The 72,089-nt window shown below is 48.6% G+C and overlaps 1 long non-coding RNA gene across 1 annotated transcript; it reads right to left on the reverse strand.

Moving 5' to 3' along the window:
- Positions 1-24,193: 24,193 nt before the first annotated feature.
- On the reverse strand, positions 24,194-35,361 carry LOC149434751 (uncharacterized). Its single transcript, XR_016308629.1, has 2 exons — positions 34,603-35,361; positions 24,194-24,780 (listed from the first exon to the last, which is right to left on the reverse strand). It is a non-coding gene; the product is annotated as an uncharacterized LOC149434751 (long non-coding RNA).
- Positions 35,362-72,089: the final 36,728 nt, after the last annotated feature.

Here is a 72,089-nt window from a genome sequence, read left to right on the forward strand (position 1 = left end):
CACCCTCTTCTCCTGATGATGCGGAAGCAATAGCCTGATGACGACGAGGCTGCCAAGTGCGATCAGCCTCATCATCATCAATTAGGGTCTCCGCCTCACTACTAGCCCCCTCGGCTGCGTCTGGGTCAGGAGACAGACCTGTCTCTAGACCGGCTACCAAGCCACTCTCCTCGCCAGTACTTCTTCGCCTGGCTGCTGAAGAGGCGGATGTCTCCCCCCGTTCCTGACCGCCCTCTGTTAGCTCTTCCTCACTGTACAGTGGGGCTGACTTATCTGTAAAAGCTTTATCACATTCATAACAATGATATGGCTTCTCTCCATTGTGAACCTTCTGGTGTGTGATATATTTTCTCTCCATTGTAAAATCTCCAAATAAGAAGTAGTTTGAAATGACTTCTCTTATGTATATTTGGGTTGGACTTTATTGTAAAGCCATTGTCACTTCCAGAACACTGAAATTACTTTTCTCCTGCTGGATCAATGTGGAAGAGGATCCAAACCATGACTTTTAGAACACAGATATGACTTGTATCCCGTGTGAATCCTCCAGTGAACTGCAATAAAGACTTTCAGTCAATTAAGACATCCATATGTCTTGTTTTCCATGTGACTTAGCTGTATACATGAAAACCAACATGACCGAAAACTTGGTTCATCAATCCACCTGTACAAAAAAAATAATAATAATTTTATATAAAGGGCTACATAAAGTCGCTTTCTATTTTTAATGTTCATTACTAAATATATCTTATAAATAGAAAGAATATGTACAGCATTATCTACAGTATTTTTTTTAATCAAATAGATTTTATTTAGAAAGTTTCTAAGTACAGATCATACAGAACAATAACTTGCTTTGTCTATGGTGTCACTTTTACCTTTTATAAACAAATGAACAGAGAAAAGAACAAACAGCCTAGAACAATTCAGCTGTACACGGCAAGTAACCCCCCCAGTACATACAGTTGTGTTCAAAATAATAGCAGTGTGTTGAAAAAAGTGAATAAAGCTGAAAATCCTTCTAATAGCTTTTACTTCCATCCACACAAATGCATTGGGAACACGACACATTCTATTCCAAATCACAACATGAAGAAAATACATCAAATTTGTGTTGTTCCTCTAAAAAAAATGGAAGAAAAGTGAATATTAGACGGTTCAAAAAAAAAATGGCCGTGTTTGTATTTCTTTACAAACTCAAACATTCACTATATAAACTGAGAAATGTTTGAAGATTTTGCTTTCCTTTGAATGACTTCATGAATATTTGGTTGTAGTCGCACTGTTTCTGAGAACTGCTGTACATCTGTGTTGCATGGAGTCCCCCAACTTCTGGCCCCTGTGATCAGGTATTCCAGCCCAGGATGATTGGACCACATTCCACAGTTCTTCTCTATTTCTTGGTTTGGCCTCAGAAACTGCATTTTTGATGTCACCCCACAAGTTTTCTATTGGATGAAGATCCGGGGATTGGGCTGGCCACTCCATAACGTCCATCTTGTTGGTCTGGATCCAAGATGTTGCACGTTTACTGGTGTGTTTGGGGTCGTTGTCTTGTTGGAACACCCATTTCAAGGGCATTTCCTCTTCAGCATAAGGCAGCATGACCTCTTCAAGTATTCTGATGTATTCAAACTGATCCATGATCCCTGGTATGCGATAAATAGGCCCCACACCGTAGTATGAGCAACATCCCCATATCATGATGCTTGCACCACCATGCTTCACGGTCTTCACAGTGTACTGTGGCTTGAATTCAGTGTTTGGGGGTCGTCTGACAAACTGTCTCCGCCCACTAGACCCAAAAAGAACAATCTTACTTTCATCAGTCCACAAAATGTTGCCCCATTTCTCTTTAGGCCGGTCAATGTGCTCTTTGGCAGATTGTAACCTCTTCAGCACGTCTTTTTCCCAACATTGGGACTTTGCGGGGACTTCTTGCAGATAGCTTGGCTGCACATCGGCGTCTTCTAATTGTAACAGTCCTCACAGGGAACGTCACACCTTCTTTCATCTTCCTGGAGCTGATTGTTGGCTGAGTCCTCACAGGGAAAGTCACACCTTCTTTCATCTTCCTGGAGCTGATTGTTGGCTGAGTCCGCGCCATTTTGGCTATTCTTCTATCCATTCCAATGGTAGTTTTTCGCTTTCTTCCACGTCTTTCAAGTTTTGGTTGCCATTTTAAACGCATTTGCAATCATTTTAGCTGAGCAGCCGATCATTTTCTGCACTTCTTTATATGTTTTCCCTTCTCCAATCAACTTTTTAATTAAGGTACGCCGTTCTTCTGAACAATGTCTGGAACGACCCATTTTCCTCAGAATTTCAGAGAGAAATGCACTGTAACCAGCATGTCCAACATTTGCTGCCTTCCTTCCTTAAATAAGGGCAATAATTGCCACCTGTTTTTCAAAGAATGAATGACCTCACTAATAGAACTCCGCACTGCTATTATTTTGAACATGCCCCTTTCAATGAGTGATTCAATGACACAGAATCAGCAGCATGCATGTCATGACTGTCGGGTCTGTTGGATTTCTTTGACTCTACTACACCTACTAGGAAATTATTTGCCATGTAGAAATATAATTTCTACCAAAAACAGTGATTGATCCGGTTAGTGATGTCTGACTGCTATTATTTTGAACACAACTGTACATAGATAGCTGACACCGATCAATGAGGCCCGTGTCTACAGGATCATTCCCCAAGTATCAGTCTTCAATGTAGTCACCATTCAGTAGGATACAACTGGCCGTTCCCCTTCTTTGGGGCTAAAAGAGCTAAGATTTTAAAAGCCTATGAAGAACTAACTAAGAGAGAGCAAGGAGTATCCAGCCAGTTCTGCTACAGAGACATACATTTCTTGGGGGAATAACAATGTTGATACGTTTGTTTTTTCACATGTTGATGTGGAGATCACCTGCTCAATCCACTGTTGTCTGCTGGGAGTTTGAGATGATAGCCAAGATCGGGATATTTTTTATGGTCAAGCAGCCTCACTATTGCTATATGACTTGTAATAGGAGGAGGTGTAAATAATTCCTCCTCTATTGAGACCAAGAGGCACACCCGAGGAATATTGAACACCAACATTACAATACTGGTCATATCGTTCCACTTTTTTAATAATTTTGGACATCTCCAAAACGTGTATCAAATCCTCGACATCACCACATTTGGGGTCATAAGGGGAAATCCCTCCTGTCCTAGCTGAACAATGGAGCTGGAGTCCTGAATGATCTATGCAAAAGAAATGACTGAGTTTCTGTGAAGAGGACAGAGAGATGAGAGGTATGGAGGTCACAATCACCTCCCACCACTCTCTATTATTTTCTCTGTTTCCCATTTCTTTCTATAAGTCTTCAGTAAGAGTCAAAAGACTGGAATAAATATATGAGAGATCATGCCTTTCCCACTGGTGCCATCTGAAGCCCATTAACAAGTGTGAGAGTGATGTGAAATCTGTATCTGATGGAAGTAGAAACCGATGGATGGGATCTAATGTGTCTACTAAGTCCCACCTGGTAAGATGTTGAAGTTGCAAAGGTGGGTGGCACTGCTGGGCACTTGTGGGTGGAACTGGTGGGTGGCGCTGATGGGCACCGATCCTCAAGGCACTGATGATCGCTCCTCTGACAACTGCCGGCAGTACTTTCCTCATGCTCTGACAGCGTGAGGAAAGTGCAGTCTAGAACCGGCAATTGCATTTCCCGATGACCAGCGTGTCATAGGACACAACAATCACGGAGATCACCAGGTGCGGGCCCCCAAGGGCATGCAGGAGAGCGCATTCTGGGAGGACGTCATATGATAACCTCCCAGAACTCGCCGGCCGCACTGCAGTCATCATTTGGCTACCTGCGGTCGGCAACTAATTAAAGCAGCACTTCCCCTTTTGGGTGGAGCTCTGCTTTAACTTCAGCAAGAGATAACAGTGCTATAGTATCAAGGGGGGAGTGAATGTAGAGACTGAAACATGTTATATACTCTATAATATCATTCCTGGTACTCTCACAGTGGGAGTATAGATTTAGTACTTCAACCTGTATGCAGATATCAGTGGCAGAAGAGTGGGTGACCTGTCCGCCTCACTGAAAATTCAAACTGATAGTGTAGGTTCCCCAGTTGGGAAAACCCTATAAGGGATAAAGAGCTAATGAGAGGAAAGGTGAAAAGGAAGAGAGCAATGGAGAGATAAGAGCAAGAGTAGTGAAGAAAGGGGTACAGATAAGGGGGGAGGAGAGGAGGTCCCCAGGGGGGAGGGTGTGTTCCTGTATAGAGTAGCAACTGAGTAGTGGGTTACCTAATGGACTCAGGACTACAAAGAGAGTAAGGTTTCATCAGAGTTTGAGGGTAGGAAATGGTCAACCCATGGTTGCCATAGTTGTTCATTTTTATGCACTCTGTCTAATAGGACGGCTTCTACTTTGACATGTATCGTGGCTCGAGTGACACTATTCTTAGTTTCAGTGGTATTGAGGTGGGGGGATTTCCAGGCCTTCGCTATGGTTTGCTAAGCCGTGATGGTGACCTACAGGAGTAGTTTGAATTGCCAGTGTGTCACTTCTTGGGCCTTATGCAAGTAAAGGAATGGACGCTGGTCAACCGACCCCAGTCCAGTGTTGAGGAATGGCCTCAGCTGCCATTCTAGCCACGCCCTCTGATGCATTTCACCGCACCCACTAGGGCTTTGTCACACTGCATCCATCCCTTTACTTGTATTGGCTGACACTGGAATTGCTCTGACTCATGCTCCCCTCTTCTCACTTGCCGGTGGGGTGATCCCTTTCCTTCCATCCATAGCTTGGAGACACACCATAAGGTATACTTCTTGGGGCTTGTTATTAAATGAGGCAGTGGCCGGATGGATATATATACTGTAACTTCTTCATAAAGAACTGTAGGCATATGGAATATTTTGCACCAATACATTTGAACAACTGGGCAGGTCCACCAAATGTGGATACCTGCTTCAGAGCAGCCACATAAACAAGTCAGGGATTAGGGATGAATTTAGCGATCTGGGCAGGGACCAGGTACCAGTGCATGAGAGTGCTGTGGTTAGTCTCCATAGCAACTATATTTTGGGAGGAGGATTTTGCAGCAGACCATATGTCTGCCCAATCGCTTTCAAATGAAGATTTAAATCCCATTCCCACTTGGATGTATATGGTATGGAAGTGTAAGGTGGTGGAGCTGGTAACTGTGCATATAAGGTGGAAATCAAAAGTCTGGCATGGGGGGTCACATTTACATATGTGTCCAAACCTAGTCATGTCTAGGACAGAGGTGTTCATGTGTAAGTGAAAGGAATAAAAGTGTTTGATCTGAAGATATCTAAAAATTTCAGATGTAGAGATTTTGTTGGAGTCACATAGGGTTTGGAAGGGTATAAAGGAGTCTGGTGTTGAACTAGACTAGCTCTAGGACAAGCATGAAAAGAAGATGGAGGCATCCATGCCGGATAAAAGCCTGGATGGAGGAGGTATGCCATGAGTGGGTTATGGGGTGACTGAAAGGTGTATCAGAACTTTAGACTGTCCCAGATAGATAGGTAGTGTTGAGTAATTGGGTGTTGGAGTGAGCGACGGTCTCTTGGGTGTAGCCATAGTAAATTTGCAACTCATGAGGGGTTACAATCTACTGATTCTATAGTGACCCATAGGAGGGGTTCACTTTTACTGCATGATATTTAGGGAGTTGAGCAAGATGTGCAGCTTGGAAATATTTAGCAAAGTTAGGAAGCCCCAGACCACTCTAAGTTTCGGTAAGATACGGATGGACTGGGGTAGATGCAGTTTAACAGAGCCCCATACATAAGTGGTGGCATGACACTGTAATATGCAGAGGAAACAGGAAGGTATATTGTGACGGAGGGTAGGCAGGACAGAACACGCAAGGCAGATGGCAAACACACAAAGCTTTATTATTACAAATGGCAGTCACTCAATGGGGGATTGCAAGGGGGTGGCAGTGCCCAGTATGGGAAATAGCAAGAAGAGGACCAAAAATAATTGTAGTCCAGCCCCAGGGGCAAAGTTAAAATCTCTACAGCAGTTTGTAATCCAAACAGGGAGGTGGAGAGGGAGTACAAGAACAGTTCAGGGAAAACAGGGGGGCATTCACTCACAGATCAGACAGGGGTGCCCGGGTCCACAAGGGAGCAAGGCAGTATGACATCAAGTACTTGCCCTGAAACTGGAGTATGCGTGGCATAGTCCATGGTAATAATCCCCCCCGAGTCCTAGATGCCTGCAGAAGGCAGCTGGTGTAGTTCTCCCCCTATCCTTGGGGCTTGCAGAGTGGCAGCTTGTGGAGGTCTCCCCCTTCTCTGGGGCTTGCGGTGGGCAGCTGGCATAATTCTCCCCCTTAGCTTTGGGGTGTGCAGTGCGGCAGCTCCCCTTATCCTTGGGGGGTCTATGCAGAGTGGCCACAAGAGTCCCGTCTCATCTGGGATCCCTCGGTGGCTTGGCAGTGAAATGGATGACCGGGAAGAGCCTGTCATCGGTCTCTTAAACCAATGCAGGACGCTTCTTGGTCGTCCTGGCAATGGCGGGCGGGCCGTGGGCAGTGAGCCTCGTTGCTCGGCAAAGAGGCACGCCCCCCTGGACAAGGAGCGCAGCCTTTGTCCGGTGGCATCCGCAAGAGCGGGAACTCCCTGTGCATGCAGTGCAGATGTCGGGACCGTGCGGCGTCATTCTGACACCGCGGTCCAGAACCTCTCCGCAGGAGGTTCGTACCTCTCCGCAGACAGGTGTGAACCTCACTATCTTTTCCCCTAATGCCTCCCAGAATGGGGAGAAGATAGTGGCGGAGGTGAGAGGAGCCACACCTCTTGTCCTGCGTGGTTCGGCTTCAAAAAGCTGCGGCAGGACAAGAGGCAGCAAGGGGGGAAGGTCATCCTGACAGGGGGGAAACAACTACTGAAATGGGAGCTGAGCTTTATTAATTAAATTACAATGTGCTAAGTGAATTGGGGGAAACTGGCTAATGAAATTGGGACTGGAATGCACTTTATTTGAGGGGCTGAAATGTACTATATTTGGGAGGGAGATATAACAGATTTGAGCACCCTGGCAGCACCTATATTGTGACATTATACAGTTGCAAGAAAAAGTATGTGAACCCCTTGGGAATACGTGGAGTTTTGCATGAATTGGGCATAAAATGTGCTCTGAACGTCACCTAAATCACAACAATAGAAGAACACAGTCTGCTGAACATAATACTACACAAACATTAGATGTTGCCATGGTTTGATTGCACATAACATGTAAACATTCACAGTGCAGGGAGGAAAAAGTATGTGAACCTTTGGACTTAATAACTGGTTGACCCTCCTTTGGCAGCAATACCCTCAACCAAACGTTTCCTGTAGTTGCAGATCAGACCTGCACAATGATCTGGAGTCATTTTGGACCTTTTCCTACTCTCTGGGAATGTCCTCTTGTTATGAGCTGTACATTCCAGAACCTCCTCAAGACCTGGACCAAAAAGATTATCACCAATAAAGGGTAAGGCACAAAGGTGCAGTTTGAATGCGGAGTTCCCTGCCCAGGTTTTTAACCAAAATGCCCTTTTAGCTGAATTCACAAGGGCAGAGGTTCAAGCCGCTAGCTTAACTGACTTGGCCAAGGCATCCACAAGGAAACCAACTGCTTTAAACAGCAAAGGAAATTATTTCAGGATTTGCTGCCTGGAGGTTCCTGCCGAGAGAAGTGACTGTGTAAGCCAGCATTCCAGATAACTGGTGACACAGGTAGCCGAGAAAGCTGGCCTAAAGCTGATGGAAGTAGAATTCCAGGCCCTGCGGAGTAAGACTTCATCCCGCTTATCCATAGGGTCTTTCAGAGCCCCCATATCTTCAAATGTTAAGTCTGTCCTTTTAGAGACTTTAGATAAGGGGGTGTGTAATTTCTGAACCTTGTTCCATTGCTGGGACTTGTTATCCTCAAATGGAAACCTCCTATTAAGATTACTTGAGAAAAAGGGTTTCCTCTCAGGGCTTTCCCATTCCTGCCTAATGGTATCAACCAGGGAACTATGGACTGGAAAGACACTAGTCTTTCTAGCATACAAACCTTGATACATGTGGTCATGCTTAGATAGGCAAACGTCCTCTTCCTTGATCTCTAAGGTTTCGTAGATAGCTTTAAGGGGGTTGTCCACATCTTCCAGGGGCAATTTGTTCCTGGAACCTCTGGAGGAGCAAACATCACCGTCCTCCTCTTATGAGCCTGAATCTACCCGGGACCTAGGATCCTCCTCCGGGTCCTCCTCCCCTTTTAATGCATCTGCTACCTCCAAACCCACCGATTGGGTCCAAGGATCCAGTGGTGGCTGCATTTTTCCAATAGGGATCTAAAGGATTGAAATGTAGACAACACGTCATCCTTAATGGAGGTGAGCACTTTATGGCAGGCTGTAAATGACTTATCCTTAATAAGGCTAGCCACACAATTGCAGCATAAGGGTTTTTCCCAAGCTGAACCCAATTTAGCTGCACAAACTGCACACTTCTTCTTGGGGGTCTGACTCTGCACCTTGTCCTGGACTTTAACCTACAATAAGCAAGAAAAAAAACAGTACAGAAAATAATCAGCCCAGGGCCCCTCATACAAAACCACTGTGCTGGGGGAGCAAGAAAAGGAAGTGTGCCCACCAGGGTCAGCAAGAGGGATCAGAGTCCCCAAGCTTACCTTAGAGGAGCCAGTGCCTGAATGACCAGGATATGCCTGAGTACTGTCAGTGCCTTCCATCCATCCCTCTTGTGGTGGCGCCACAGGCTCTGCTGGGTCTGTACACCAGACTGGCTGCCTAACCAGATGCTAGTGCTGCTATGGAGACTGGAACCATGAGTCTCAGGCGCCCGTTGACGACATCACTGCAGCAGGAACTTCTGGTACCTGGACAGCACCCAGAAGTTGCAGCTACTCGCACGCCAGATTGGCAGTCACTCTGCCCCACTGTGCATCAGATGCTGGAGCCCCCCCCGCACGGGAAGGAGAATGACAGGCATCAAATGTCCTGGATCCCCCAGGAAACACCCGATGGTCATCATCCACTGAGGCATGGAAAAATATCAGGAGCGCAGCCCCACTTCCCCTGAAGGGATCACATCGAGCAGGAGGAAGTAAGACAGACCAGGAGCCACCAGCAAGCTCTAGGGCCCAGGACTTCCAGACAATCAGGTCCTTGAGGACTGCACCCATCCTTGCAGAGGAAACACTAAAAACTCAGGAGGGAGGCCTTGTGGTCCGCCTTTTATAGTACTGTGCTTACGTGTTTCCTGTCCGAGAGGGAGGAGCTCTGTCTCAGGAAGGCTGTCCTGGAGGACGTTTGGAGAAATGAACATTAGAATGTCTGAGAGACAAAAGCCAGAAATAGATCAGTGGCTGCATGCACGCCTCATTGTTAGGCTGCAGGTAGAGAGGCAGAGATGAGGCAGGATTTATCATGAAATACAAATTAAAGTGTATTATTTTCAAAACAGCCTTTTTTCAAAAAAGGTCTGAAAAGTATGTAAGTCATCGAGTTATTCCCCAATTTAAGAAGAAGAGCATAACTGCAGGTAGTAAATGTAAGAGAGGAGTTGCAGATGATACGATGGTGAGTAGTATGTACAGGAAAGGAGTACGGAGGTATGACAGTGATCGGTATCTACAGGAGAGGAGTGTGGGGGGGTATGACAGTGATCGGTATGTACAGGAGAGGAGTACGGAGGTATGACAGTGATGGGTATGTACAGGAGAGGAGTGTGGAGGTAAGACAGTGATGGGTATGTACAGGAGAGGAGTACGGAGGTATGACAGTGATGGGTATGTACAGGAGAGGAGTGTGGGGGGTATGACAGTGATGGGTACGTACAGGAGAGGAGTACGGAGGTATGACAGTGATGGGTACGTACAGGAGAGGAGTACGGAGGTATGACAGTGATGGGTATGTACAGGAGAGGAGTACGGAGGTATGACAGTGATGGGTATGTACAGGAGAGGAGTACGGAGGTATGACAGTGATGGGTATGTACAGGAGAGGAGTACGGAGGTATGACAGTGATGGGTACGTACAGGAGAGGAGTACGGAGGTATGACAGTGATGGGTACGTACAGGAGAGGAGTACGGAGGTATGACAGTGATGGGTACGTACAGGAGAGGAGTACGGAGGTATGACAGTGATGGGTACGTACAGGAGAGGAGTACGGAGGTATGACAGTGATCGGTATGTACAGGAGAGGAGTACGGAGGTATGACAGTGATCGGTATGTACAGGAGAGGAGTACGGAGGTATGACAGTGATGGGTATGTACAGGAGAGGAGTACAGAGGTATGACAGTGATGGGTATGTACAAGAGAGGAGTACGGAGGTATGACAGTGATGGGTATGTACAGGAGAGGAGTACAGAGGTATGACCGTGATCGGTATGTACAGGAGAGGAGTACGGAGGTATGACGTTCCCAGGGAGGAGTATCTCAGGAAGGATCTATACTCCACCATAACTCTGGTTCTCGGAGTGTCAGGTCCCAGCGGGTTCTCCTGGTGTCTCTCCTGTTATTCTGTCTCGGACACATCAGAGGAACATGGTGGGAGATCGGCCTGAATGTCCTTCCTAGGAGGGAATACCGGAGCCATTCTGAGGCCCATTTAATGGCCGGCAATGAGGAGGAAACCAACACTGAGAAGTACATGCTGAGATATATACAGCACGGGGCAGCACAGTGGCTGAGTGGTTAGCACTTCCTCCTGGCAGTACTCGGGTTGTTGGTTCAAATCCCAACCATGGCACCACCTGCCTGGAGTTTGCATGTTCTCCCTGTGCCTTTGTGGGTTTTCTCCAAGTACTATAGTTTCCTCCCACACTACAAAGACATGCTGGGAGGTGAATTGTCTCCTACGTTGTCCCTAGTATGTGTATGTATGAATGTGAGTTAGGGCCCCTAGATTTATACGCTCCTCAGGGGCGGGGACTGATGGGAATGTACAATATAGATGTAAACTGACGGCGCTATATAAGTACCTGGAATAAATACTGTATAATATTAATAATAATAAATAATAATAATAATACACCCAGATCATCGATGACGAGGAGGAAGGTTCGGTCACAGATGATTGGTCCGTCTATAGCAGGGACAGGAGTCGGGACCAGGAATAGGAGATCCACCTGACTTACCCGTGTGCTCTGACATGGAGAAGATCCCATGCTGGCCCTATGGTGGCCGTGTGTTCAGCATGGAGACAGATTATGTTGGACCTTCTTGAAGCTGATCTAAAATGGCTGAGAGGAAGAAAGTGTTCTCAGGACAGGAAGTGACACAGACAGGAAGTGACACCAGACAGGAAGTGACTGCAGACAGATTTATACAGAGGGTGCAGTATGGAGAGCAGACACTAGATGGTGCTGGTACAAAAAAAGCTGAATAGAATAAAACAACAGGGAAAAAACCTGAAAAGCAAAAGATGATGGCTGCTCGTAATCTTCTAATTTAACAGCTTGACGTCATTGTCCCACTCTACAGGTTACATCACATCACGTGACCTCCTCAGGAGTTGGCCATCGGACGTACAGCTGCCTATATATACCATTATAATCCTTAATAGACTAATCGGGCGCCATTATGTTGTAGCTTGTCTGTCCTTTATTTGGTGGCCATTTTCCCTTGGTCTAATTTCATTTATATCTCATTTATCACATTACAGTGCAGTGGATTAGATCTCCCTCCTACATTTTCTTGTAGACCACCTGTACCTCCTTTGGTGGCAATTTTTTCCTGGTCTATTATCAATGAAACACAGTTATCACATTACAGTGCAGTGGGTTAGATCTCCCTCCTCCATTTTGTTGTAGCCCGCCTGTCCCTCCTCCAGCGGCCATTTTCCCTTAGTCTGATATGGAAGCTGAGGATCTGCCCCCCTTGATGTATCTGCGCATGTGCCAGTTTCAGGCATAAGCAGACGATCAGCGATCTCGCTCTGAGAAAGTGTTAACCCCTTTCATGCTGGATTGCAATTACAGGAGTCACATCCCTCGGATCACTGCTGCTGACGATCCCGATATTACAGGAGTCACATCCCTCGGATCACTGCTGCTGACGATCCCGATGTTACAGGAGTCGCATCCCTTGGATCACTGCTGCTGACGATCCCGATGTTACAGGGTTCGCATCCCTCGGATCACTGCTGCTGACGATCCCGATGTTACAGGAGTCACATCCCTCGGATCACTGCTGCTGACGATCCCGATATTACAGGAGTCACATCCCTCGGATCACTGCTGCTGACGATCCTGATGTTACAGGAGTCACATCCCTCGGATCACTGCTGCTGACGATCCTGATGTTACAGGAGTCACATCCCTCGGATCACTGCTGCTGACGATCCCGATGTTACAGGAGTCACATCCCTCGGATTACTGCTGCTGACGATCCCGATATTACAGGAGTCACATCCCTCGGATCACTGCTGCTGACGATCCCGATATTACAGGAGTCACATCCCTCGGATCACTGCTGCTGACGATCCCGATATTACAGGAGTCACATCCCTCGGATCACTGCTGCTGACGATCCTGATATTACAGGAGTCACATCCCTCGGATCACTGCTGCTGACGATCCTGATATTACTGGAGTCACATCCCTCGGATCACTGCTGCTGACGATCCTGATGTTACAGGAGTCGCATTCCTCGGATCACTGCTGCTGACGATCCCGATATTACAGGAGTCACATCCCTCGGATCACTGCTGCTGACGATCCCGATATTACAGGAGTCACATCCCTCGGATCACTGCTGCTGACGATCCTGATATTACAGGAGTCACATCCCTCGGATCACTGCTGCTGACGATCCTGATATTACAGGAGTCACATCCCTCGGATCACTGCTGCTGACGATCCCGATATTACAGGAGTCACATCCCTCGGATCACTGCTGCTGACGATCCTGATATTACAGGAGTCACATCCCTCGGATCACTGCTGCTGACGATCCCGATGTTACAGGAGTCACATCCCTCGGATCACTGCTGCTGACGATCCCGATATTACAGGAGTCACATCCCTCGGATCACTGCTGCTGACGATCCCAATATTACAGGAATCACATCCCTCGGATCACTGCTGCTGACGATCCCGATATTACAGGAGTCACATCCCTCGGATCACTGCTGCTGACGATCCCGATATTACAGGAGTCACATCCCTCGGATCACTGCTGCTGACGATCCTGATGTCGCCAAGCTGCTTGGGGGGTGACATGGCAAGTACAGTCACATGTGGGGGGATCAGTGATATTGGGGGGCCATAACATGTTTTGGTGGTGCAGTTACACGTGGGTGCCAGTCACATGGGGGTGGGGATTTGCAGCAAGGGAGACTGAGCTTATTGCTAGGGGGGGATGTTTGCGTCAATGGGGGGCAGATCTTCACGGGGTACTGATCCTTGGGTGAGGGGGGGGTAATGACAAGGGGTGCAGATCTTCATGGGGGACTGATCTTGCTGGGGGGGAATGACAAGGGGGAAGATCTTCACGGGGGACTGATCTTGCTGGAGGGAGTGACAAGGGGGGCACATCTTCACGGGGGACTGATCTGGCTGGGGGGAATGACAAGGGGGGCACATCTTCACGGGGGACTGATCTTGCTGGGGGGAAATGACAAGGGGGCACATCTACACGGGGACTGATCTTTCTGGGGGGGGAATGACAAGGGGGGCACATGTACACAATATATAACCCTTTGCACGCTACGCCATTCATATGGGCACACGGATGTCAGTGCAGTTGCAGTTCTGTCACTTGATGGTGTTACTTTGGTAGGGGTGCTGTTTATGGCAGAAGGGGCGGAAGTCTGTCAATAATTGTTTGTGGTAGTTTTGTTGTGGATGTCTGTGGTTGGTAGGTCATGTTACAGCAATTTAGGGGTCACAATTGGCACCCCGATATTTCAGTGGCTACAATTTCACATTCTGCAGTATCATGAATTAAAGTGATACATTATTTCATGGCCTCTATGATTATCAGAGGATACATTGAATGGATACCTAATTCCATTAACCCCTCGCTTACCGGGCACTTCTACCCCCTTCCTGCCTACCGGGCACTTCTACCCCCTTCCTGCCTACCGGGCACTTCTACCCCCTTCCTGCCTACAGGACGCTTCTACCCCCTTCCTGCCTACCGGGCGCTTCTACCCCCTTCCTGCCTACCAGGCGCTTCTACCCCCTTCCTGCCTACAGGGCGCTTCTACCCCCTTCCTAACTACCGGGCACTTCTACCCCCTTCCTAACTACCGGGCACTTCTACCCCCTTCCTGCCTACAGGGCACTTCTACCCCCTTCCTGCCTACAGGGCACTTCTACCCCCTTCCTGCCCACCGGGCACTTCTACCCCCTTCCTGCCTGCAGGGCACTTCTACCCCCTTCCCGCCTACAGGGCACTTCTACCCCCTTCCCGCCTACAGGGCACTTCTACCCCCTTCCCGCCTACAGGGCACTTTTACCCCCTTCCTGCCTACTGGGCACTTCTACCCCTTCCCGCCTACTGGGCGCTTCTACCCCCTTCCTGCCTACAGGGCACTTCTACCCCCTTCCTGCCTACAGGACACTTATACCCCCTTCCTGCCTACAGGACACTTCTACTCCCTTCCTGCCTACAGGACACTTCTACCCCCTTCCTGCCTACAGGACACTTCTACCCCCTTCCTGCCTACAGGGCACTTCTACTCCCTTCCTGCCTTCAGGGCACTTCTACCCCTTCCTGCCCACAGGACACTTCTACCCCCTTCCTTCCTACAGGACACTTCTACCCCCTTCCTGCCCACCGGGCACTTCTACTCCCTTCCTGCCTACAGGACACTTCTATCCCTTTCCTGCCCACCGGACACTTCTACCCCCCTCCTGCCCCCGACAATTTTCAGCTTCTACCCCCTTCCTGCCTACCGGGCACTTCTACCCCCTTCCTGCCTACAAGGCACTTCTACCCCCTTCCTGTCTACCAGACACTTCTACCCCCTCCCTGCCTACAGGACACTTCTACCCCCTTCCTGCCTACCGGGCACTTCTACCCCCTCCGTGCCTACAGGACACTTCTACCCCCTCCCTGCCCACTGGGCACTTCTACCCCCTCCCTGCCCACCGGGCACTTCTACCCCCTTCCTGCCTACAGGGCACTTCTACCCCCTCCCTGCCTACAGGGCACTTCTACCCCCTTCCTGCCTATAGGGCACTTCTACTCCCTTCCTGCCTACAGGGATACTTCTACCCCCTTCCTGCCTACAGGACACTTCTACCCCCTTCCTGCCTACAGGACACTTCTACCCCCTTCCTGCCTACAGGGCACTTCTACCCCTTCCTGCCTACAGGACACTTCTACCCCCTTCCTGCCTACAGGACACTTCTACCCCCTTCCTGCCTACAGGACACTTCTACCCCCTTCCTGCCTACAGGGCACTTGTACCCCTTCCTGCCTACAGGACACTTCTACCCCCTTCCCGTCTACAGGGCACTTCTACCCCCTTCCTGCCTACTGGGCACTTCTACCCCCTTCCCGCCTACTGGGCGCTTCTACCCCCTTCCTGCCTACAGGGCACTTCTACCCCCTTCCTGCCTACAGGACACTTCTACCCCCTTCCTGCCTACAGGACACTTCTACCCCCTTCCTGCCTACAGGACACTTCTACTCCCTTCCTGCCTACAGGACACTTCTACCCCCTTCCTGCCTACAGGACACTTCTACCCCCTTCCTGCCTACAGGGCACTTCTACTCCCTTCCTGCCTTCAGGGCACTTCTACCCCTTCCTGCCCACAGGACACTTCTACCCCCTTCCTTCCTACAGGACACTTCTACCCCCTTCCTGCCCACCGGGCACTTCTACTCCCTTCCTGCCTACAGGACACTTCTATCCCTTTCCTGCCCACCGGACACTTCTACCCCCCTCCTGCCCCCGACAATTTTCAGCTTCTACCCCCTTCCTGCCTACCGGGCACTTCTACCCCCTTCCTGCCTACAAGGCACTTCTACCCCCTTCCTGTCTACCAGACACTTCTACCCCCTCCCTGCCTACAGGACACTTCTACCCCCTTCCTGCCTACCGGGCACTTCTACCCCCTCCGTGCCTACAGGACACTTCTACCCCCTCCCTGCCCACTGGGCACTTCTACCCCCTCCCTGCCCACCGGGCACTTCTACCCCCTTCCTGCCTACAGGGCACTTCTACCCCCTTCCTGCCTACAGGGCACTTCTACCCCCTTCCTGCCTATAGGGCACTTCTACTCCCTTCCTGCCTACAGGGATACTTCTACCCCCTTCCTGCCTACAGGACACTTCTACCCCTTCCTGCCTACAGGACACTTCTACCCCCTTCCTGCCTACAGGACACTTCTACCCCCTTCCTGCCTACAGGACACTTCTATCCCCTTCCTGCCTACAGGGCACTTCTACTCCCTTCCTGCCTACAGGACACTTCTACCCCCTTCCTGCCTACAGGACACTTCTACTCCCTTCCTGCCTACAGGACACTTCTACCCCCTTCCTGCCTACAGGACACTTCTACCCCCTTCCTGCCTACAAGGCACTTCTACTCCCTTCCTGCCTTCAGGGCACTTCTACCCCCTTCCTGCCTACAGGGCACTTCTACCCCCTTCCTGCCCACAGGACACTTCTACCCCCTTCCTTCCTACAGGACACTTCTACCCCCTTCCTGCCCACCGGGCACTTCTACTCCCTTCCTGCCTACAGGACACTTCTACCCCCTTCCTGCCTACAGGGCACTTGTACCCCTTCCTGCCTACAGGACACTTCTACCCCCTTCCCGTCTACAGGGCACTTCTACCCCCTTCCTGCCTACTGGGCACTTCTACCCCCTTCCCGCCTACTGGGCGCTTCTACCCCCTTCCTGCCTACAGGGCACTTCTACCCCCTTCCTGCCTACAGGACACTTCTACCCCCTTCCTGCCTACAGGACACTTCTACCCCCTTCCTGCCTACAGGACACTTCTACTCCCTTCCTGCCTACAGGACACTTCTACCCCCTTCCTGCCTACAGGACACTTCTACCCCCTTCCTGCCTACAGGGCACTTCTACTCCCTTCCTGCCTTCAGGGCACTTCTACCCCTTCCTGCCCACAGGACACTTCTACCCCCTTCCTTCCTACAGGACACTTCTACCCCCTTCCTGCCCACCGGGCACTTCTACTCCCTTCCTGCCTACAGGACACTTCTATCCCTTTCCTGCCCACCGGACACTTCTACCCCCCTCCTGCCCCCGACAATTTTCAGCTTCTACCCCCTTCCTGCCTACCGGGCACTTCTACCCCCTTCCTGCCTACAAGGCACTTCTACCCCCTTCCTGTCTACCAGACACTTCTACCCCCTCCCTGCCTACAGGACACTTCTACCCCCTTCCTGCCTACCGGGCACTTCTACCCCCTCCGTGCCTACAGGACACTTCTACCCCCTCCCTGCCCACTGGGCACTTCTACCCCCTCCCTGCCCACCGGGCACTTCTACCCCCTTCCTGCCTACAGGGCACTTCTACCCCCTTCCTGCCTACAGGGCACTTCTACCCCCTTCCTGCCTATAGGGCACTTCTACTCCCTTCCTGCCTACAGGGATACTTCTACCCCCTTCCTGCCTACAGGACACTTCTACCCCTTCCTGCCTACAGGACACTTCTACCCCCTTCCTGCCTACAGGACACTTCTACCCCCTTCCTGCCTACAGGACACTTCTATCCCCTTCCTGCCTACAGGGCACTTCTACTCCCTTCCTGCCTACAGGACACTTCTACCCCCTTCCTGCCTACAGGACACTTCTACTCCCTTCCTGCCTACAGGACACTTCTACCCCCTTCCTGCCTACAGGACACTTCTACCCCCTTCCTGCCTACAAGGCACTTCTACTCCCTTCCTGCCTTCAGGGCACTTCTACCCCCTTCCTGCCTACAGGGCACTTCTACCCCCTTCCTGCCCACAGGACACTTCTACCCCCTTCCTTCCTACAGGACACTTCTACCCCCTTCCTGCCCACCGGGCACTTCTACTCCCTTCCTGCCTACAGGACACTTCTACCCCCTTCCTGCCCACCGGGCACTTCTACTCCCTTCCTTCCTACAGGACACTTCTACCCCCTTCCTGCCCACCGGGCACTTCTACTCCCTTCCTGCCTACAGGACACTTCTATCCCCTTCCTGCCTACAGGGCACTTCTACTCCCTTCCTGCCTACAGGACACTTCTACCCCCTTCCTGCCTACAGGACACTTCTACTCCCTTCCTGCCTACAGGACACTTCTACCCCCTTCCTGCCTACAGGACACTTCTACCCCCTTCCTGCCTACAGGACACTTCTACCCCCTTCCTGCCTACAGGACACTTCTACCCCCTTCCTGCCTACAGGGCACTTCTACCCCTTCCTGCCCCCGACAATTTTCAGCTTTATGCGCTGTCGCACTTTCAATTACAATTGGTTGTTCATGCAGAACTGTACCCATATGAAGTTTTATCATTTTTTGTCACAAATACAACCTTCTTTTCGTGGTATGTACTCTCCACTGTGTGTTTAACTGTTTGCTCTATAATCAATAATAGTGCCCCCGAAACATTTCTATGTTTCTATTAAAACATTGTGAAAACTGGTAATTGTTCTCCTGATGTGTGTTGATGATGCGGCACTGATAGGCATCACTTATGGGCAATGATAGGCGGCACTGATAGTCAGCACTGAAGGGCACTCATAGACAGCACTAATGAGATGGCGCGGATAGGCGGCACTGCTAGGCGGCATTGACTGGTGTCACTGACTGGGGCTACTGCTGGGCAAGGAGTGGCAGAACTACTGGGCTGCACTGATGAGCATTGGTGGGTGGCACTGATGGGCACAGGTTGGTGACAAAGGTGGGTGGCATTGTCTCATCAATGTTCATTTCATATAGTACTATGTTACCAGGGGCAAACTGACAACTCATGGGGCCCCTGGGCAATAGGGGACCATGGGGCCATTGTGTCCTTGGCCAAACTCCAAAATAGACTATGAAAAAGGTACCAGGGGCATCTCATGGGACCCCCTACTGACCCCGGGCCCTTGGGCACTGGCCGAGTTTCCAAATGGTGATTTGGCCCCTGCCTGTGACATGAATGTAGTTTATAAATGACACAATGGTAAAGAGAAATGTTTACTTGGGATTGCAATGAGAAGTATTCTGATAGAAAAACATTTTGTCTTTTTTTTGAAGAGGTGAAATTAGCAGATGGCAGCTGTTGATCTTATGACAAGGTGTTGCTTTCTGCAGACATATGTATGATGATGACCTCATCAGCAGCCTTTCCCCTAGTGTTACCTCATCTTCATGACATCATCTCTGTAAACAAACATGTCGTTATTGGACCTGAATTGGCTGTTAATGCGGTGGGACGTGTTTTATGAACCTGATGTAGAAATGTGACCATATGGGATACAATGCTATGTAATACAGAACACATATTATTAGGGAATACAGAAGCAAACCTTGTCATTGGCATACAATCTGTAAGATGGTTGCACCACATACTTGAGGGGATGATAAAAACATTGGAAGAAAAATGTCCAATGTAGGGCCGTCTATACGGAAAAAGAGGCGACATAATTGTGTCATGTATGGCCATCCGAACTTAGCACAAATACAACACAAACAAGAAACATTTGTAAAACCCTCTTTTTTGGTTGATGGGGATATTTGATGACATGACCCGTGTGCTGGCTGTGTTTACACACATGATGATGAAGAATTGCGTGTTCCATCCCAATGAGGAAATCCTATAAAAGACAAGTGTGATGCGGTGGCTGCACAGACAAAGCTGCAGATTCCAATGTGACATCCATACAAGTGCACAGCTTGACATGCATAGAAGGTTAGACGGTGGCCATGATTTCACTACAACACAAATATGTCAGCTTGCCCCGTGTCAATGACAAGATGTCATATTAGCATTACCACCCAAAAGAAGGGGCACACACAGCATGGGGACCAGGTGGGAGATGCTTGATGGGGTATGCAGAACATGACTCTTGTTCCCAGTGGTGTCCAGAGTCGTGAAGGTGAGTGTCTTCTCTGTTCCCAGTGTATGGGGAGTGGTGGTAGTGGAGGGCTCTCTCGGGTAGGGGTGGGGTCTTGTTGTTCAATGTCAGGCTCTCTTTGTGGTTGAAGGGGGGGGGGTCAGTGTCTCTCTGGTTGTGGGGGAGGGGTGTTCCCAGTGTATGGGGAGTGGTGGTAGTGGAGGGCTCTCTCGGGTAGGGGTGGGGTCTTGTTGTTCAATGTCAGGCTCTCTTTGTGGTTGAAGGGGGGGGGGTCAGTGTCTCTCTGGTTGTGGGGGGAGGGGTGTTCCCAGTGTATGGGGAGTGGTGGTAGTGGAGGGCTCTCTCGGGTAGGGGTGGGGTCTTGTTGTTCAATGTCAGGCTCTCTTTGTGGTTGAAGGGGGGGGGGGTCAGTGTGTCTCTGGTTGTGGGGGGAGGGGTGTTCCCAGTGTATGGGGAGTGGTGGTAGTGGAGGGCTCTCTCGGGTAGGGGTGGGGTCTTGTTGTTCAATGTCAGGCTCTCTTTGTGGTTGAAGGGGGGGGGTCAGTGTGTCTCTGGTTGTGGGGAGAGGGGTGTTCCCAGTGTATGGGGAGTGGTGGTAGTGGAGGGCTCTCTCGGGTAGGGGTGGGGTCTTGTTGTTCAATGTCAGGCTCTCTTTGTGGTTGAAGGGGGGGGTCAGTGTCTCTCTGGTTGTGGGGGGAGGGGTGTTTGAGCCAATGTTTGGTTGCCACGGCAGCCTGCACCCTAAATGCATGACATAAAACAGGACATGTCAGTGAGGGGATAAAGAATTACACAGGATAACAGATAGCAGATGGAATTGATGATCTTGTAGGACAACATTGAAGGGTGAGCACAACGTTCCTAACATGTTACATGTTTAAATGTTGCAAAAAAATGAGTTCAATTTAAATGAAAAGATAATGACAAGAGTCAGCACACAAGATCAGCGCTACACCAGTCAGAGGATGACCCTGTACTACACGGGGGACATTTATTAATAATAATAATAATAATAATAATATGTTTCTTCCACATTCACTTGTAACCCCTTCCCTACCGGCACTTGTACCTCCTTCCCTACCGGCACTTATACCCCCTTCCCTACCGGCACTTATACCTCCTTCCCTACCGGCACTTGTAACCCCTTCCCTACCGGCACTTATACCTCCTTCCCTACCGGCACTTATACCTCCTTCCCTACCAGCACTTATACCTCCTTCCCTACCAGCACTTATACCTCCTTCCCTACCGGCACTTATACCTCCTTCCCTACCGGGCACTTGTACCTCCTTCCCTACCGGCACTTGTACCTCCTTCCCTACTGGCAATTATACCTCCTTCCCTACCGGCACTTATACCTCCTTCCCTACCGGCACTTGTACCTCCTTCCCTACCGGCACTTATACCTCCTTCCCTACCGGCACTTATACCTCCTTCCCTACCGGCACTTATACCTCCTTCCCTACCGGCACTTATACCTCCTTCCCTACCGGCACTTGTACCTCCTTCCCTACCGGCACTTGTACCTCCTTCCCTACCGGCACTTGTACCTCCTTCCCTACCGGCACTTATACCTCCTTCCCTACCGGCACTTATACCTCCTTCCCTACCGGCACTTATACCTCCTTCCCTACCGGCACTTATACCTCCTTCCCTACCGGCACTTATACCCCCTTCCCTACCGGCACTTGTACCTCCTTCCCTACCGGCACTTATACCTCCTTCCCTACCTGGCAATTATACCTCCTTCCCTACCGGCACTTATACCTCCTTCCCTACCGGCACTTGTACCTCCTTCCCTACCGGCACTTATACCTCCTTCCCTACCGGCATTTGTACCTCCTTCCCTACCGGCACTTGTACCTCCTTCCCTACCGGGCACTTATACCTCCTTCCCTACCGGCACTTGTACCTCCTTCCCTACCGGCACTTGTACCTCCTTCCCTACCGGCACTTGTACCTCCTTCCCTACCGGCACTTGTACCTCCTTCCCTACCGGCACTTGTACCTCCTTCCCTACCGGCACTTGTACCTCCTTCCCTACCGGGCACTTGTACCTCCTTCCCTACCGGGCACTTATACCTCCTTCCCTACCGGGCACTTATACCTCCTTCCCTACCGGGCACTTATACCTCCTTCCCTACCGGCACTTATACCTCCTTCCCTACCGGCACTTGTACCTCCTTCTTTACCGGCCAATTTTCAGCTTTCAGCGCTGTTGCACTTTGAATGACAATTGCGCGGTCATGCAGCATTGTACCCATATGAAATGGTTATCTTTTTCTCACAAATAGAGCTTTCTTTTGGTGGTATTTAAGCACTGCTGGGCACTTTACTGTTTGCAATATAAAAAAAGAAAGTGCAAACAATAAAAAAAAAAAAATTGCTTTGTTTCTATTATACAATTTTTTAAAAAAGGTAAATTTTCTCCTTCAATGATGTACGTTGATGAGGCAGCACTGATCGGCGGCACTGATAGACAGCACTGATAGGCAGCACTGCTGGGCACTGATAGACAGCAGTGATGGGCACTGATAGGCAGCAGTGATGGGCACTGATAGGCAGCAGTGATGGGCACTGATAAGCAGCACTCAATGGCACTGATAGGCAGCACTAATGAGGTAACACAGATAGGCAGCACTGATAATGGGTACTGATAGACAGCACTGATAGGTGGCACTGACTGGCATCACTGCTGGGCGCTGACTGGTGCAACTGCTGGGCTGCACTGATGGGCACAGGTGGGTGGCACTGGTGGGCACAGGTGGGTGGCACTGGTGGGCACAGGTGGGTAGCACTGGTGGGCACAGGTGGGTGTACAGATTGGTGCAGTGCTAGGCACAGGTGGGCGTAACTGGTGGGTGTCACTGCTGGGCACCGATCATCAAGGCACTGATCATCACTGGCCTAATGATCGGTGCCGATCCCCGCTCTGACAACTGCCGGTTCTCGTCAGTACTTTCCTGGTGCTCTGACAGCGTGAGGAAAGAGAACCTGCAATGGCATTTCCCGGTGATCAGTGTGCTGAAATCCAGGCATAATTGGCCTTTTAACACATTACGTGATCAGCCGTGTACGTAGAACACAGCGATCACGGAGATCGCCGGGTGTGCGGACCAGGGGGCGCCCAGGAGAGCGCGTTCTGGGAGGACATCATATGATGTCCACACAGAACTGGCCGGACGCAGTGTAGCCGTCATTCGGATATCTGCTGTTGGCAATTAGTTAATCAACAAAAAAAAAAGAAAAAAAAAAAGATTCTAATTTCCATACAGATATCATTTGGGCATTTTAGAGCCTCGAGAAAAAGAAGACGAGAGTTCCTCATGACTGAAGAATGATCAGATATATTGTATAGAACATAGTTTATAGACTGTATTGTTCCCCCCAACCAATTAATAACACATAGAAAAGACATGTCGGATGATCCATTATTGCCTACATTCATCTAAAGAAATAGGATTTTATTGGAGTAGAAAGTATTTTTTAATTTTACATATTTCCAGTCTTTTCAAAATCTATATGAAAGTTTAATTTTCTTTTGAAACTAAGAAAAAAAATGATACTTAACTTCCTATGGAGACACCCAAGCAGGTGCCTTGGCAAGATGATGGTCCATGTGTCCATTCACACACAGGCCACGGCTTGGCCACGCCTCCTCTTACTTCATTACATGACTGCCTGTGATTTACAGCAGTGGGAGCCAATGACAAGGCAGAGAAAAGGGACAGCCAAGGCTGTTGTGGCCATTCATTGATATCAATGGGGATCAAGTAAATATTGTGGGGGGGATGGGTGTACTGCAGCATACATGTTTTTGTAATGCATGCATACAATGCATGAAGCTGAAAGAACGTAAGCCTTTAAAATCAATTTATCATGGAAAATAAACAGTGGTGATGCAAAATAATACAAAGTAAATAAATAATAAAAATAATATTTATATATATATTGGTAATCAAATTCAATGTTATTACAATATTACATGACTCTGCAACGGCCAGTTAAAGTAGCACTGTAATGAATAGCTAGAAAGGCTGTCGTCATGGAGGTAAAACCTTGCAGACAACAAGTGGATAAGCACAACATAAATCTAAATATCAGCCATAACAATGTTGATACATACAAAACATGACTAGATAGTAGGATACAATAGGCCATGGCCCTTTTATTGGTGAAACAAAAAACATTTGATTTCAAAAAATGTTAGAAAATATATTTTAAATCATATAAAAGATAAAAAAAAACACATTAAACAATAAATGAATGCTTGAATACTGCTATAACAACAATAGTCCATTCATTTATTTTTTCTCACTGTTGACCAGGGGTGGACTAACCACTCATGGGGCCCCTGTGTCCTTGCCCACACAAAAAAGCCTATGAAAAGGTACCAGGGGCATCTCATGGGGCCCCCTACTGTCCCCTGGCCCTGGGGCAGTGCCCGAGTTTAAAAATGGTCAGTCTATTCCTGCTATTGACCAGAGGAAGTAGGCTACACTATTGCAAGGTGAGACATTGATGCCTGAAAACAGATGAAGGAGATGAATTATCCAGAAGTCACAGGAGCAGAATTCTGGAAAGGTGATCTGGATACACCATTATCAGCCAAGTTCTCTATCCACACGGATAAGTACACGTCCCGTCACAGGTTGATGTGACCATTGAAGATCTGCAAGGGCACACCCAATAGCAACAACAATGCCGTATACAGCGAACAAAGCCTGGACCTAAAACAGAGAACAAAGAGAAGAGTTAGAAACCAACAAATAGAACAATGATATTTCACAGGATAACAGACATACATGAACAATGTAACATACAACAGCATGAAGACTAAACACACCGGCCATGACACCCAAGAATTACAGAGCAACACCGCAAGCAGCCTGACACCCCCCCATATCTACCTACAGAAGTCCAAGGATGATCCCAATCCAACAGAACAGAAACAACAGACTGACAACCTGACACACGTCACCTCAACCTGATTACAGGACAAAATGAAACATTTCCTGCACCCCAAACAAAAACACAGACTCCTAGCAAACACAAGCAACACTCCACAACTGATCATAAAACATGGGCACAAGCAACTGACAACACAGACTGACCGACATCCAGACTACAACTCAACCACACTGTCCTCCCCATGTCATTGTAATTGTCCTCCCCATGTCACTGACCCCCCAATGTCACTGTCCTCCCCATGTCATTGTAATTGTCCTCCCCATGTCACTGACCCCCCAATGTCACTGTCCTCCCCATCTCATTGTAATTGTCTCCCCCATGTCACTGACCCCCCAATGTCACTGTCCTCCCCATGTCATTGTAATTGTCCTCCCCATGTCACTGACCCCCCAATGTCACTGTCCTCCCCATGTCAGGACCCCCCAATGTCACTGTCCTCCCCATGTCATTGTAATTGTCCTCCCCATGTCACTGACCCCCCAATGTCACTGTCCTCCCCATGTCATTGTAATTGTCCTCCCCCGTGTCACTGACCCCCCAATGTCACTGTCCTCCCCATGTCATTGTAATTGTCCTCCCCATGTCAGGACCCCCCAATGTCACTGTCCTCCCCATGTCATTGTAATTGTCCTCCCCATGTCACTGACCCCCCAATGTCACTGTCCTCCCCATGTCATTGTAATTGTCCTCCCCATGTCATTGTAATTGTCCTCCCCATGTCACTGACCCCCCAATGTCACTGTCCTCCCCATGTCATTGTAATTGTCCTCCCCATGTCACTGACCCCCCAATGTCACTGTCCTCCCCATGTCATTGTAATTGTCCTCCCCATGTCACTGACCCCCCAATGTCACTGTCCTCCCCATGTCACTGACCCCCCAATGTCACTGTCCTCCCCATGTCATTGTAATTGTCCTCCCCATGTCACTGACCCCCCAATGTCACTGTCCTCCCCATGTCATTGTAATTGTCCTCCCCATGTCACTGACCCCCCAATGTCACTGTCCTCCCCATGTCACTGACCCCCCAATGTCACTGTCCTCCCCATGTCACTGACCCCCCAATGTCACTGTCCTCCCTATGTCATTGTAATTGTCCTCCCCATGTCACTGACCCCCCAATGTCACTGTCCTCCCCATGTCACTGACCCCCCAATGTCACTGTCCTCCCCATGTCATTGTAATTGTCCTCCCCATGTCACTGTCCTCCCCATGTCACTGACCCCCCAATGTCACTGTCCTCCCTATGTCATTGTAATTGTCCTCCCCATGTCACTGACCCCCCAATGTCACTGTCCTCCCTATGTCACTGACCCCCCAATGTCACTGTCCTCCCCATGTCACTGTCCTCCCCATGTCAGGACCCACCATGTCACTGTCCGCCCATATGTCACTTTCCTCACCATATCAGGACCTACCATGTCACTGCCCCCTCACATGTCACTGTCCTCCCCATGTCACTGCCCCCTCACATGTCACTGTCCTCCCCATGTCACTGCCCCCTCACATGTCACTGTCCTCCCCATGTCACTGCCCCCTCACATGTCACTGTCCTCCCCATGTCAGGCAACACCATATGTCACTGTCCTCCCCATGTCAGGCAACACCATATGTCACTGTCCTCCCCATGTCAAGCCCCACCATGTCACTGCCCCCACATGTCAATGTGCCTCATATTTAATGCCCCCCCATATCACTGCCAACCCCCATATCATTGCCCCACTCAAATTTGAACTCTCCCCCTACCATGTCACTGTACCCAGGGGCAAATTTGTTGCGAGGCAAACAAGGCGTTTACCTAGGGTGGAACTTTTTAGGGGGTTGGCGCGGTGCCAATGGAAAGGACACTGTGTACCGGAGCGGGAAGGGGTCTGCTGTGTCTTACCTGGTTCCGTGTCCCAGTCCCACGATGATGCAGTCCAGGAATCGCTGCTCCTTCATTCACTCTGCCCGCTCCCTCACTCCATGTTTGCGCTGCTGCTCGCCTCCGCCTCCTCACCGGTGATTGGGCAACAGAACTGTAGCTCAGGAAAGGCACACAGGCGGCCAATCACATGCAAGGAGCCAGAGCCGAACGGACCCACAACATCGAGTGAGGGAGCAGCCAGAGTGAATGAAAGAGGACAGCTGACCGCCCGGTAAGTGTGCCGTGCAGATGGTGCTGCTGCAACCAGGTATGCTGCCTGCAGCAGCACCTACCCTGGCGCAGGGGTCAGCATGTTAAGTGTCTTTGGTGTAAGTGGGAGGAATAGTGCCCCATCATTGGTGTCACTGATACTAATGATGGGGCACTATTCATCCCACTAACACCAATGATGGGGCACTATTCCTCCCCCAACTGATACCAATAATGTGGCACGTGAAGATCTGCCCCCCTTGTCCATAACCACAGCTAGATCAGTCCCCCATGAAGATCTGCCCCCCTTGTCATTCCCCCCAGCAAAATCAGTCCGCCGTGAAGATCTGCCCCCCTTGTCATTACCCCCCCAAGATCAGTCCCCCGTGAAGATCTGCCCCCCTTGTCATTCCCCCCAGCAAAATCAGTCCACCGTGAATATCTGTCCCCCTTGTCATTACCCCCCCAAGATCAGTACCCCGTGAAGATCTGCCCCCCTTGTCATTATTCCCCAGCAAGATCAGTCCCCCGTGAAGATCTGCCCCCCTTGTCATTCCCCCCCACCAAGATCAGTCCCCCTTGAAGATCTGCCCCCCTTTGTCATTCCCCCCCAAGATCAGTACCCTGTGAAGATCTGCCCCCCTTGTCATTTCCCCCCCAAGATCTGTCCCCTGTGAAGATGTGCCCCCCTTGTCATTCCCCCTCAGCAAGATCAGTCCCCCGTGAAGATCTGCCCCCTTGTCATTCCCCCCCTGCAAGATCAATCCGCCGTGAAGATCTGCCCCCTTGTCATTATTCCCCAGCAAAATCAGCCCCCCGTGAAGATCTGCCCCCCTTGTCATTATTCCCCAGCAAAATCAGTCCCCCGTGAAGATCTGCCCCCCTTGTCATACCCCCCCAGCAAGATCAGTCCGCCGTGAAGATGTGCCCCCCTTGTCATTACCCCCCAGCAAAATCAGTCCCCCGTGAAGATGTGCCCCCCTTGTCATTCCCCCCCAGCAAGATCAATTCGCCGTTAAGATGTGCCCCCCTTGTCATTCCCCAGCAAGATCAGTCCCCCATGAAGATCTTCCCCCCTTGTCATTCCCCCCAGCAAGATCAGTCCCCCGTGAAGATGTGCCCCCCTTGTCATTATTCACCAGCAAAATCAGTCCCCCGTGAAGATGTGCCCCCCCCTGTCATTCCCCCGCAGCAAGATCAGTCCCCCTTGAAGATCTGCCCCCCTTGTCATTCCCCCCCAGCAAGATCAGTCCCCCTTGAAGATCTGCCCCCCCTTGTCATTCCCCCCCAGAAAGATCAGTCCCCCCGTGAAGATCTGCCCCCCTTGTCATTATTCCACAGCTAGATCAGTCCCCCATGAAGATCTGCACCCCTTGTCATTACCCCCCCTCACCCCAGGATCAGTACCCCGTGAAGATCTGCCCCCCATTGAGGCAAACATTCCCCCCTAGCAATAAGCTCAGTCTCCCTTGCTGCAAATCCCCACCCCCATGTGACTGGCACCCACGTGTAACTGCACCACCAAAACATGTTATGGCCCCCCAATATCACTGATCCCCCCACATGTGACTGTACTTGCCATGTCAACCCCCAAGCAGCTTGGCGACATCAGGATCATCAGCAGCAGTGATCCGAGGGATGTGACTCCTGTAATATCAGGATCGTCAACAGCAGTGATCTGAGGGATGTGACTCCTGTAATATCGGGATCGTCAGCAGCAGTGATCCGAGGGATGTGACTCCTGTAATATCGGGATCGTCAGCAGCAGTGATCCGAGGGATGCGACTCCTGTAATATCGGGATCGTCAGCAGCAGTGATCCGAGGGATGCGACTCCTGTAATATCAGGATCGTCAGCAGCAGTGATCCGAGGGATGCGACTCCTGTAATATCGGGATCGTCAGCAGCAGTGATCCGAGGGATGCGACTCCTGTAATATCGGGATCGTCAGCAGCAGTGATCCGAGGGATGCGACTCCTGTAACATCGGGATCGTCAGCAGCAGTGATCCGAGGGATGCGACTCCTGTAATATCGGGATCGTCAGCAGCAGTGATCCGAGGGATGCGACTCCTGTAATATCGGAATCGTCAGCAGCAGTGATCCGAGGGATGCGACTCCTGTAATATCGGGATCGTCAGCAGCAGTGATCCGAGGGATGCGACTCCTGTAATATCGGGATCGTCAGCAGCAGTGATCCGAGGGATGTGACTCCTGTAATATCGGGATCGTCAGCAGCAGTGATCCGAGGGATACGACTCCTGTAATATCGGGATCGTCAGCAGCAGTGATCCGAGGGATGCGACTCCTGTAATATCGGGATCGTCAGCAGCAGTGATCCGAGGGATACGACTCCTGTAATATCGGGATCGTCAGCAGCAGCGATCCGAGGGATACGACTCCTGTAATATCGGGATCGTCAGCAGCAGCGATCCGAGGGATGTGACTCCTGTAATATCGGGATCGTCAGCAGCAGTGATCCGAGGGATGCGACTCCTGTAATATCGGGATCGTCAGCAGCAGTGATCCGAGGGATGCGACTCCTGTAATATCGGGATCCTCAGCAGCAGTGATCCGAGGGATGTGACTCCTGTAATATCGGGATCGTCAGCAGCAGTGATCCGAGGGATGTGACTCCTGTAATTGCAATCCAGCATGAAAGGAGTTAACACTTTCTCAGAGCGAGATCGCTGATCGTCTGCTTATGCCTGAAAGTGGCACATGTGCAGATACATCAAGGGGGGCAGATCCTCACGGGAGACACATTTTCATGCAACCGGCACATTTTGTCCCCTGATATTAGACATTAGCCGGGTGATTGTATACACACAGCGGGCAGATCTCAATCAATGTCACCCACTAGTTTATACTGTCACGGGGTTGGCCAGCCAATCATGTGGCTCCTATTCTGTCCTTCCAATGACCATTCCTAGTACATAGGACTCATCTTCCATACTACATTCATGATACAACAAGATGGAAACTGTTATAGAGTCATTGTACAAATCCTGTGACCCGACTTGTATCCGGGAATATTGCATGGCCTTCTACTTCCTGCTTCCTGTTCTATGCTGACCTGGATGCAGTTCTGTTGTACAACATGATTCCTCACACCAGCAGCTTGTGTTGTCTTCATTCCTGTACAGGAAACATGGTGTCAGAAGTGACTGGAATCAGGACTGAGCCTCTTGTTTGGAGTGCAGCAGCTTTGGGAAACCCAGGTTTGTGAACTACAGCCTGAGACTGAGGATTGTCTGAGATTTGATAGCTCAGAGGCTTCCTGACAATATGGCTGCCATGAATGGCATACCTCCCCCAGAGGGGATGACAATGAGTGGGGATTGGAGCAGCAATTGGGAATCTTTCAGAGCTGAATGTGAAGATTATTGTCTGGCTACAGGCTGGAATGAGAAATGTGCAGGAGTGCCGGCAGCAACTCTGAGAAGAGTCATGGGCAGTGAATGCAGGCATGTGTATAAACACAATGTGACCCTCACAGCAGATCAGCAACACAATGTTACAGCCATTGTAAATGTACTGGAAGATGATCTCATACCTGCTACAAATGTCATTTATGAAAGGGATGTGTTTGGATGCTGCAAACAAGAAGAGGGACAATCTTTGGATCACTTTGTTACACACTGGAGAGAAAAGGCAGCAACTTGTGAATATGGCACTCAGAGACCAATTGATAAGGGACACAATTGTTGTTGGTATAGCTAGCGAGAGAGCACACGCAGGCGCCTCCTAAGAGAACATGACTTCACTCTACACACAGCCATTGAGACGTGCCGTACAGCAGAGCTCACTGACAGACGTCTGAAAGTTATGGAACAGGACAGACAGCAGACCGACAGCATAAACATTGCAATGCAGCATGGCAACAGGAACAAACTGCAGCAACGCCCCCTGATGAGCACAAATACTGCCAACCCTACAGCTTGCAAATACTGTGGGACTGTGCATGAAAGAATTAAAGAGCCGTGTCCAGCTTATGGGGAGTCTTGGAAGTCTTGTGGAAGAACAAACCATTTTACTAACGTTTGTTTGTCAAGTAAACGACGGCCATCAATAGGCAAATGACACAACGTGGAGAACACATCCGCATATGAGGAAGAGACACACACCACTGAAGTTATAGACAGCAGTGATGGGCCTACCTCCCCCACACAGATCACCTACCTCCCCCCACACAGATCACCTACCTCCCCCCACACAGATCACCTACCTCCTCCCACACAGATCACCTACCTCCCCCACACAGATCACCTACCTCCCCCCACAGATCACCTACCTCCCCCCACACAGATCACCTACCTCCCCCCACACAGATCACCTACCTCCCCCACACAGATCACCTACCTCCCCCCAGAGATAACCTACCTCCCCCCACACAGATCACCTACCTCCCCCCACACAGATCACCTACCTCCCCCCACACAGATCACCTACCTCCCCACACAGATCACCTACCTCCCCACACATATCACCGACCTCCACCACACAGATCACCTACCTCCCCACACCGATCACCTACCTCCCCCCACACCGATCACCTACCTCCCCACACCGATCACCTACCTCCCCCCACACAGATCACCTACCTCCCCCCACACAGATCACCTACCTCCCCCCACACACACACCACTGAAGTTATATACAGCAGTGAATTGATGGGCGCTGTGCAATCCAGAGGAAAGAAATGGTTTGTCACTTTACATGTAAATAATAATCCCCAATCCTGTCTCCTCCATTCAGGAACAACGTGGGATGTAATGTGCTTAAGAGACAAAATGGTGTCAGCACCAGAAGCACGTCTACTGCCAAGTGACACCAGATTAAAGTTATACTCCGGTGCGATGATGAAATCTCTAGGGCTCTTCAAGACAGAATGTGCCATACGTGGACTAACACACAGGCTGGAGTGTGAAATTGTGGAAGCAGCCAAAAGCCACTGTTGTCTGGCTCATCCTGTGAGCGTCTAGGGCTGATACGTTTCTCCGTCCCTGCAGAGCTTAATGTGATGGACAATCTATCCAAGGGGCCCTTGACAAAACAACTGCTGATAAAGGAATTTAGTGATGTGTTTACTGGGCCAGTAGAATCTGTACCAGGGGAAGTTCATTTCCACCTCGATGTGAGTGTCCCTCCAGTCCAATGTGCACCACGCAATGTGCCGGTGACATTAAAACAGGCAGTTAAGGCACAGCTTGACCAGTATGAGGCCAATGGACACTTGGCACCAGTGACTGACCCAACTGACTGGATAAGTAACATGGTGATTGCAAGGAAGCCAAATAAGCTACAAATATGCATAGATCCCAAATTCTTAAATTTGGCACTGAGACGATCTCACTACATCATGCCAACTCTCGAGGATGTTTTGTACAAGCTGCCTAAGGCACGTCTGTTCACACTTGTTGATGCCCGGGATGCATTTTTACAGTGTAAGTTGGATGATGCAAGTAGTTACATGACAACCTTCTGGACTCCGTGGGGCAGGAAAAGATGGCTCAAACTGCCTTTTGGAGTATCAGTTGCACCAGACGTGTATCAACGTAAACAACATGAACTATTGGCTGGACTCGGTGGAATTGAACCAATAGCTGATGACATCCTTCTGGTTGGCTCTGGGGACACAGATGAGGAAGCAGAGCAAGATCATGATGGCAAACTTCTGGAACTGATGAATCGTTGTAGGCAGGTAAAATTGAGACTTGGCATGAAAAAGCTGCAATTCAAGGTCAAAGAAGTCCGCTTTCATGGACACATTCTAACCTGGGAGGGTTTGAAGGCTGACCCAGAAAAAATCCGAGCCATACTGGATATGCCGCAGCCAGCAAATGTGAAATCCCAGCAGCGCTTCATTGGATGTGTTACCTACCTAGCAAAATTCCTACCACACCTCTCAGAGGTCTGTGAGCCATTGAGAAGGCTTCTGGAAAAGGACGCTGTTTGGCATTGGCTTCCTAAGCATGATAATGCAGTGCAGGACATCAAACGCTTGGTCACGGACACACCTGTCCTGAAGTACTATGACGTTACAAAACCTGTAACTATTCAAAGTGATGCAAGCAAAACTGGACTTGGGTGTTGTCTATTGCAAGCTGGCCAGCCTATCGCTTTTGCTTCAAGGGCACTGACTCTTACGGAACAAAACTACGCACAAATAGAAGAGGAATGTCTGAGTATAGTGTTTGCCTGCCAGCGCTTTCATCACTACCTCTATGGGCGCGACGAGATCACGGCAGAAACTGACCATAAACCTCTGATTTCTATTTTCAAGAAACCACTTTTGTGTGCACCCAAACGTCTACAGAGCATGTTGTCACGTTACAAAACTATTGCCTAAATGTTGTCTGTAAACCTGGTCCTGAAATGTACATTAGTGACACTCTTAGCAGAGCTACAGCAGCAGGTGGTACACCTGAGTATGCACAACACACAGTTTGCAATGTTCAGCGGGACCTGGAGGTCCTGTCACAGATTAATCATTCAGACTATTTATACGTCACGGACCAACGATTGCTTCAGATAAAACAGCACACTGAAACCGATGAGAGTTTGCAGGCTCTTAAATATGTTGTTCTGAACGGTTGGCCTGATTCCAAGTTGGAAGCCCCATTACTTGTGAGAGAATATTGGACTTTCAGAGATGAAATCGCCATCCAAGATGGTATACTGTACAAGGGGCCAAGGGTCATCATTCCTAAATCTTTAAGATGGGAGATGCTGACTCATATTCATGCCAGTCACATTGGTGGAGAAGCATGCTATAGGCAAGCACATGATACCCTATACTGGCCCAACATGCAGAACGAGATTAGAGACTTTGTTAGCTGTTGCTCGGCATGCAATGAATATGCGCAGGCACAACAGAAAGGACCTATGATGTCACATGTGCTGCCCACCCGGCCTTGGCAAATTGTAAGCATGGACTTACTGAATTATGCTGGGCAGGACTTTCTACTAATTGTTGATCACTATTCTGACTTTTGGGAGATTGAGCTACTTCCTGACCTGTCTGCTGATACTACCATCAAGCGTTGTAAAGCACAGTTTGCATGGCCAGCCGGATAGAGTCATCTCGGATAATGGACCTCAATATGCATGTGAGCAATTCAGACGGTTGTCTACAGATTGGGGATTTGATCATGTTACCTCATCCCCGAGGCACCCGCAAGCCAATGGCAAAGCAGAATCGGCTGTCAAGATAGTGAAGAATCTTTGTAAGAAGGCCAAGTTTGATGGTACTGATCCGTGGAAGGCCATTCTACATTGGAGGAACACCCCATCTGAAGGCATGGACAGTAGTCCTGCACAGCGCTTGATGTCTAGGAGACTGAAGACTTCCTTGCCTGTGGCCAACAAATTACTTGATCCTTGTGTGGTTACAGGTGTCCCAGCAAAACTGCAGAGGAGGAAACAGATTGCCAAACTGTCATATGATGTGTCTGCTAAAGACTTACCTGAACTAAGCATTGGAGAGCCAATCCGTATGAAGCCGCTTCCAGGTGACAGGACCGGTCGCTGGAGACTGGGTTCCTGTGTTCAGAGGGTTGCTCCTCGATCATATCTTGTGGATGTAGAAGGCAGTCTTTACCGCCGCAATCGAGTGGACCTGCGAAGGGCAGAACGATTCACCGCACAAGCCTATGAGCATCCTGCATGTGATCCTCCTGAGGTGCTCAATGCCCCGAGTCCTACTGGACCATATACTCAAAGCAGAGAGAACTCCGCTGTCATATCGGGATACAATGAGGATGACATAATGCAGCCACATATCCCGACAAGATCTTCTCTGCCAAACACACCAGCCAGGAAAGAGGGTCGCTCCTTATCAACACCTTCTGGAGCTGAACGGGTTTCCCCAGGAAAATCCCTGTGGCCTTGCGTAGTGGTCGAGTTTCCAGACCACCAGATGGACTCAATCTGTAGTGTATCTACCAGTCACACAGCATGCCATGTTCAAGACTGTTCAGGATCTGTTTTAGTTTCATTGTTTACAAGGTTTGAATGGAATGTAAAAAAGGGAGACGTTATAGAGTCATTGTACAAATCCTGTGACCCGACTTGTATCCGGGAATATTGCATGGCCTTCTACTTCCTGCTTCCTGTTCTATGCTGACCTGGATGTAGTTCTGTTGTACAACATGATTCCTCACACCAGCAGCTTGTGTTGTCTTCATTCCTGTACATGAAACAGGTACTGTCCGTGTATTAGGGGGACCAATGACACCTTGGCTAGTATTGTAGATGAATCTGGGGGCGTCGGGGGCAATCTTCTTATGTTTATGGCCCTTTAGGGCAGATGTGATTTCTATGTATTTTATGGGAGATTTTCTCTGTATATTGGGAGTTTCCATCTTGTTGTATCATGAATGTAGTATAGAAGATGAGTCCTATGTACTAGGAATGGTCATTGGAAGGACAGAATAGGAGCCACATGATTGGCTGGCCAACCCCGTGACAGTATAGACTAGTGGGTGACATTGATTGAGATCTGCCCGCTGTGTGTATACAATCACCCGGCTAATGTCTAATATCAGGGGACAAAATGTGCCAGCATTCATATCAGACTAAGGGAAAATGGCCGCCGGAGGAGGGACAGGCGGGCTACAACAAAATGGAGGATGAAGATCTAATCCACTGCAATGTGATGTGTATAATTGCGAGATCATTGATTTCAGACTAAGGGAAAATGGCCGCCCGAGGAGGGACAGGCGGGCTACAACAAAATGAAGGGAGATCTAATCCACTGCAATGTAATGGGATAAATGTAAATTGTTACTAGACCAAGGGAAAATGGCCGCCGGAGGAGGGACGTGCGGGCTACAACAAAATGGAGGACAATGATCTTAACCTCTGCACTGTAATGTGATAACATTAAATTAGACCAAGGGAAAATGGCCGCCGAATAAGGGACAGAAAGGCTACAAAATAATGGCGCCCGATTAGTCTATTAAGGATTATATTGGTATATATAGGCAGCTGTACGTCCGATGGCCAACTCCTGATGAAGTCACGTGATGTGATGTAACCTGTAGAGTGGGACAATGAATTCAAGCTGCTAAATAGGAAGTTTACGAGCCGCCATCATATTTTGCTTTTCAGGTTTTTTTCTGTTTTATACTATTCAGCTTTTGTTGGACCAGCACCATCTAGTGTCTGCTCTCCATACTGCAGCCTCTGTATAAATCTGTCTGCAGTCACTTCCTGTCCCAGGAACACTTTCCTCCTCTGAGCCATTTTAGATCGGCTTCTAGAAGGTCCTGTGATTGTCGGTCTCCATCCTGAACACACGGCCACCATAGGGCCAGCATGGGATCTTCTCCATGTCAGAGCACACGGGTAAGTCAGGTGGATCTCCTATTCCTGGTCCCGGCTCCTGTCCCTGCTATAGACGGACCAATCATCTGTGACCGAACCTTCCTCCTCGTCATCGATGATCTGGGTGTATTATTATTATTTATTCCAGGTACTTATATAGCGCCGTCAGTTTACATCTATATTGTACATTCCCATCAGTCCCCGCCCCCGAGGAGCGTACAATCTAAGGGCCCTAACTCACATTCATACATACACATACTAGGGACAACTTAGACAGGAGACAATTCACCTCCCAGCATGTCTTTGTAGTGTGGGAGGAAACCGGTGTACCCAGAGGAAACCCACCCAGGCACAGGGAGAACATGCACACCCCAGGCAGGTGGTGCCATGGTTGGGATTTGAACCAACAACCCGTGTACTGCCAGGAGGAGGTGCTAACCACTCAGCCACTGTGCTGCCCCGTGCTGTATATATCTCAGCATCTACTTCTCAGTGTTGGTTTCCTCCTCATTGCCGGCCATTAAATGGGCCTCAGAATGGCTCCGGTATTCCCTCCTAGGAAGGACATTCAGGCCGATCTCCCACCATGTTCCTCTGATGTGTCCGAGACAGAATAACAGGAGAGACACCAGGAGAACCCGCTGGGACCTGACACTCCGAGAACCAGAGTTATGGTGGAGTATAGACCCTTCCTGAGATACTCCTCCCTGGGAACGGTCATACCTCCGTACTCCTCTCCTGTACATACCCATCACTGTCATACCTCCGTACTCCTCTCCTGTACATACCGATCACTGTCATACCTCCGTACTCCTCTCCTGTACATACCCATCACTGTCACACCTCCCTACTCCTCTCCTGTACATACCGATCACTGTCATACCTCCGTACTCCTCTCCTGTACATACCCATCACTGTCATACCTCCGTACTCCTCTCCTGTACATACCGATCACTGTCATACCTCCGTACTCCTCTCCTGTACATACCGATCACTGTCATACCTCCGTACTCCTCTCCTGTACATACCCATCACTGTCATACCTCCGTACTCCTCTCCTGTACATACCCATCACTGTCATACCTCCGTACTCCTCTCCTGTACATACCCATCACTGTCATACCTCCGTACTCCTCTCCTGTACATACCCATCACTGTCATACCTCCGTACTCCTCTCCTGTACATACCCATCACTGTCATACTTCCGTACTCCTCTCCTGTACATACCCATCACTGTCATACCTCCGTACTCCTCTCCTGTACGTACCCATCACTGTCATACCTCCATACTCCTCTCCTGTACATACCCATCACTGTCATACCTCCGTACTCCTCTCCTGTACATACCCATCACTGTCATACCTCCGTACTCCTTTCCTGTACATACCCATCACTGTCATACCTCCATACTCCTCTCCAGTACATACCCATCACTGTCATACCTCCGTACTCCTCTCCTGTACGTACCGATCACTGTCATACCTCTGTACTCCTCTCCTGTACGTACCGATCACTGTCATACCTCCGTACTCCTCTCCTGTACATACCCATCACTGTCATACCTCCGTACTCCTCTCCTGTACATACCCATCACTGTCATACCTCCACACTCCTCTCCTGTACATACCCATCACTGTCATACCTCCACACTCCTCTCCTGTACATACCGATCACTGTCATACCTCCACACTCCTCTCCTGTACATATTACCCACCATCGTATCATCTGCAACTCCTCTCTTACATTTACTACCTGCAGTTATGCTCTTCTTCTTAAATTGGGGAATATCTCGATGACTTACATACTTTTCAGACCTTGTGAAATATTCTTGGCTGTTTTGATAATAATACACTTTAATTTGTATTTCATGATAAATCCTGCCTCATCTCTGCCTCTCTACCTGCAGCCTAACAATGAGGTGTGCATGCAGCCACTGATCTATTTCTGGCTTTTGTCTCTCAGTCACTCTAATGTTCATTTCTCCAAACGTTCTCCAGGACATCCTTCCTGAGACAGAGCTCCTCCCTCTGGGACAGGAAACATGTAAGTACAGTACTATAAAAGGCGGATCACCAGGCCTCCCTCCTGAGTTTTTAGTGTTTCCTCTGCAAGGATGGGTGCAGTCATCAAGGAACTGATTGTTTGGAAGTCCTGGGCCCTAGAGTTTGCTGGTGGATCCTGGTCTGGATTACTTCCTCCTGCCTGACGTGATCCCTTCAGGAGGAGTGGGGCTGCGCTCCTGATGTCCTTCCATGCCTCAGTGGATGAAAACCATCATCGGGGGGTGTCCTGAGGGGTCCAGGACCTTTGATGCCTGTCGTTCTCCTTCCCGTGCGGGGGGGGGGGCTCAAGCATCTGATACACAATGTGGCAGAGTGACTGCCAAGCAGGCGTGCAAGTAGCCCCAACTTCTGGGTGCTGTCCAGGATCCGAAAGTTCCAGCCATGGTGACATCGGCAACGGGCGCCGGAGACTCGTGGTTCCAGTCTCCATATTAGCACAGGCAGCCAGTCTGGTGTACAGACCCAGCAGAGCCTGTAGCTCCACACCAAGAGGGATGGATGGAAGGCGCTGGCACTTCTCAGGCATACCTTGGTCCTTCAGGCACTGGCTCCTCTAAGGTAAACTTGGGGACTCTGATCCCTCTTGCTGACCCTGGTGGGCACACTTCCTTTTCTTGCTCCCCCAGCACAGTGGTTTTGTATGAGGGGCCCTTGGCTGGTTATTTTCTGTATTATGTTTTTTCTTGCCTATTGTAGGTTAAAGTCCAGGACAAGGTGCAGAGTCAGACCCCCAAGAAGAAGTGTGCAGTTTGTGCAGCTAAATTGGGTTCAGCTTGGGAAAAACCCTTATGCCGCAATTGTGTGGCTAGCCTAATTAAGGATAAGTCATTTACAGCGTGCCATAAAGTGCTCACCTCCATTAAGGATGACATGTTGTCTACATTTCAATCCTTTTATTAATATTGTTATTATTATTATACAGTATTTATAAAGCACCAACAGTTCGCTCAGTGCTGAACATTACAGAGGGAGACAATACATGAGACAGTACAATAACAATACAATGTGATACACGAGGGGTTCGAGGGCCCTGCTCCTTGGAGCTTTCAATCTAGGAGGGAGGGGATAGTGGTATGGGAGGAAAAGCTGTGGGTTGGAGTGGTAGGAGGAGTGGAGAAGATTGGCAGTTAGCAGAGGGTGGGGTATGCTTCCCTGAAGAGGTGGGTTTTTAGGGTGCGCCTAAAGGAGAGGAGAGGAGAGTGGGTGATATTCTGATGGGTTGGGGCAGGGAGTTCCAGAGGATGGGTGATGCCCTGGAGAAGTCCTGGAGGCGAGCATGGGAGGAGGAGATCAGGGAACTAGAGAGAAGGAGGTCTTGTGAGGAGCAAAACATATGTTTTGGGTGGTAGATGGATATTAGGTCGGTGATGTAGTTCGGGGCAGAACTATTGACAGCTTTGTACGTCAGTGTTAGCATTCTGAATTTGATCCGTTGGGCAATCGGAAGCCAGTGGAGGGATTGGCAGAGGGGGGTGGCAGAAGCGGAGCGGTTGGTGAGGTGGATGAGTTTGGCAGCCGTATTCAGGATCGACTGAAGCGGGATAGCCTGTTAAGAGGCAGGCCAGTGAGGAGGGAGTTGCAGTAGTCGAGTCGTGATATGATGAGGGAGTGGATGAGCTGTTTAGTGGTTTCTGAGGTTAGGAACGTGCAGATTTTGGCGATGTTGCGGAGGTGGAGTCTGCATGAGTTTGTTAGTGATTGGACTTGGGGCTGGAAGGATAGATTGGAGTCTAGTATGACACCAAGTACTCTGGCTTGCGGGGTGGGCTTGATGGTTGGACGCGATGGAGAAGTCAGTGGGGGGGGGGGGGGTGCGGGCAGGGGGGAAGACTAGGAGCTCGGTTTTAGAGAGGTTCAGTTTAAGGAAGTGGAGTGACATCCAATCCGATATGTCGTTCAGTAGGCTGGTGATTCGGGCGGAGACTGAAGGGGTGAGGCGAGGGGTCGAGAGATAGATTTGCGTGTCGTCAGCATAGAGGTGGTAGTTGAAGCCGTGGGAGTGTATCAGTTGGCCAAGGGAGGAGGTGTAGATGGAGAAGAGAAGGGGCCCAAGGACAGAGCCTTGAGGGACCCCAACAGAGAGGGGGAGTGGGGGGGAGGTGGTAGTGTATCCTTTAGATCCCTATTGGAAAAATGCAGTTGCCACTGGGTCCTTGGACCCAATCGGTGGGTTTGTAGGTAGCAGATGCATTAAGAGGGGAGGAGGACCCTGAGGATCCTAGGTCTCTTGCTTCCTCAAAGGTAGATTCAGGCTCATAAGAGGAGGACGGTGAAGTTTGCTCCTCCAGAGGTTCCAGGAACAAATTGCCCCTGGAAGATGTGGACGACCTCCTTAAAGCTATCTACAAAACCTTAAAGATCGAGGAGGAGGATGTTTGCCTATCTAAGCATGACCTCATGTATCAAGGTTTGCATGCTAGAAAGACTAGTGTCTTTCCAGTCCATAGTTCCCTGGTTGATACCATTAGGCAGGAATGGGAAAGCCCTGAGAGGAAACCCTTTTTCTCAAGTAATCTTGAAAGGAGGTTTCCTTTTTAGGATAACGGGTCCCAGCAATGGAACAAGGTTCAGAAATTAGACACCCCCTTATCTAAAGTCTCTAAAAGGATAGACTTAACATTGAAGATATGGGGGCCATGAAGGGCCCTATGTATAAGAGGGGTGAAGTCTTACTCCGCAGGGCCTGGGATTCCACTTCCATCAGCTTTAGGCCAGCTTTATCATCTACCTGTGTCACCAGAAATCTGGAATGCTGGCTTACCCAGTTAGTCGCATCTTTTGGCAGGAACCTTCAGGCAGCAAATCCTGAAATATAGGGCAGCACAGTTTCTAAATGGTTAGCACTTCCACCTGGCAGTACTCGGGTAGTTGGTTCGAATCCCAGCCACGGCACCACCTGCTTGGAGTTTGCATGTTCTCCCTGTGCCTGCATGGGTTTCCTCTGGGTACTCCGGTTTCCTCCCACACTCCAATGACATGCTGGTAGGTTAATTGGCTGATGTCAAAATTGTCCCTAGTATGTGTATGTATGAATGTGAGTTAGGGACCTTAGATTGTACGCCCCTTGAGGGTTAGGGACTGATGTGAATGTACAATATATATGTAAAGCGCGGCGTAAACTGACAGCACTATATAAGTACCTGAAATAAATAATTTCCTTTGCTGTTTAACCACTTGCCGACCGCGCATAGCCGAAAGACGGCTTCACCGCGGCCGGCCAGTTCTGAGTGGACGTCATATGACGTCCTCCCAGAACGCGCTCTCCTGCGTGCCCCAGGGGGCACGCACCCGGCGATCTCCGTGATCGCTGTGTCCTACGGACACAGCTGATCACGAGATGTGGTGAAAGGCCGATCCCACCGGCCTTTTACCACGTGATCAGCGGTGTCCAATGACACGCTGATCACAGGAAAATGCCAGTGCCGGTTCTCGGCTGCACTTTCCTCACGCTGTCAGATCGTGAGGAAAGTACTGCAGAGAACCGGCAGTTGTCAGAGCGGGGATCGGCACCGATCATCAGGGCACTGATGATCAGTGCCCTGATGATCGGTGCCCAGCAGTGACCCCCGCAAGTTCCGATTAGCAGTGCGCCCACTAGCCCCGCCCACCCATTCCCAGCAGTGCCCCCACCTGTGCCCAGCAGTGCCCCCACCTGTGCCCAGCAGTGCCCCCACCTGTGCCACTCTGCAGTGCCACCTACCTGTGCCCAGAAGTGCCACCTACATGTGCCCAGCAGTGCCACCCACCTGTGCCCACCCACCTGTGCCCACCAGTGCCACCCACCTGTGCCCACCAGTGCCACCCACCTGTGCCCACCCACCAGTGCTGTCCACCAGTGCCACCCACCAGTGCCACCCACCAGTGCTGCCAGTCAGTGCCACCAGTCAGTGCCCAGGGGTTGTGCCAGTCAGTGCCGCCAGTCAGTGCCCAGAAGTGATGCCAGTCAGTGCCGTCTATCAGTACCCATCATCAGTGTCACCTATCAGTGCCGCCTATCAGTGCTGCATATCAGTGCCGCCTATCCGTGACCCCTAATTAGTGCTGTCTATCAGTGCCGCCTATCCGTGCCACCTCATTAGTGCTGCCTATCAGTGCCCATCAGTGCTGCCTATCAGTGCCGCCTCATCAACGCAAATCAGTGAAGGAGAAAAAATACCTGTTTGAAAAATTTTATAAAAGAAACAAATAAACTTTTTTTTTTTTTCAAATTTTTTGCACTTTTTTTAATTTATAGCGCAAAAAGTAAAGCGCCCAGCGGTGATTAAATACCACCAAAAGAAAGCTCTATTTGTGAGAAAAAAATGATCAAAATTTCATATGGGTACAATGTTGCATGACCGCGCAATTGTCAATCAAAGTGCGGCAGCGCTGAAAGCTGAAAATTGGCCTGGTAAGGAAGGGGGTATAAGTGCCCGGTAGGCAAGTGGTTAAAGCAGTTGGTTTCCTTGTGGATGCCTCGGCCAAATCCGTTAAGCTATCGGCTCGAAACTCTGCCCTAGTGAATTCAGCTAAAAGGGCATTTTGGTTAAAAACCTGGGCAGGGAACTCAGCATTCAAACTGCACCTTTGTGCCTTACCCTTTATTGGCGATAATCTTTTTGGTCCAGGTCTCGAGGAGGCTCTGGAATGTACAGCCCATAACAAGAGGACATTCCCAGAGAGTAAGAAAAGGTTTTACTCTAGTAGGGTTTTTATTTCCACGTTATTTCTATGGCTTCTTCTAGAAATAGAGAGCGATGGAAACAAATTCAGAAACTTACCCGAGAATTAGAATCACATTATAGGGCTCATGATGGCAATCCATCTCTCCGTAACAAACCATGATATCGCAAAAGTGTCTAGAACTGAATACTTTACTATCCCAGAAAACTGAAAAAGCTCTACGCTGGTCGAAGGCCTCCTTTTTATTACATAATAACTCAGCATCTACTATGTTCGCACGGAAATTAAACCATTCAATACGACCCCCACATATCTACAAGTTACGTACTAAATCCGGCAGTATCTCCTCTCTTCCTCGTGAAGTCCTGGGTATTTTTGAAATATTTTATTCCACCCTATTAGCTCCCCCGCAATCAACTTCTGCTTCCTCAAATGGCTCATGGCTTGATTCTATACCCCTCCCTGCTCTCTCACCCTCTCAGATATCCTCTCTCAATGCCCCATGCACTTTGAAAGAAACATCCTGTGTGATTAGCACACTCAGAACTTCCACAGCACCGGCCCTGATGGGTTCACGGCCAGTTATTATAAACATTTTGCTCCTACATTGGCTCCCTCTTTGATGTCATTATTCAATGATGTTTTGCAGGGCGGTAGGTTTCCTGAGGAGATACTCTTGGCTAACCTGTCTCTATTACCTAAACCCCTGAAAGACCATCATTTACCTCAAAACTATAGACCAATCTCAGTGATGAACAATGATCTGAAAATATTTAGCCGCATTCTGGCAGATCGGTTGGCCCCTATTATCTCCTCTTTGGTCTCACCGGAGCAATCGGGATTTATCCCAGGCAGACTTATCACGGACAATATTCCTCTCACATTAAATGTTATTCAGGACGTCAATTTGCATTCTAATGAAGTTTTGTTGCTGAGCCGGGACATTAACAAGGCCTTTGATGGTGTCCTCTGGCCATACTTGTTTTCATTACTGCAGAAGATGGGCTTTAGTGATGAATTTCTGTCTGGTGTACATGCTTTGTATGACTCCCCCCAAAACAAGAATAAGACTTCCAGGCTGCAATTCTGTATTTTGTACACTAGGCGGAGGTACCCGTCAGGGTTGTCCTCTTTCACCCTTATTATTGGCGCTTGTTTTGGAACCCTTGGCAATTGCAATAATCACACTCAGACATTTCTGGTTCCCCATTATTGGTTCACATTTCACAATTTGTATGTATGCAGATGATGTTATGCTTTTCCTTACTAAACTGTTGGTGTCATTGCCTGACTTCTGCTCATTATTGAATGACTTTGTAACAGTATCAGGTCTTACTGTAAATTTTACTAAATCAGTAGTTCTGCCTATTAATGTTCCGATTCCCTGGGTGCATCTCTCCGCAATTCTTCTCCATTTCGTTGGGCCACAGATCAGATTTCATACCTAGGTATAAACCTCACCCCCAGATACTCAAAATTATTTGCTGCTAATTGGCCACCATGTGTGTCACGCCTCTCACCTCTATTGAAGATCTGGCATGGATCCCCTATCTCATTCTTGGGCAGAGTCACGGCAGTAACAATGAATGTCTTCCCTAAATTACTTTATTTAGATCACTCCCAATCCCTGTCTCAAAAATGTTCTTAGATCTCTTTCAACGGATTATTAATAATTTTATTTGACGTAACAAACACCCTCGTTTTACTTCATCGGTCCTCTACCGGTCACAATGGGTGGGAGGCCTAGGTCTCCCCAATTTCTGGCTTTACTACCTGTCAGCCCGTTTCGCACAACTATCACAATGGGTGACTATTACTTCCCAGGTCCCATGGATCAGATTTGAATCTCAGTCTATACATCCCTTCTATTTACCAGGTGTATTATGGTCCAAAATTCCCCCCCCCCCCCTCGTTATTGCTCTATAATTCCATTGTTGCCCAATCATTGATGTTTTGGTCCCGTTATAAACTTAAATTGAATCTTGTCTCCTCTGTCTCACCAGGTTCATCATTTTTTGGTGACCCAAATTTTATTGCAGCATTCTCATATTCACAGGTATTCCGTTGGTGGTATGATAGGTCCTTTATTAGGTCATCTGACTTTCAAAGAGGAGGATCTTCTATCACTTTTGAGATTCTACGCATACTTTTTGATATTCCGCTTCGTGAATATTATCATTATCGACAGATTAGATTTTATTTTAATTCACATTTTGGTCTTACACCTTCATCTCCGATTTCATTTTTTGAACGTATTAGCCGTGACTCTCCTAGGGGCAGGGGTCTTATTTCAGATTTGTATCGCCAATTTTTGGTTACTTTCTTTCCCTCACCCCCTCTTTATAGACAGAAATGGGAGGCTGATAGTGATGTCACTTTTTCTGATGAGGATTGGGATTCCATGGTGGATAATGTGTGTAAGAGCTCTAGATCTTTCTGTCCGTGAGAAGGCCCTCAGAGTAATAACCAGATGGTATCATTCCCCATCTAGACTACACGCCATGTATCCAGGGACGTCCCACCTTTGTTTCCGGGGCTGTGGCCTTGCTGGTACTCTAGTGCATATATTTTGGGCCTGCCCAAGCCTCTCATTGGTGTGGCACAAAAGTTCTGAAGTTGCCTCTGCAGTGGCAGGTGCTCCGGTGCATCTGTCTATGCAGTCCTGCCTACTGGGAGCCCCTATCTCGGGAGTTCAGACTGAGGTTATGAGGCTAATCCATAGCATTTGTATATCCACCCTATGGGCTATTGCCCTACTTTGGAAATCCCACACGGTACCATTGACCACAGTTCTGCAGAGTTGATGCGGTGATGCTCATGGAGAGAATTCATTATACTCTATTGGATAGGATGCACTAATTTGACAGAAAATGGGAACTTTGGAGAACTCACAGGCATTTACTAGATCAATAAGGACCATTTATGCTTTGATTGATTGAGTTACTTTGTTGGTCGTTTTATAACTCTGCCTCCCTCTCTACCTATATTGCTCATGTACTTCATTTCTTTTCTCTTTTCCCCTTTATTCTACATAATTTCACCTTTGAAATGAATACTGCAGTTGTTCCTTGTTTCTGTTGTATATTCTATTTGAAGCTGTAATGCCATTTTGAAGTCTATTTCTTAAAAAATAAAAACGTTTGTAAACAAAAAAATATATATTTAGTATAATTCTACAATTTTTGCAACTAATAGCACAATGCTGTTAGCTAAACCTTCTACTAATAGCTGGACAACAAAATAACAAACGGATCACCCTTTCATCCAGCTGTGGTCTAATGCTGTTTAATGCCCATGATACCCAGCCAAGCATAGCCTCTTTGAACAATGCATACACTTACCAACTGCTTATATCTGCAGGCTGACATCTTATTCCCAATAGTCTATCCTTGGCCTGACTCCTCTATACAACAGATGTTTAATATCCTGTTTTTGGCCTCTGTGGCTTCTGAAGATGTTCACTGCTCCCCCACATTTTCCTTGGTAGCCCGAGTTGGGCCTGCCCAGGACTGTTTTTTTCCTGTCCATTTATATCCCAGTGACATAGACAGATGGACAACCTACCTGTTTTCACATCATGGCCTTTTGGCCTCCTGACCTGTTTTGTCAGACATTTCTCTCTCTTTACTAACCTTGCTTCCCCCACTTCTCTCCTCTTTCTTTCTCTTATTCCTGTCCCAGGACTGATGATGTCGCCATGATGCCACACCTACAATCAGCTTTGCATCTGTCCTTTATCATGGCTCCAATAAATATACTTACCCTGAATGTTCGGGGAATAAAAAAATTAAGGCCTTCAAATCCTTTGCCCATGCCAAAGCACATGTGGTGTGCCTGCAGGAGACTCATTTTACTGCCAGCCATATGCAGAAATATCTCAGCTCTTCCTACCCACAGGTTTATATGGCTTCTGCCGCAACTAAACACACAGGTGTACTCAAAGCTTTCCACTGCTCTACTCCCTTTACACCCCAGGCAGGGATCTGGGACCCAGAGGGCCGTTATATTTTCTAGTGGGTCACCTCCTTGACTCAGAGGTCACTATAGCTTCATACTTTGCCCCAATTGCAGTCCTAACTCCCATTTGCTACAAGTAATAGATTCCCATAAATTAGGTACACTTTTACTATGTGGCATTTCCAATCAGCTAGTTTATCCCTTTTTAGACAAATCCCCCATAACCTCTTATCCATCCACATCCTCCTTCCAGCAACAACTCCAACAACGCTCTCTCATAGACACATGGCAAGAAGATAACCCAGCTAGAAGACACTATACATACTACTCATATCCACATAAAACTTTCTCCCACATTGACCATATATTTCTGACTAGAGGTATGTCCCCAGCCCTCCTATCCTGAACCATCATACCTCACCCCTGGACTGGTCACAAAGCTGTCCTCTTGACCCTCTCCTCCTTAGTACCCCAACAAACTAGAACTACATGGAGTCTAAATGGCCCACCCATCCCACAGACTGGACATTGAACTAGCCATCAAAGAATACCTGACACATAACACAACTGATGACATCTCTCTCCTGACCTTTTGGGAAGCCCATAAGTCTGTAATTAGAGGAGCCTGTATCAGCCAAGCCTCACATCTCAAGAAAGGACAGTGAGCAATCCATCACCGCTTAGACACCTCATTTCATCAGGCCAACAAAGCCTTCCAATCAGACCCCTCACCTTCTCATAGATTGTCCTGGACAAGACCAGGCTAGAAATAGATGTTTTCTTGACAGAATCAGATGAAAAAGTTCTACGCCAATCCAGGCATGAACATTATATGAACACAAACAAACCTGACACTTTTCTATCCCTGGGACTGCGAACCTCAGACCACACACACAGACTTGTCCATTTAAAGATTACAAAAACTTCACACACCAGCCATCCTAATAAAATATTACAGGTCTTCCACAAACATCTAGCAGAATTATACTCTGAGACCGGCTCCTATGATGAATCGCAGGCCACTGAACTTTTCTCAAGCCTATCTCTACCAACACTCTCAGCTTCTCAATGTTCTTCCCTGGAAACACCTATTACAGAACTTGAGGTCCCGAACTCCATCAAGTCCCTAAAGTCTAATAAGCGGCCTGGCCCAGACAGCTTACAGCCCTATATTCCAAATATTTACTAACCTCCTTCCACCTTTATTGGTTAATGCATTTAATGCCTTACTCAAAGGTTATTCTTTCTGCTCAGACTCCCTAACAGCAGTCATTTCTATGCTACCTGAACCCCAATCAGATCACACCACATGGCTTCATTACACACCAATCTCCCTTCTTAACGTTACATGTTAAAATCCTAGAAAAATCCTATCTGCATGGCTGAACTCCATCATAGGCACCTTGATACACAAGGATCAGATGGGTTTTAACCCCCCTCTGCCAAGCCGAGACCACAGAGTGATTTTGCTAGAACATGCAGCTTGCATACACCGCATACCCGGCTGTTTCCTTTCCTTAGACATAAAAAAAGCCTTTGACTCCAATGGATATCACCCCTTTACACCTCCCCAAGGGCTTACTTGAGATATGTGGGTTACAAGTCAGACTTTTTTTCCATACAAAGGGGAATGAGGCAAGGCTGCCCCTCCCCCCCCCCTCCTTTTCTAGCGAATGAACCTTTAGCACAGCTGATAAGAACTAACACAAATATTAAAGGATTAGAACTTGGCGGTCATCATCATAAGTTATGCTTTTTCTCTGATGACAATCTTCTCTTCATGTCTTCTCCTTTGATCTCAGCACCCAACCTTCTCCAATGCCTGGACCAATTTGCAGCGATTTCGGACCTGGTTGTGAATCCCAAAAAGTCTACAGCTCTTAATATCTCTGTACCCTCCTTAACTGTGTCACAACTACAACGTCCTCCACCCTTCTCTTGGTCCAGTCAATATATTCCTGATTTAGGACCCAAGCTGATGGCAGACCTCAATATTCTATATTCTGCTAACTACCCTTTTATGTTAACACACCTTACCAATCTTATGACATCCTGGTCCAAACTACCCCTCTCATGGATGGGTTGTATCATGATTGTAAAAAATGACAATTCTGTCCAAAATATTTTACCTTTATTGGGTCCTACCCATATATATACCTTTTTGTTTAATCTGCATATTAGTGTCGCGGCACCACTTATGTATGGGGCACCATTAAACTGCATCTACCCAGGTCCATCCGTACCTTTCCGAAACTTAGAGTGGTCTGGGGCTTCTGAACTTTGCAAAATATTTCCAAGCTGCACATCTTGCACAACTCCCTAAATATCATGCAGTAAAAGTGACACCCCCCCCCCCCATGGGTCGCTATAGAGTCAGTAGATTGTGACCCCTTATCAGTTGCCAATTTACTATGGCTACACTCCAGAGACCATCGCTCACTGCAAGACTTAATTACTCAACACTACCTGTCACAGCTGCCCTCCCCCCCCTCTCAGCCCCTTCTCTGTCCCTGCTCTCTCTCTGACGTCTCTCATCCATGCCCCTCCCCCCCTCCTGCAAATATGAAACTAACTCCAAAGGCAAGCTTGAGCCAACCTATCTCTGGGCTCCCCCCTGGTTGCCTAGGTGACTAGGGGGGTCCGACCAGTTTTAAGAAGCTAATGCAGAGCTCCCAAGGTATTCACCGCTGGGTAGCTGACGGAAGGAGCCCAAGAGCTGTGGCCGGGACCTTTTGTGGCCAGGCTTGGCAGAGACCCAAGGCTGCCTAGGACCCCCCTTCTCCCAGAGCTGGGGAAGACTTTACTTGCTACAGAGACTCTCCCTTGGCTTTCGGTGCTGGACTTTAAGTGTGTTGGTCCTTCCGTGTCATCCTGGACTGGCGTATTCACCCTCTCTGCGAACTCCCCTATTCGTTGACTGCCGTCTGTTTGTCTCAATAAAGCTTTGTGCGTTTGCCATCTACTCTGTGTGTTCTGTCCTGCCTACGCTCCGTCACACTACCCATCTATCTGGGACAGTCTAAAGTTCTGATACACCTTACAGTCACCCCATAACCCACTCATGGCATACCTCCTCAATCCTGGCTTTTATCCGGCATGGATGCCTCCATCCTCTTTTCATGCTTGTCCTAGAGCTAGTCTAGTTCAAACTTACAATTTCACAGCACCAGACTCCTTTATACCCTTCCAAACCCTATGTGACTCCCACAAAATATCTAGACATGAACTTTTTAGATATCTTCAGATCAATCACTTTTGTTCCTCCCACTTACACACCAACCCCCTCCCTCCCAGACATGACAAGGTTTGAACATTGTAACGGGGTTCGCTCGGCAGCGGGTGTGTGTGACCCCCTGGATGGGTGCACAACACAAAACACAGGCACAGCACAACAGTGGAGGTGAAAAAAACAAAAAGGTGCAGTTTATTTACAATATTTACAGAAAAACGTAAAAAAAAAATAAGAAACATCAAATCCTGGCCAACTTGGATACTTACTGTACAACATAGCTTCCCTAGCTACCCACCAGGTATAGCCTGATGCTATACCTTGCCCCTGTTAGTTGGAGGCTTAGCCACACAGGCTTTTGTCTCACTGCACACAGATAGTATGTTGCTCCCCAGTCAGTTCAGGCACAGATCTGGTTCCAGGTTGGAGCAACTCACTAAGCAGGCTGGGAAGTTTTATAAAGGCCTTAATGAGCGCACTATCTTCAGCTGGGCTCATTACCTCAGTGCTGAAGGACTCAGCACTTCCCCCCTAGTGGAACAAATCCCCATATAGTCTAAACCTTGGACAGATGTATCGTCCATCCAGGACGCAACCAGGTGATTTCACCTGCCTACTGTCACATAACATATGTAAATGTGACCCCCATGTCAGAGGTTTGATTTCCACCTTTATATACACAGCTACCAGCTCCACCACCTTACACTTCATACCATATACAGTTGTGTTCAAAATAATAGCAGTGTGTTGGAAAAAGTGAATAAAGCTAAAAATCCTTCTAATAGCTTTTATTTCCATCCACACAAATGCATTGGGAACACGACACATTCTATTCCAAATCACAACATGAAGAAAATACATCAAATTTGTGTTGTTCCTCTAAAAAAATATATAGACTGAGAAATGTTTGAATATTTTGCTTTCCTTTGAATGACTTCATGAATATTTGGTTGTAGTCGCACTGTTTCTGAGAACTGCTGTACATCTGTGTTGCATGGAGTCACCCAACTTCTGGCCCCTGTGATCAGGTATTCCAGCCCAGGATGATTGGACCACATTCCACAGTTCTTCTCTATTTCTTGGTTTGGCCTCAGAAACGGCATTTTTGATGTCACCCCACAAGTTTTCTATTGGATGAAGATCCGGGGATTGGGCTGGCCACTCCTTAACGTCCATCTTGTTGGTCTGGAACCAAGATGTTGCACGTTTACTGGTGTGTTTGGGGTCGTTGTCTTGTTGGAACACCCATTTCAAGGGCATTTCCTCTTCAGCATAAGGCAGCATGACCTCTTCAAGTATTCTGATGTATTCAAACTGATCCATGATCCCTGGTATGCGATAAATAGGCCCAACACCGTAGTATGAGAAACATCCCCATATCATGATGCTTGCACCACCATGCTTCACTGTCTTCACAGTGTACTGTGGCTTGAATTCAGTGTTTGGGGGTCGTCTGACAAACAGTCTCCACCCACTAGACCCAAAAAGAACAATCTTACTTTCATCAGTCCACAAAATGTTGCGCCATTTCTCTTTAGGCCGGTCAATGTGCTCTTTGGCAGATTGTAACCTCTTCAGCACACGTCTTTTTCCCAACAGTGGGACTTTGCGGGGACTTCTTGCAGATAGCTTGGCTTCACATCGGCGTCTTCTAATTGTAACAGTCCTCACAGGGAACGTCACACCTTCTTTCATCTTCCTGGAGCTGATTGTTGGCTGAGTCCGCCCCATTTTGGCTATTCTTCTATCCATTCCAATGGTAGTTTTTCGCTTTCTTCCTCGTCTTTCAGGTTTTGGTTGCCATTTTAAAGCATTTGCCATCATTTTAGCTGAGCAGCCGATCATTTTCTGCACTTCTTTATATGTTTTCCTCTCTCCAATCATGCATGTCATGACTGTTGGGTCTGTTGGATTTCTATGACTCTACTACACCTGATAGGAAATTATTTGCCATGTAGAAATCTCAGATGATGTCCTCCCAGAATGCGCTCTCCTGCATGCCCCCGGGGGCATGAACCTGGCGATCTCCATGATCACTGTGTTCTATGACACGCTGGTCATCGGGAATTGCAGTTGCTGGTGCTCAGCTGCACTTTCCTCACACTGTCAGAGCATGAGGAAGGTACTGCCAGCAGTTGTCAGAGGAGGGATCATCAGGGCACTTATGATCAGTGCCCTGAGGATCGGTGCCCAGCAGCGCCACCCACCAGTTCTGCCCACAAGTGCCCAGCAGTGCCACCCACCTTTGCCCACCAGTGCAGCCCACCAGTGCCGCCCGTCAGTGCCCAGCAGTGCTGCCAATCAGTGACAACTATCAGTACCCATCATTAGTGCTGCCTATCAGTGCTGCCTATCAGTGCAGCCTCATCAACGCACATCAGTGAAGGAGAAAAATTACCTGTTTGCTAAATATTTTAATAGAAACAAAGAAACTTTTATTTCAATTTTTTTGCTCTTTTTTTGTTTATAGCGCAAAAAATAAAACAGCCAGCGGGGAGTAAATACCACCAAAAGAAAGCTCTATTTGTGTAAAAAAAAGATAATATTTTCAAACGAGTACAATGTTGCATGACCGCGCAATTGTCATTTATAATGTGACAACGCTGAAAATTGGCCTAGTAAGGAAGGGGGTATAAGTGCCTGGTAGGCAAGTGGTTAAGGACCCCACTGGCACCTATCAGTGTTGCCTCATCAGTGCTGCCTATCAGTGCACATCAGTGAAGGAGACAAATTACCTGTTTGCAAAATGTTATAAAAGAAACAAAGTAACTTTTTTTTTTTTACATTTTTTGCTCTTTTTTTGTTTATAGCACAAAAAATAAAACACCCAGCGGGGAGTAAAGACCACCAAAAGAAAGCTCTATTTGTGTAAAAAAAAAGATAAAAATGAGTACAATGTTGCATGACCGCACAATTGTCATTTAGAGTGTGGCAAAGCTGAAAGTTTAAAATTGGCCTGGTAAGGAAGGGGGTATAAGTGCCTGGTAGGCAAGTGGTTAAGGACCCCACTGGCACCTTTTGGGAGGATAACCGAAATTGACAGGTACCCGCTCCCACTTCTGCTGCAATCACCTAGGTGATCAGAAGCAGAAGTTGTCCTCCCCCTCCCTCCCTGTAGTCTTCTGGGACACATGAAAGGTCCTAGAAGACTACAGGACCATTCACAAAGCACAGAGATACTCGCACATGCTCAGTGGGCACCCGGATGTGAAGCCGCAAGCTGTCACAGCTGGGTGCCCACACTGAAGATGCCGGCACTGGAAACACAGGGCGGCCGGTGAAACGGGCTGCGGGGAGGACACCACGAGATCGAGGGACAGGTAAGTGCCCGTCTTTTAAAAGTCAGCAGCTACAGTTTTTGCAGCTGCTGACTTTTATTTTTTTTTATTTTCACTGGAACTCCACTTTAATGTATGAAGATATTATTTGTACTGTACAAATTACAACCTGTACGTTACCTCTAAGGGTTGTACCCCTTCTGACTTACTGTTGGTGAGTCCTGCAATCACATTGTTATCAGCTCCTTGTAAAACTATTATCTCTTTCCAATAAAATCTATGAACAAGAGAAGATATGGACCCCACAATTCCTCTATATACTCCACAATTCTCCCATGTGGACACCTCGTAAGTGGTTCTCCAGTATAGACTCCCAGTTTGGGGAACTCATTTAGAAGAAGCCGTCAGCTAGAATCAAACTCACTACTCTACAGTATGGTGAAGACCAAGGAGGCCTAGCAATACCAAATGTTAGACTTTATATTATAGCTGCCCAACTTCAACATCTTACCAGGTGGGACTTAGTAGACACATTAGATCCCATCCATCGGTTGCTACTTCCATCAGATACAGACTTCACATCACTCTCTGTCAGGGCTCCAGGTATGACCAGAGATGTGTGGACTGACACAGGGAAACGCAGGCTCAAGGATGGTGTAAAAGTAATATAATTTATTTAAGGTTACACAATACACAGAACACAGTGCAAAACCAAACCTTAAGCTAGTCCCAATATGTGTGGGAACACAAGCATAGTCAGGCAGGCCGGGTCGGTAACTATCAGGCAGGTAGGTACAGGAAGAGCAGGCAGAGAGTAGTCATGTAAAGAGCCAGGGGTCAGTGCAGGAGACAGTCAACAGGATCAGGATCAAAGCAGGCACAGATAACAAGATACAGGGGCTCATGGGAAACATACATCAAGGCACTGATCACAGGGCCGGCCATTCCTTAAATACACCTCCTGCAATCAGCCTCAGGTGATGGCCGATTGCAGGAGTGAGTCTCTGGTTGCTGAGAGCACCCGCTGGCAAGCCCTGGTACTGCAGCCCACAAGGCAGGTGAGTCCCATCACCATTGGCAAGTCCATTCCTGACACTCTCACACTTGTTAATGGGCTTCAGATGGCACCAGTGGGAAAGGCATGATCTCTCATATATTTATTCCCGTCTTTTGACTCTTACTGAAGACTTATAGAAAGAAATGGGAAACAGAGAAAATAAGAGAGAGTGGTGGGAGGTGATTGTGACCTCCATACCTCTCATCTCTCTGTCCTCTTCACAGAAACTCAGTCATTTCTTTTGCATAGAGCTTTCAGGACTCCAGCTCAATTGTTCAGCTAGGACAGGAGGGATTTCCCCTTATGACCCCAATTGTAGCGGTGATGTCGGGGATTTGATACACATGTTTTGGAGATGTCCAAAATTATTCAAAAAGTGGAACAATATGACCAGTTTTGTAATGTTGGTATTCAATATTCCTCGGGTGTGCCTCTTGGTGTCAATAGAGGAGGAATTATTTACACCTCCTTCTATTACAAGTCATATAGCAATAGTGAGGCTGCTTGACCACAAAAAATATCCCGATCTTGGCTATCATCTCAAACTCCCAGCAGACACCAGTGGATTGAGCAGGTGATCTCCACATTAACATCATAGGTTTTAAACATTTTAGCTTTTTTAGCCCCATAGAAGGAGAACGAGCCAGTTGTATCCTACTGAATGGTGACTACATGGGAGACCCATACTTGGGGCATGATCCTGTAGACATGGGCCTCATTGATCGGTGTCAGCTATCTATGTATGTACTGGGGGGAGTTACTTGCCGTGTACAGCTGAATTGTTCTAGGCTGTTTCTTCTTTTCTCTGTTCATTTGTTTATAAAAGGTAAAAGTGACACCATAGACAAAGCAAGTTATTGTTCTGTATGATCTGTAACAGTGCCACAACTGCCTATACGTGAGAATGTATGACTCCATTGTCTGGGCTGAATGTTGGGAATACTGTGCGCACTTAGAAACTTTCTTAATAAAATCTATTTGATTAAAAAAAAAAGTAGATAATGCTGTACATATTCTTTCTATTCATAAGATATATTTAGTAATGAACATTAAAATTAGAAAGCAACTCTATGTAGCCCTTTATATAGAATTTTAATTTTTTTTTTTCGTACAGGTGGATTGATGAGCCAAGTTTTCGGTCATGTTGGTCTTCATAAATATAGCTGAGTCACATGGAAAACAAGACATATGGATGTCTTAATTGATTGAAAGTCTTTATTGCAGCTCACTGGAGGATTCACACGGGATACAAGTCATATCTGTGTTCTAAAAGTCATGGTTTGGATCCTCTTCCACATTGATCCAGCCTCAGAGGACAACAGGAGAAAAGTAATTTCAGTGTTCTGGAAGTGACAATGGCTTTACAATAAAGTCCAACCCCAGTATACATAAGAGGAGTCATTTCAAACTACTTCTTGTTTGGAGATTTTACAATGGAGAGAAAATATATCACACACCAGAAGGTTCACAATGGAGAGAAGTCATATCATTGTTCTGAATGTGACAAAACTTTTACAAGCGAGAGAGACCTTATAGTACACCAAAGAGTTCACACTGGAGAGAAGCCATATCAGTGTTCTGAATGTGATAAAGCTTTTACACAGAAGTCAAATCTTATCACACACCAGAGGATTCACACTGGAGAGAAGCCATATCAGTGTTCTGAATGTGATAAAGCTTTTACAGTGAAGTCAAGTCTTATCACACACCAGATTGTTCACACTGGAGAGAAGTCATATCAGTGTTCTGAATGTGATAAAGCTTTTACTCAGAAGTCAAATCTTATCACACACAAGAGGATTCACACTGGAGAGAAGTCATATCAGTGTTCTGAATGTGATAAAGCTTTTACACGGAAGTCACATCTTATCAGACACCAGAGGATTCACACTGGAGAGAAGCCATATCAGTGTTCTGAATGTGATAAAGCTTTTACACAGAAGTCAGATCTTATCACACACCAGAGGATTCACACTGGAGAGAAGTCATATCAGTGTTCTGAATGTGATAAAGCTTTTACAGTGAAGTCAAGTCTTATCACACACCAGAGGATTCACACTGGAGAGAAGCCATATCAGTGTTCTGAATGTGATAAAGCTTTTACACAGAAGTCAGAGCTCATCATACACCAGAGGATTCACACTGGAGACAAGTCATATCAGTGTTCTGAATGTGATAAAGCTTTTACACAGAAGTCAGATCTTATCACACACCAGAGAATTCACACTGGAGAGAAGTCATATCAATGTTCTGAATGTGATAAAGCTTTTACAGTGAAGTCAAGTCTTATCACACACCAGAGGTTTCACACTGGAGAGAAGTCATATCAGTGTTCTGAATGTGATAAAGCTTTTACAGTGAAGTCAAATCTTATCAGACACCAGAGGATTCACACTGGAGAGAAGTCATATCAGTGTTCCCAATGTGATAAAGCTTTTACACAGAAGTCAAGTCTTATCACACACATTAGGATTCACACTGGAGAGAAGCCATATTAATGCTTTCAATGTGACAAAACTTTTACAGTTAATGCCGGTCTAATATATCACCGGAGGATTCACAAATTTCTTCATAGATTAAATACTGGATGAAAAGAGATATTAAAGAAGTTTCAGGTTTCACAAGTTAGTTTCACATCCCCAATGTCATCCCACAAGCTAGAGAAGAAGGGAGAAGATAAAATGTTACCTTAAAAGAAACAAACTAAAATCTGAGCAAACTGGAATGTAATGATTGGATGAACTGAGTTTAGTGCTTATGTCCATCAATACACAACTAGAAGGGATTTAAATATTTTATCTTTTGACAATTTTTTTAAGATAAGCATCAATAACTGATCAGCTTCCCTCATGATTCTCATCTTTATCTTTTTTATGGAGCTTTGAATGAACATGTAATGTATTTTCATGATACAGCAACTGAGTTGTGTTTCCAAGCATTTTCTTCATTTCTGGATCCTGAGGTAATACATGACCAACACTGCCTCAGTACCAGAGACTAGGATGGGGTCTATTGTCATCTTACCAAGTCTCTGAAGCCTCAGTGGGAGAGTCCATTCCAGGTTCTTCTGACTATTGATACATGATCAGCCAGGCTTGAGGTCTCCAGCTAAGCCCACCTTGTCCATTCCTCCCATTACCTGTTCCATCTACTCTCCCATTATCAATGCTTTCTTTCCACATTTCATCTCCTCTCATTATTATTATACAGGATTTATGGCGCCAACAGTTTGCTCAGCGCTTTACAATATAACGGGAGACAATACAGCAACAATACAGTTAAATACAAGCGGGATAGGAGGGCCTTGCTCCTCGGAGCTTACAATCTAGGAGGGAGGGGCTAGTGGTACAAAAGGTAGTAACTGTGGGGGATGGACTGGTTGGAAGAGTAGAAGATTCCATTATTAGCTGAGGGCAGGATAGGCTTCCCTGAAGAGAGAGGTTTTCAGAGATCGCCTAAAAGTGAGCAGAGTAGGCGATAGTCTGATAAATTGGTGTAGAGCATTCCAGAGGATGGGGGAAGCTCTGGAGAAGTCCTGGAGATGAGCATGGGAGAAGGAGACAAGGGAGCTAGAGAGCAGGAGGTTGTGCGAGGAGCGGAGAGTACGGTTTGGGTGATATTTGGAGACAATATTGGTGATGTAATTTGGGGCGGAGATTTAAATGACTTTATATGTTATTGTTAATGTTTAGAATTTTATCCTTTGGGCAATGGGAAGCCAGTGGAGGGATTGGCAGAGGGGGGTAGGGGACAATGAATGGAGGTCAGTGGAGGGATTGGCAGGAGGGTGTGGAGGACACTGAATGGAGGCCAGTGAAGGGATTGGCAGAGAGGGTTGGAGGACACTGAGTGAAGGCCAGTGGAGGGATTGGCAGAGAGGGGTGGCTGATACAGAATGGTTAGTAAGGTGGATGAGTCTGGCAGCAGCATTCATGATAGACTGAAGAGGGGATAGCCTGCAATGTGGTTGGCCAATAATGAGGGAGTTAGAATAGTCAAGGCAATATATGACAAGGGAGTGAATATGTTGCTTAGTGGTTTCCGAGGTTAAGAACGGCCATATCTTGGAGCTGTTGCGGAGGTGAAGTCTACAAGATTTGGACAGTGATTGGATTTGGGACTGAAAGGACAGATGGGAGTCTAGGATTACACCTAGCACCCTGGCATGAGGGGAGGGACTGATGATTGTGTTATTGATCTTGATGGAGAAGTCAGGGAAGAGGGCATAGGCTGGAGGGAATACTAAGAGCTCAGTTTTGGAAAGATTGAGTTTGAGGAAGTGGAGTGACATCCATGCTGATATGTAGCTTAGTAGGTTAGTAATGCGAGAGGAGACTGAAGGGGCGAGGTGAGGAGGAGACTGAAGGGGTGAGGTGAGGAGGAGACTGAAGGGGTGAGGTGACGGGTAGAAAGATAGATTTATGTGTCATCAGCATAGAGATGGTACTTAAAGCCATGGGAGTTTATCAAGTGACCAAGGGAGGAGGTGTAGATGGAGAAGAGTAGGGGTCCAAGGACGGAACCTTGTGGGACCCCTACAAAAAGAGGGAGTGAAGAGGAGGCGGCAGAGTTGTAGGTAATGCTCAACAAGCTCTGTGATAGGTAGGAGGAGAACAAGGAGAGAGCAGAATCTTGGAGGCCAAGAAAGTCGAGTTTTTTTTAGGAGGAGGGGTTGGTCAGCAGTATCAAAAGCCGCAGAGAGGTCAAGTAGTAAGATATGGAGTAATGGCCATTGGTTGGGATGAGTACGGAGTAGTGGCCATTGGTTGGGATGAGTACGGAGTAGTGGCCATTGGTTGGGATGAGTACGGAGTAGTGGCCATTGGTTGGGATGAGTACGGAGTAGTGGCCATTGGTTGGGATCAGTACGGAGTAGTGGCCATTGGTTGGGATGAGTACGGAGTAGTGGCCATTGGTTGGGATCAGTACGGAGTAGTGGCCATTGGTTGGGAGGAGTACGGAGTAGTGGCCATTTTTTGGGAGGAGTACGGAGTAGTGGCCATTGGTTGGGAGGAGTACGGAGTAGTGGCCATTGGTTGGGATGAGTACGGAGTAGTGACCATTGGTTGGGATGAGTACGGAGTAGTGACCATTGGTTGGGATGAGTACGGAGTAGTGACCATTGGTTGGGATGAGTACGGAGTAGTGACCATTGGTTGGGATGAGTACGGAGTAGTGACCATTGGTTGGGATGAGTATGGAGTAGTGGCCATTGGTTGGGAGGAGTACGCAGTAGTGGCCATTGGTTGGGATGAGTACGCAGTAGTGGCCATTGGTTGGGATGAGTACGCAGTAGTGGCCATTGGTTTTAGCAGTTAGTAGATCATTAGTGAGTTTTAGTAGGGCAGTGTCAGTGGAGTGTAGTGAGGGAAAGCCAGACTGTAAAGGGTCAAGAAGGTTGTTGTCGGTGAGGTGGGAGGAGCTCAGGCGATTGTAGACTAAGTGTTGTAATAGGTTAGAGGTAAATGGCAGCAGGGAGATGGGTCTTAAGTTGTTCAAGTTGGTGGGGTCCAGGGAGGGCTTTTTAAGTATGGGAGTGATGTGCGCATGCTTTAGAGGGGAGTGGAAGGCACCAGTAGAGAGGGAGAGATTGAAGATGTGAGTGAGGGAGCATAGGATGGAAGAAGAGGGTGACCGTAGTAGTTGTGAGGGGACAGGATCCAGCGGGCAGGTAGTGAGACGGGCTTCTGAGGAAACCTTAGTGACCTCTTCGGTAGTAGCAAGGTCAAAAGAGGAAAGTGTTGAGGGAGGTTTAGTATAAGGTATGCTAAGTGGGATGGATGTCTGTGCAGTGGAGATGCCCCTATGAATTGCATCAATCTTGTTTTTGAAATGATTTGCAATCTCGTGAGCAGTGAGTGAGGTACTGGGTGGGGGTGGAGAAAGTTGAGAGTTAGAAGTAGAGAAGAGACGACGAGGACTGGATGACAAGCTATTGATGAGAGTGACAAAGTAGGCTTGTCTGGCAGCATGGAGGGAGGAATTGTATGTGAAGAAAGCAGATTTATATCGGGTGAATGCTTGGTGAGATTTGGTTTTACGCCACATTCGCTCCAGCACACGACTATGTCGTTTAAGATCTCTGGTGTTGTCAGTCTGCCAAGGTTGTAATGGTCGGGGCCTGATGCTTCATGTTAGAGGAGCAAGTGAGTCCAGTGTAGATAACAGTGAACTGTTGTAGACAGCAGTGGCCAGGTCAGGGCAGGACAGGGCAGAGATTCTGTCAGAGTTGGTCAGTTGCAGAGTGGAAAGGAGAAGGGTTCAAGTTGTGATGGTCTCTGCAGGTGATTGCTGATTGGAGGGATAAGTGTTTGAAGATGAGGAGACTGTGAAGGTGATGAGATTGTGATCATAGAGAGGAAAGGGGGTGTTTGTGAGGTTGTAGGATATCATCTCATGGGTGACAACCTTTCAGGCAGGTCTGCGGCTGTGACACCAGCTAGAAAGAAGTCTCTGTTCAGTGAGAAAACAACATCCCAAGCTGATGCAGGCCTTCCAATACTGAGTTACTGCTGATTTAGGGGATGTATTCAGCAGTAAAACGTAAGCCCAGCTGGCCACTTGTGTTCCATGTGGTTCTGCCAAATGGGATTCCATCAGGTGAAGATCAGAAATCCTTGTTCCATGTTTTCTCTTTCCAGCTATTACTCCTCTCCATAGACTAATCACACAATACAACTGCCAGAGATCTGAACTTACAAAGTGCTGAGTGTGCGGTCATATTCCTACCACTTCTTCCGGGGGACTGACATTCCTCTGATTGGGGTTCACAATAATCACTCTGAGTGCACACATCTCTTTTTGGTGGAAAGTTTGTAAAGAAAACTTCTTCTCCCTGGAAATATTACAACGTTGGCACCAAAGTGTAACTATGGGCAACATCAATAATGACATTAATAATGAAATCTGTCATTAGCAGAGCAGGTTTTGTTTTTCCGAGTCTCCTATTGTTTTATTTTTTGTTGTCCCTCCCAGTAGATATTTTTTGTCTACTTTCTGTAGAAGGCCAAGTCTTTTGGGAAAAATGGCAGTTGGAGGAGTTGGGGCAAATCCTATAACACTGCTGGGGGTGCTCACAACTGTCAGTTGTCATTCATATGGGGGTTGGACCTTATAGAGAACCTGTTGCTGTAACTGCTGTAGAAGCGTTAGCTGAAGTTGGGCTTTACTTGTTGTGTGTCTTACTTATAATCTATCTAAGACTTCCCTGTACAGGGTGACAACGCTGCTGTGTAATGTTCCTGCAGAATGATCAGGGTTGTCACCCTGTTACAGAAGGTGGGAAAATAACAGATCTACAGACAGGACCAACAGCTGATACAACTATGTTGCAGAGGGAACTCTGGGAATGCTAATGACAGATTGCATTACACATTCAGTTAGCAGACTTCCTGCTGTTGGTCTGATGTTTGAATTGTGTTCTGATATTTACTGTCCTGCTGTAAAAGGTGTAAATGATCGCCCGCATGTTTCCTGTATAGCAGGGACTACAAACTCATATCAGGAATAGTAGGATGGGTACCTACCCAAGGGGGTCACCTTTTTGGATTTGGGGGAAACATTTCACATGGTTTCTTTCCATTAATGACACCGACAACGGGAGTCTCACTTCACTAACAATAGGAGAGCCAATCACAGGCCAGTAACATTTCATGGTGTCTCAATGTATTGCAGAATGTTTAATCCCCATTGGTCCAATGGATTCCTAGTCATTCCAGATATATTGCTTCTTGTGTGGAAGGAGCACCCTAAAATGTCTTCCCTTCAATTCCACCCATAGCTGTACTTTAGGTCATGTTCCCATTCCCCCATATCTGTAAGGGAAAGCCTCAATTTCTCCCAATACTCCCCTGGCCTTCCAGTGAGAAGAAACATTTTCTCTGGAGTGGAGATGTTTTATGCAGTGAGCCCTTCATAGACGGGATGGGGAATCTAAGTAATCTAAGATAAGTAAGATGAACCGGTGTACTGGAGTCATGGATCAGATAACCAATGACACCATTGATGGTATAGCAGAGCTGACAGCAGAAGTGGCTCCATCACCTAAGGTGGTGTCACAGAGCTGCATGGCGGCTGACTATCTCTCAGAAGATCAATGCAGAGTCTACAAACTGGTGTCAGAGAGTGTTGTACATTTATATTAGATCATGAGGATCTCAGAAGGAGATATCTACACAAGGTAAAGGAGTTCCAGCAGTCACCTGGGTGGGGGGAAGTGGGATCCATTTTCTTGGATGGGGTTAGCTGGAACTTGGTTGAGTAATATGGTGGCTTTGCTTTTTAGGCCATTAGTTCCTACTATAGATTTGATGATAATTTTATACATTGTTGCTGTTGTGTGTTTTGCTGAGTTGATTTTGCTTTTTTATGCACATGATTACATTCACATTTTAGAACAGAAGATTACTTGAAACCCACAAAAGTTTTGTTTTCTGAAGCAGAGACCCTGGAGAATATAATGGTGGTAGTTCCCATTTTCTATGTCACAGGATATTAGCACAGCTGTTTATCAAATGCATATTTTCTGGAAAAAAATCCCACGAAAGATCATTTTAATACACAAAAAACACAATATATGACCCAATTTGTTTGGTGAAATGTAAAATATTGGGTTGGCATCAAGTATATAGATACCAAACATGCCAAACTTTAAAAATTGTGCGTATTTGTTAAATGGTGACAAACTTCAGTACCAAATATTGTCCATAGGTGGCGCTTTAAAAGCCTTTACAGGTCATCAGTTTATATAGTGAACCATGAATGATGGCCCTAGAGTTATTCCTCTCCCTCTGGTGTGTGCAGAGATATGTACAATGTGTAGTGTGATTGATGTTTTCCTACATAACCGCACCCAACCCTTGCAATTGCTCATGTATACGGGAACTGGGGGCTTTAATAATGTGTTTTGTGTGTTTTTTCATTTAGAGTGTGTTACTTTACACTTTTCTTTCTCTGAACTTTATTATTGCCATATAGGGTGTTAATAGCCTCGCATGTGATAACATATTGCTGGTCACAGATCCTCTTTAAAGAAACACAAGAGGTCTATCAGACCCCTAATGTCACCTCTGGACCCCAAAAAAGATGGTCAAGCACAGGTCATGTTTGATCAGCTCCTTGAAGACATGAATGTACATCTGCCAAATCTGTATCTGAGTAGACCATAGAAGCAGCATTAGAAAGAAATGTGAGCATGGCTTCAGTCAGGCGATGGTCCTGGTGGTCATGGTCTTGTTCTCCTTCAGGTCCTCTCACCTTGTAGATGGTGACATGGACTTGTTGTGTGGGAATGGTATAAATAGATCCTTGAAATGTAAACAATCTATCTCTTTTCTTCTGTTGTTAAAGTGTCACATATATATGATGAATAAAGTTGGATGATATTTTCACCGCACAATACCGTGGTCTGGGTTCTTCTACAACACATCCCCCCAAAAATGTCCTCTTCCAGTTCTAGGAGTCTGGTGGAATGGGACACAAGTTGATGGTATCTCTTAGGCCCCTTGTACATGGGGGGTCCAGCCCCTGTGGGTGCAATGCTGGCATTATAATTAGAGATGAGCGAAGTATTCAAAAATTCGATTCAACTGATTCGGCGAATTCGTGGAAAAATTTCGATTCGAGTCGAATATATTCGCTGTGAATTTAACTTAAAAAAGGGTGTTTCTAGGCTTCAGAGAGACTTAATATTAGTGCTGAACACTGTACCTTTAATTTAAATGCCCTTGGAGTCTGCTGGGGAAGAGAAATAATACTGTCAGGCAGTATGACATGCAGATGAGTGCCGTCGATCTTAGAATCACCGCACACTTCACTCATTTGGCCAGTCACGGGGCCAAAACCAGAGTGTGGAGCCACAGTGTGGCAGTGGAGGCAGCAGCAATGGGAGGCCATACAGCACCCTATGACAAAAATGGAAACCACCAGCAGTGTGAGGAGACCTGAAAGTGGCACATGGCAGAGTGTGGCGATAGAGACAGCAGCAATGGGAGGCCGTACAGAGACCCATGACACACTCTGGACCTGGCAGCAGCATGAGGAGGCGGTACAGGGGCCCATGGCAGATTACGGGCCTGGCAGCAGCATGAGGAGTCGGTACGGGGGCCCATGGCAGATTACAGGCCTGGCAGCAGCAATGGGAGGCCGTACAGGGACCCATGACACAATCTGGACCTGGCAGCAGCATGGGGAGGCGGTACAGGGGCCCATGACAGATTACGGGCCTGGCAGCAGCATTTGGAGTCGGTACGGGGGCCCATGACACACTCTGGACCTGGCAGCAGCATGAGGAGGCGGTACAGGGGCGCATGACAGATTACGAGCCTGGCAGCAGCAACTTGGACAGGAGGACGTTCAGTTTCTGCACCGTCTGGTGCGTGCTCGCAAACTGTTGTCTCTTGGAAACGGATTCCAAGAAAGACTGCTGACGGAATCCGTGAAGAGGAGTAGCAGGAGAAGGAGCATCTGAACGAGCGGAATATGCCAACAAGCGACAACAGGGGCCCATGACAGATTACGGGCCTGGCAGCAGCATGAGGAGTCGGTACGGGGGCCCATGGCAGATTAGGGGCCTGGCAGCAGCTATGGGAGGCCCGTAATCTGCCAGCACCCTATGACAAAAAATGGAACCCACCAGCAGTGTGAGGAGACCTGAAAGTGGCACATGGCAGAGTGTGGCGATGGAGACAGCAGCAATGGGAGGCCGTACAGGGACCCATGAGAGACTCTGGACCTGGCAGCAGCATGAGGAGGCGGTATAGGGGCCCATGGCAGATTAGGGGCCTGGCAGCAGCTATGGGAGGCCCGTAATCTGCCAGCACCCTATGACAAAAAATGGAATACACCAGCAGTGTGAGGAGACCTGAAAGTGGCACATGGCAGAGTGTGGCGATGGAGACAGAAGCAATGGGAGGCCGTACAGGGACCCATGAGAGACTCTGGACTTGGCAGCAGCATGAGGAGGCGGTATAGGGGCCCATGGCAGATTAGGGGCCTGGCAGCAGCTATGGGAGGCCCGTAATCTGCCAGCACCCTATGACAAAAAATGGAACACACCAGCAGTGTGAGGAGACCTGAAAGTGGCACGTTTGGGGCATGATTCATGGCGGATTTAGTCAGTTGTGTCAGGAACTGGTGGTTTGAAATCCAGACTAATCCACGCCTGATTCATTTTCACAAACGTCAGTCTCTCCACACTTTGGGTGGACAGTCGTGTCCTCCGCGGAGTTGCAATACCTCCTGCCGCACTAAACACGCGCTCCGATGCCACGCTACTGGCCGGGCATGACAGCCTTTCAAGGGCAAATTCAGCTAGTTGGGGCCAAAGGTCAAGTTTCGTTGCCCAGTAGTCAAGGGGATTGTCTACCTCGGTTGGCAGGGTGCTGTCCAAGTAGGCCTAAGCCTGTTGTTTGAGGTCCTGCTCCAGGTCCACCTGATGCTGCTGCTGCTGCTGCTGCTGCGGCTGGTTAGTAGTTTCCTCACTGCGCTGGTGAAGAAAGCTACTCATCATCGACTGCAGACTGAGGCAGCCGCTGCTGGTGGAGCTGCCACTGCTCCTACCACCCCACCCCTCCCCTGCTGCCATGGCAGCGGAACGCGAGCGCACAGGGCCCACAGTGTCTGAGGATGGACGTTGGCGCAGACAGGCAGAGACCAGCTGACTACATAGGTGGTTTTTATAGTACGTTATTTTGGCCTCCCTCTCAGCAGGTGTGAAAAAGGCCACCATTTTTGAACGGTAGCGAGGGTCCAACAAGGTGGACAGCCAAAAGTCATCCCTCTGTCTGATGGTTATTATTCGGCTGTCGCTACGCAAGCAACCGAGCATGCTATGGGCCATTTGTGACAAGGAATGCGAGGGACTCCCTGCCTCCATCTCCACAGCATACTGCCACGGTGCGTCTGGGTCCTCTGTCTCCTCCTCCTCCTCCTCTACCAGATGCTCCTGCTCCTCCACTCCTGTCCGCTGAGTGGAAAAACCACCCATTTCACTCAATAATTCCTGAGCACCAATGTACTCCTCTACCTCCTCCTCTTCTTCCTGTCCTGCCCCCACAGGGGTCATGTGGCGTTGAGATCTGTGCGCCACGTCTACCGCACCCTGACCAGCCATTGTTAACAGCATTTGTTCCAGGACGTGCAACAGAGGAATGACGTCGTTCATCCCATAGTCCTGGCGACTCACGAATAGCGTGGCCTCCTCAAAGGGCCTGAGCAAGCGCAGGTGTCACGCATGAGCTGCCAATGGCTGACATCTAAGTTACACAGGGAGTACCTTTATCCGCTTTTAACATCAGGAAATCGGTGATGGCCTTTCGCTGTTCGTAAAGGCGGTCTAACATATGTAGGGTTGAATTCCACCTTGTTGCAACGTCACAGCATGAGGAGTCGGTACGGGGGCCCATGGCAGATTACGTGCCTGGCAGCAGCAATGGGAGGCCCGTAATCTGCCAGCACCCTATGTCAAAAAATTCAAAACACCAGCAGTGTGAGGAGACCTGAAAGTGGCACATGGCAGAGTGTGGCTATGGAGACAGCAGCAATGGGCGGCCGTACAGGGACCCATGACACACTCTGGACTTGGCAGCAGCATGAGGAGGCGGTATAGGGGCCCATGGCAGATTAGGGGCCTGGCAGCAGCAATGGGAGGCCCGTAATCTGCCAGCACCCTATGTCAAAAAATTCTACACACCAGCAGTGTGAGGAGACCTGAAAGTGGCACATGGCAGAGTGTGGCGATGGAGATAGCAGCAATGGGAGGCCGTACAGGGACCCATGAGAGACTCTGGACCTGGCAGCAGCATGAGGAGGCGGTATATAGGGGCCTATGGTAGATTAGGGGCCTGGCAGCAGCTATAGGAGGCCCGTAATCTGCCAGCACCCTATGTCAAAAAATTCTACACACCAGCAGTGTGAGGAGACCTGAAAGTGGCACATGGCAGAGTGTGGCGATGGAGACAGCAGCAATGGGAGGCCGTACAGGGACCCATGAGAGACTCTGGACCTGGCAGCAGCATGAGGAGGCGGTATATAGGGGCCTATGGCAGATTAGGGGCCTGGCAGCAGCTATAGGAGGCCCATAATCTGCCAGCACCCTATGTCAAAAAATTCAACACACCAGCAGTGTGTGAGGAGACCTGAAAGTGGCACATGGCAGAGTGTGGCGATGGAGACAGCAGCAATGGGAGGCCGTACAGGGACCCATGACAGACTCTGGACCTGGCAGCAGCATGAGGAGGCGGTATATAGGGGCCTATGGCAGATTAGGGGCCTGGCAGCAGCTATGGGAGGCCCGTAATCTGCCAGCACCCTATGTCAAAAAATTCTACACACCAGCAGTGTGAGGAGACCTGAAAGTGGCACATTTCAGAGTGTGGCGATGGAGACAGCAGCAATGGGAGGCCGTACAGGGACCCATGAGAGACTCTGGACCTGGCAGCAGCATGAGGAGGCAGTATATAGGGGCCTATGGCAGATTAGGGGCCTGGCAGCAGCTATAGGAGGCCCATAATCTGCCAGCACCCTATGTCAAAAAATTCAACAAACCAGCAGTGTGAGGAGACCTGAAAGTGGCACATGGCATGAGACACTGTGGACCTGGCAGCAGCATGAGGAGGCGGTATATAGGGGCCCATGGCAGATTAGGGCCTGGCAGCAGCTATGGGAGGCCCGTAATCTGCCAGCACCCTATGTCAAAAAATTCAACACACCAGCAGTGTGTGAGGAGACCTGAAAGTGGCACATGGCAGAGTGTGGCGATGGAGACAGCAGCAATGGGAGGCCGTACAGGGACCCATGAGAGACTCTGGACCTGGCAGCAGCATGAGGAGGCGGTATATAGGGGCCTATGGCAGATTAGGGGCCTGGCAGCAGCTATGGGAGGCCCGTAATCTGCCAGCACCCTATGTCAAAAAATTCTACACACCAGCAGTGTGTGAGGAGACCTGAAAGTGGCACATGGCAGAGTGTGGCGATGGAGACAGCAGCAATGGGAGGCCGTACAGGGACCCATGAGAGACTCTGGACCTGGCAGCAGCATGAGGAGGCGGTATATAGGGGCCTATGGCAGATTAGGGGCCTGGCAGCAGCTATGGGAGGCCCGTAATCTGCCAGTACCCTATGTCAAAAAATTCTACACACCAGCAGTGTGTGAGGAGACCTGAAAGTGGCACATGGCAGAGTGTGGCGATGGAGACAGCAGCAATGGGAGGCCGTACAGGGAACCATGAGAGACTCTGGACCTGGCAGCAGCATGAGGAGGCGGTATATAGGGGCCAATGGCAGATTAGGGGCCTGGCAGCAGCTATAGGAGGCCCATAATCTGCCAGCACCCTATGTCAAAAAATTCAACACACCAGCAGTGTGAGGAGACCTGAAAGTGGCACATGGCATGAGACACTGTGGACCTGGCAGCAGCATGAGGAGGCGGTATATAGGGGCCTATGGCAGATTAGGGGCCTGGCAGCAGCAATGGGAGGCCCGTAATCTGCCAGCACCCTATGTCAAAAAATTCTACACACCAGCAGTGTGTGAGGAGACCTGAAAGTGGCACATGGCAGAGTGTGGCGATGGAGACAGCAGCAATGGGAGGCCGTACAGGGACCCATGACAGACTCTGGACCTGGCAGCAGCATGAGGAGGCGGTATATAGGGGCCTATGGCAGATTAGGGGCCTGGCAGCAGCTATGGGAGGCCCATAATCTGCCATCACCCTATGTCAAAAAATTCTACACACCAGCAGTGTGAGGAGACCTGAAAGTGGCACATTTCAGAGTGTGGCGATGGAGACAGCAGCAATGGGAGGCCGTACAGGGACCCATGAGAGACTCTGGACCTGGCAGCAGCATGAGGAGGTGGTATATAGGGGCCTATGGCAGATTAGGGGCCTGGCAGCAGCTATAGGAGGCCCATAATCTGCCAGCACCCTATGTCAAAAAATTCAACACACCAGCAGTGTGAGGAGACCTGAAAGTGGCAAATGGCATGAGACACTGTGGACCTGGCAGCAGCATGAGGAGGCGGTATATAGGGGCCCATGGCAGATTAGGGGCCTGGCAGCAGCTATGGGAGGCCCGTAATCTGCCAGCACCCTATGTCAAAAAATTCAACACACCAGCAGTGTGTGAGGAGACCTGAAAGTGGCACATGGCAGAGTGTGGCGATGGAGACAGCAGCAATGGGAGGCCGTACAGGGACCCATGAAAGACTCTGGACCTGGCAGCAGCATGAGGAGGCAGTATATAGGGGCCTATGGCAGATTAGGGGCCTGGCAGCAGCTATGGGAGGCCCGTAATCTGCCAGCACCCTATGTCAAAAAATTCTACACACCAGCAGTGTGTGAGGAGACCTGAAAGTGGCACATGGCAGAGTGTGGCGATGGAGACAGCAGCAATGGGAGGCCGTACAGGGAACCATGAGAGACTCTGGACCTGGCAGCAGCATGAGGAGGCGGTATATAGGGGCCTATGGCAGATTAGGGGCCTGGCAGCAGCTATGGGAGGCCCGTAATCTGCCAGCACCCTATGTCAAAAAATTCTACACACCAGCAGTGTGTGAGGAGACCTGAAAGTGGCACATGGCAGAGTGTGGCGATGGAGACAGCAGCAATGGGAGGCCGTACAGGGACCCATGACAGACTCTGGACCTGGCAGCAGCATGAGGAGGCGGTATATAGGGGCCTATGGCAGATTAGGGGCCTGGCAGCAGCAATGGGAGGCCCGTAATCTTCCAGCACCCTATGTCAAAAAATTCAACACACCAGCAGTGTGTGAGGAGACCTGAAAGTGGCACATGGCAGAGTGTGGCGATGGAGACAGCAGCAATGGGATGCCGTACAGGGACCCATTAGAGACTCTGGACCTGGCAGCAGCATGAGGAGGCGGTATATAGGGGCCTATGGCAGATTAGGGGCCTGGCAGCAGCTATGGGAGGCCCGTAATCTGCCAGCACCCTATGTCAAAAAATTCTACACACCAGCAGTGTGTGAGGAGACCTGAAAGTGGCACATGGCAGAGTGTGGCGATGGAGACAGCAGCAATGGGAGGCCGTACAGGGACCCATGAGAGACTCTGGACCTGGCAGCAGCATGAGGAGGCGGTATATAGGGGCCTATGGCAGATTAGGGGCCTGGCAGCAGCTATGGGAGGCCCGTAATCTGCCAGCACCCTATGTCAAAAAATTCTACACACCAGCAGTGTGAGGAGACCTGAAAGTGGCACATGGCAGAGTGTGGCGATGGAGACAGCAGCAATGGGAGGCCGTACAGGGACCCATGACAGACTCTGGACCTGGCAGCAGCATGAGGAGGCGGTATATAGGGGCCTATTGCAGATTAGGGGCCTGGCAGCAGCTATAGGATGCCCGTAATCTGCCAGCACCCTATGTCAAAAAATTCTACACACCAGCAGTGTGAAGAGACCTGAAAGTGGCACATGGCAGAGTGTGGCGATGGAGACAGCAGCAATGGGAGGCCGTACAGGGACCCATGAGAGACTCTGGACCTGGCAGCAGCATGAGGAGGCGGTATATAGGGGCCTATGGCAGATTAGGGGCCTGGCAGCAGCTATAGGAGGCCCATAATCTGCCAGCACCCTATGTCAAAAAATTCAACACACCAGCAGTGTGAGGAGACCTGAAAGTGGCACATGGCATGAGACACTGTGGACCTGGCAGCAGCATGAGGAGGCGGTATATAGGGGCCCATGGCAGATTAGGGGCCTGGCAGCAGCTATGGGAGGCCCGTAATCTGCCAGCACCCTATGTCAAAAAATTCAACACACCAGCAGTGTGTGAGGAGACCTGAAAGTGGCACATGGCAGAGTGTGGCGATGGAGACAGCAGCAATGGGAGGCCGTACAGGGACCCATGAGAGACTCTGGACCTGGCAGCAGCATGAGGAGGCGGTATATAGGGGCCCATGGCAGATTAGGGGCCTGGCAGCAGCAATGGGAGGCCCGTAATCTGCCAACACCCTATGTCAAAAAATTCTACACACCAGCAGTGTGTGAGGAGACCTGAAAGTGGCACATGGCAGAGTGTGGCGATGGAGACAGCAGCAATGGGAGGCCGTACAGGGACCCATGAGAGACTCTGGACCTGGCAGCAGCATGAGGAGGCGGTATATAGGGGCCTATGGCAGATTAGGGGCCTGGCAGCAGCTATAGGAGGCCCATAATCTGCCAGCACCCTATGTCAAAAAATTCAACACACCAGCAGTGTGTGAGGAGACCTGAAAGTGGCACATGGCAGAGTGTGGCGATGGAGACAGCAGCAATGGGAGGCCGTACAGGGACCCATGACAGACTCTGGACCTGGCAGCAGCATGAGGAGGCGGTATATAGGTGCCTATGGCAGATTAGGGGCCTGGCAGCAGCTATGGGA

Source organism: Staurois parvus, unplaced genomic scaffold (genome assembly GCF_062004578.1).
Source record: "Staurois parvus isolate SC_StPar_1 unplaced genomic scaffold, SC_StPar_1.0 ptg001688l, whole genome shotgun sequence".
In the NCBI taxonomy this organism is placed as follows: domain Eukaryota; kingdom Metazoa; phylum Chordata; class Amphibia; order Anura; family Ranidae; genus Staurois; species Staurois parvus.